Source organism: Cornus florida, unplaced genomic scaffold (genome assembly GCF_030987335.1).
Source record: "Cornus florida cultivar Cherokee Brave unplaced genomic scaffold, ASM3098733v1 CherokeeBrave_3.0.0_Hap2_Chr05, whole genome shotgun sequence".
Lineage (NCBI taxonomy): Eukaryota > Viridiplantae > Streptophyta > Magnoliopsida > Cornales > Cornaceae > Cornus > Cornus florida.
The window spans coordinates 109,175,824-109,247,405 of record NW_026775575.1 but is presented as its reverse complement, the minus strand read 5'-3'; the positions used below and the strand labels follow the sequence as shown (position 1 = coordinate 109,247,405).

Sequence of the window (71,582 nt, the reverse complement as noted above, 5' to 3'; positions counted from 1 at the left end):
TGTCCAATTTTCGTATTTCCCATGAAAAGTTCTTCCTCCAAACCTCTTTAATGGACATGTTGCAATCTTGAACCTAAGCTATGAAAGAAAGTGAAGAAAGCAAACCGGGGTATGGACGCAGATGACGGAGATGGGATGAACAAGGGCGGTGTTCCGCGAAGGCTGTCACCAAATCCAGGAACAAAAGAAGAAAGAAGCAACCGTGCTAATTGAAGTGGAGAAAGGAAATGGAGAAGGCTGTGTTTGCTGTGTTTCTTGCCTTCTTGGTGGGTTCCTTGATATCGATACAGATGACAGAGATGTGATGGGCAAGGGCTGTGTTCCGCGACGTCTGTCACCAAATCCCGGAACAAAAGAAGAAAGAAGTAACAGTGCTAATTGAAGTGGAAAAAGGAAATGGAGAAGGCTGTGTTTGCTGTGTTTCTTGCCTTCTTGGTGCGAAGGCTGTGTTCCGTATGTGGCAGCCTGTGTTGCCCAATCACTCACCTAGGACATTCGATTTTCAAAGATTAGTTCGAAGATGGCAGATAGGTGACTCAGAGAAAGGTTCAATCGTTAACGGTTCATAAGCTATGAAAGAAAAGTGAAATCGTCAAGAGAGAAAGGAAAGGGTGAATCCGTGAATGTCGTCGGTAACCTGTGTTTCTTGGCGCCAAGGCGGTGTTTCTTGGCAAGAAGGCTGCTCGAAGATGGCAGCCAGGAACAAAAGAAGAAAGAAGCAGCTATGCTAAGTGGAGAAAGGAAAGATAGAAGCCTTTGTTTGCTCTGTTTCTTGGTGAGAAGGCCTGCTGGTATTTTTCTTATCTTACAAGATTACAAAAACGAGGCCGTATGATTATAAGCCGGCCGCCGCATATGATATGTAAGTGGTGTCAGTCCATATCTATATCTATATCTATATCTATATTATTGTAAAAAAAAATTTAACAGAATTATTATTTTTAATTAAAAGTTTACTAAATTTTTTCAAACACAATTATTATTTCATTGATTATTAATTGCATTTTTTTTATCCTTTTATTTTTAAATTTTCTATTCTAAAAATGGAAGTCATTTTTTTTTTTTTTTTTTTTTTCTTAATATGTTATATTTTTTTAATTCATTAAAACACAAATTTTATGTGGTATTAAAACAATATTATCAGTTACACTTCAAAACCCCACTTCAAATCTTTCCCTTCAACCACTTTGAAAAACCCAATTCCACTAAAAACACTCAAAAGTTTTCATCATGTTGGGTTCAACCTTCTTTGCCTGCCAATAGAGTTTCAAACAATTAGAAGAAATCTTAAGTTGCAAATATATGTTTAAAAAATTCATCCACCGATGCCTTCAAGTACTCATATCAAGAAACCTTGGATTTTCAAATGGGTTTCAGATTCAAATGGATTATTCCGTGAACAATGAGACCAAGTAATCAGGAAAAATAAATAATTTGATTATTAAAAGAAAGAGAGACAAATTGTTGGAAGAAGCCTAGGATAGTATGTCTGAACCTAAATCGATCTCGAAGATTGGTGCATCTGGTTAAGGCGAACTGGAATGACTCAAATCAAAATGATGAGAAACAAATCATAAGAAGGCAATAGACTGGGCATTGTCAGGATTGCCAACCAAAGTTGTTGAAACACAGGTTCCGTCTAGAGAGTTTTGGTTTGTGAGAATGATGATTTTCGAAATTGTACTCTTTCTTTTCTTTTCTTTTTTCTTCACAGTTTCCTTGATTTGAGTTTTTGACTCTTTTGGAGACTAGCAAATAAGACCTTTTGGTGGTGGTGAAAAACAGAAGCAAAATGTAAGAATTTTATTATTATTTCTCTTGCCAGATGTGATTGTATATATTTATGTATATATCTATCTGGTTTATTGTTGTATATATCTATATATCATACCATTTTACTACAAAAATCCTTCAATTAAGTCAGCTAACTAGCACCTTTTTTTCATGTAAAACAAGTTTCCCATCATCATGATCTGGCTCATGGCATTAATTTCATTTTCATTATCACAAAGTTTCTATAACGTGACATAAACTAGCTTATTATGCCTAATGGTTGAATTTTGATATTTTAGCAATCATAAATTAATTAGAGACCAAGTTTTGAGAAACTGCCACTATCGACAAAGGAACTCTAATTAGTGCTGAAAATTTTGAATTCATGGCAAATAAAAGGTTAAGGAGACAATTTTTTTTTTTGTGATTTCATTCTTGTGTTGTATATTTTTCTTTCCAAATCTTTGGAAGATGATGTAAGCAAATTAATAGTCTATTCATAATTAATTAAATATATTGTTTATATATGCATATAAGAGAGGTTACATCCTTAGAATGAAAAGTCAAATATAAAGAGTTGTGTCGGTTGATGGAACCAATGCATCTCTTCACATATGAATGAAACGGTCTCAACCCTCTCCTATAATTAATTTGAAATTTTTTTGTTTTCCTTAGTTTACACTTTACTTTTGTTTTTATATTTTTTATTTTTATCTTTACTATTCTTTTATATTTTTATTTATATTTTATATTTTTATCTTTACTTGTTCATTGTCGGCTTCTTCAATAGTATCATTTTCAGCCATTTTATAAAATTATTTATTTCTATATAGTTTATAAAATGGTTCAGTAGGGGTAATGTAGTCAACTTAGGGTTTAAATTTGTCAGAGGGACCTATTTGCACCAGATTGAAACTTTAAGGTTTTTTTTTTTTTATTTTTTTTATTTTTTTTTATTTTTTATTTTTTATTTTTTTTTACGAGAGGGGCATCTCTAATAGTGTCTTTTTCGGTTATTTTACAAAATTATTTATTTTTATATATTTTATAAAATGGTCCAGTAAGGGTAATTTAGTCAACTTAAGATTTGGACCAAATTAAAACTTTAGGAGTGTTTTACACGTGAGGGTGTGATATGCACTGTAAGTATACTTTAGGAGTGCATGTTTTATGCACTTGACCTATATATATATATATATATATATATATATATATATATATCATGGTTCCCAGCCACGGTCGCGATGTAACGGATGGACAAAATTAGAGAAAATTGGTCTTGAAAAGGGTCGCGCATGATACAACGAACTATGTTATATTGTATATATCAACCTAATAGGAATAACAATAGAAAAAAATTCAAGTTTGATTCAAAAAAGAAAATTTGACTTTTTTTTTAAAAGGAAGTTAAACGAATTCAAAGAGTAAAAATTAGGGTAAACTGGTCTTGAAAAAAGGTCGTGCACTATACGGTGAACTATGATATACTGTATATATCAACTTAATAGGAATAACAATAGAAAAAAATGGTAAAGTACAACAACACCCCCTGAGATTTGCCAAAAGGACACACAGGTAAAACTTACTTGTTTTTTGGACAAAGACACACAGGTTGCATGGACAAAGACACCATTGACATGAGAAATTGACCAAATTACCCTTTGACCGTTTAGTGGACTTTTTAACTCTACAATTTAATAAAATTGGACCAATCTACCCTCACGAACAATTTATGCAAAAAAAAAAGAAAAAGAAAAAAAAAAGCCTCTTCTCTCTCAATACCTAATACGGTAATACCTAATACCTTCTCTCTCAATGGACTAAACGGTGGAGGCGATGGTCTGGTCACCGCCACCGCCCTCTTCCTCTCTCTCTCTCTCTCTCTATATATATATATATATATATATATATATATATATATATATATATATACGGCAACACTCCGAGTAGGTAGACTAAAGCCCTCTGCCACCGCCACCACATATCTTCCCTTTAACCATTCCATTGCCACCACACAAAGCCATACACACATATTTATATATCTATATATATTCATACAAACACAGAAGTGTTCAAATTACACACATGTAATACCCTTAATTTTAAAAAGATAGTCTCGGCATTTATTTAATTATTTTATTTGCATTTTTTTTAATTTAATTGATTATTTGTTTATGTGTTTCATTTAATTAAGTATTTAAATGTAATTTTGTGGGCTTATTTGATTGATTTGAATTTAAATGATTTAATTGCATTATTTGTTATCTGATGATGTGTATTATGTGTAATTAATTGTTAGATTTAAATTGTTTTATTTTAATTTTTATTGTTTGTAAGGGTGGACTTGGATAATAGTAATGGACCACCAAATAGGTTGCATAGGCTACTTGAATAGGAGTTAAATGGGTACTAATATTACCCATGAATTGTTATGCATATAAATATGGGATTATATGCATATATATAGCTGTATATTTATTATTTGTTAAAAGTAGTTAATATTATTTTAACTTTAGTTAGATTTATCTATATATATATATATATATATAGATTTATTTTATTTTTCTTTTCTTTCTCCTTATGTAATTAGAATTAGGTTAAATTATAATAACCTATATATACGTGTGTATAGTCTGCCAAGGGTTTAAAATCCTATTCACGTAACAGTGGAGGTAGAAAAATACAGAGAGTTTTAGAGAGAAACTGAGAGAGGTGGCCAAGAACAAGGGCTGAACCATGGAGGGTTTATTGAGGCTTGCTTGTGGGTTGAACCAGAAGTAACAGAGAGTTTTGAAGGCAGGCCGAAGTCGCCAAAAAGTCTAGGAAGAATAGGTTAAGGTTTCAATTCGAAACCTAGAGGCAATTTCTTCTCTTACTCCTTCCCGTAGATTTTATTTTTCTATACAAGCCTAAGTTAATTCCTGGAACTAATCAGACTTTAAATTGATCTATTATGCATGCTAATTATGATTTAAAACAATGTTAGTTCAGACTCTTAGAGCCATCAACAATGGAGAATAGAGGGATTGGAATTAGTCGGAGACGAGGAAGATGATGCAGAACAAGGTGAGAGCCGTCTTCCAAAAGGGAATTATTTTGACGACTCTCAGAGGGAGAGAGCCGACTCCACGAAGTTGAGAGCCTACTCCCTCAAGACAAGTGCTTGGTCTAAAGTGGACAGACTTGCTCCCACGAGGATAGAGCTTGTGTGATACCCCCAGATTTTCGAATGCGGGTTGGCCAGGCTTACGCCCGAACACCCGGGGATATAAAAAACAAATCAGTAATAAACGAACACAGAATACAAGAGGATAAAAAAATAAAAATAATAAAGATGCTGAAATGAACACTAAAATGATAATCCAATAAATCCTTAGAATAAATTTTCATTAAATAATAAAATATTCTGATACAATCAATCTTCCAATACAACTCAGGAATCCATACTGTGTGGACCCCTAACAAAATAATAATCGAATAAGTAACTATAATGACTGTCTACATCTAAAACGTGAAACATAAATGAATCTCCTAAGTAGACTCAAAAGAGTGAATTAGACTGATCCCTGTTCAGCACGAACAATTTTAAACACCTAAAGGACACCTGAAAAATAATGGTGGGTCAGACCCACAAACAAGTTTTACTCTACTACAGTCCAAGTAGAGATCCGATACACATATACATCGTAGTCAATCCAACAATAACTAGTAGTTCGTATATATATATATATATATACACTAAAGGAACCTTACTAGACTATAGGGTTGCCTCAACCTGAATAGTAGGCAACATTACCTAAACCTACCAGGGCACACAACTATACTATATCTAGCTACACATCCCTGACAATATACGCACCCTAACCACTGATCCTAAGGCTCAAGTTCATATCATGGCATATAATTATATATATAATATCCATCCTATCCAGTATAAAGTAATCATCGATAAGTCATTCAACTTGTTCAGCTGACCTGACTTGAATATAAGGAGAACTTAACATTTTAGTTAATTCATTCCCTTATACAAAATAGGTATGACTTAAATGATAAGTTAATTTGTCCCTAGAATGCCACAGTCCCAAACTGGTGCAGTAAACTACACACTCCAACAATTGATGTAACAAATAAAATAATACATCAAATAATCCAAAAATTAATATAATAATAGAATATCATGCTATCACAAAATAGGAATAACTTATAAACTTCTTTAAGCTTCCTACATCCTGTATCCTACATAAACTGAATCTTAAATATACTGATATTTATTTTACAGCCAAGTAAGTATTCTCCAATTTCAATTCATGCTGAAGATTTAATCTCAATTGCTAGAACAATTTAAAAAATTAAATCAATTCATTTGTTTAAAACATTTAAATAGCATGCATCATTATGATCAAGTCTATTTAAAATTTATTTAAACTCCTACCTAGTCCCTATTTAATGTTGTAATACCCTTATTTTCTAAAAGGATAAAATTAGAATTTAAAGTTTATTTTTGTGCATTTTAAGTTGATTTTGTGTCTATTTGCTTAATTGATTTTGTGCCTATTTGTGTATGTGTTGAATTGTTTTGTTTCTATTTGATTTAATTGTTAATTGTGTATTAGAATTTGCCGTGTTTGATTAATTATTCTATTTCATTTAATTGTATTTTATTTTGTTGTAATTGAATTAAATTCATTTTTAAATTGATTAAATGTTGTGTTATTTTATTTAAAGGAGTTAATTATGTTTAAATTATAAATGAATTAAATTGTAATGTTATTAGGGTTTCTATCGGGGATTAGGTTTGGGCTTAGGGTTTCTTAGTGCCTATACCTATATATATACTGTTATGTGTCTTCACAAGGGTTGAGAACCCTATACACGTACAGTTGATAGAGCAAAAACAGAGAGAAACAGAGAGAGGGATTGGGAAAGGAACAGAGCGCGAGTTGTGAGAAATTAGCAGAGCATTCTTGGTAAGGGTTTCAACTGAGGATTAAGGGAAGGGAAGGTTGAGCAGTAGGAGGCTTGACTGCAGTCATAATCGTCGGAAAAACTTAGGAAGACTGCGACGGAGGTTTATTCAAAAACCCTCAAAGACAAGTTATGTTCTTCCTCTCTCCCAGTTGGCCTGTGTTCTGTGCATGCCTAGATGTCTCTAGGATTTTAATTGAATATTAATCTAATCTGGCATGCAAAATATATGTTCAACTGATTATCGGTATGTGTATGGTTGTTTAAAGCAATTCTTGATTGGCTTGTGTTTCTCGTCTGTTTAAAGCTTACAGATTTGTATTGTTTTAATGGTTGCTTTAATTCGTATTGTTATAAACAAGGGTTTGGGATGTATTTGAATATATATAGGATGGTTAAGATTAGTTTTGATTATCTGTATATGTTCTAGTATTATCTGTAGTTATGTCTGCAAATTGAAGGTCAAGTTGTATGTTTACGTATAAGGAATCGGTAGAGGTTTTAAGTCACTGTAATAAATTCCAATTGTCGAACCAAACCATTGGGATGCTACTGGATATATATTAGGCTGCTAAGATCAGTTGTAAGAACGAACAGAGGGGTAGGAAGATGCTGGAGTTGAAGCAGAGGTCAGAGACGAAACTGAAATGGAACGAGGCTCACAGAGGGGAGATAGCCGGCTCTGGGAAAACCAAAAGCCGGCTCCCATCTATAAAGAGACGGCTCTAAGGGGATTTAGAGCCAGCTCCAGGCTCTTTTAGAGCATGCTCTCAATTTCAGAGAGCAGGCTCTCTCCTATTTTGATGTTTTCTGAGGTTTTGCGCACTGTTTGGGTTCAAATTGGGTTTTCTAAACTGTGTTGGGTTAGGGAGAGGTTTTTAAATATTAATTCATGAGGTATTAAAGCCCCAGGATGCAATAATTTATTTATACACTAATGTTTTTAAACGACATGAAAATTTAAAACAAATTGCATGCTGTTCACGGATGTAACGGATAGGAAGACTAGATTGTTAAATCTTGTTTTAAAAACTTAACTGATTGTAGCACGGATTTTAAATATGACATTATGCTATATTGGAACTCACATTGCCTAATAAAGGGCTTGGTACTCTTGGACTTAACAATAGGAAGGTTTAACTGATCTTCCTTATAGTTAACGGATAGACTGGATTAAATCATTAGCTTTGTTTGAACAAATTTAATGTACTAAAATATGATTCATAAATTATGTTCTGGATGCATAATAGGGTCATATAATTGTCGGACTTGGTTTATGCTTACTTTGGTTGATAATTGCTGAGATGTTATATCTTAATCTGCAATTACAGTTTCGGAATTTAATTGTTGAATTACTAAACTTTATTCTGCAATTACTGGGATTAGTTTTTTGGAATTTAAATTGATAAACTTTTAAATCTTGTCTAATCAATTACATAGTTGGATTTTGGATTTTAAATTGACAGACGATTAAACTTTATCTCGTCAATTGCATGGATATTATTTTGGGATTATAGTTGATAAACTGTTTAAATTCTGTTTTATCAACTATTTGGATTATGTGAATTTATTTGATGTTCTAATGATTATGCATTATTTAAGGATCATGTGCATGGTATGTACCGGTATGGGACGGTGACATACGGAGGGACGGAGTAGATCAAAACGCTAATTCCAACCCATTCATACATACGGAATGGATTAACTAAAACAGTTAAATCCTACATGGTTTCATGTCCTGTCAGCTAAAACAGTTGAACGACATATTGGATGGTTGTTATATTTTTCTGTTAATAGGAATAATATGGATTTAATTAAAACTTTTAAATCCTAATTTTATGTCGTGTCATGACAACGAACTGTTGAGCGACACTACATTAGTTTGGATGGAAATTTATATATATAAATTATGATACCGCGATCTGAGCTTGAGTCTCATAGTCGACGATTAGAGAGCGTATATGTAGTAGGATGCGTAGCTAGCTATGTTGGTTGAGGTATACCCTGTTAGGCTTAGGTAGTCATGCCCACTCAGGTGCATTTTTGCATGTTACCTTCTATTCAGGTTGAGACCCTCAGCACAGCCTAGTGAGAGTCTTGTAGTGCGGTTATATGTATATATCTATTTACGGACTATATAGATATGGTTGAGACATCTAAGATGTATCTGCATATCGGGTCTCTGTTTGGATTGTAGTTAGGATAGAACTTGTTCGTGGGCCTCACCCACTATTATTTTTCAGGTAACGGACGGTTCCAGGTTTTAGATCTTGTTCGTGCTGAGCAGAGATGGCTTTTCATTCTTCCGACGACGTAGGAGCTTCTTCATGATTTAGTAATGGAGTTCTTCAGTTGATGATTTCAGTGTTAGAGTTTTTAGGGGTCCACCAGATGGATTCCCGAGTTGTATTAGAAATGGAGAATTTGGATGTATCAGAATAATTATTTATTAATTTAATTTTATTCTGAGGTTGAATTTGGATTATCATTCTAGTTTCTTTTTAGCAAATTTTTATTTATTCCTATTTCTTTAATTGTATTATGTATTCGTTTATTGTTAATTGGTTTGATATCCTCGGGTAATCGAGCGTGGGCCTAGCCAACCCGCATCTGGAAATCCGGGGGTATCACAAATGTCCAGGACATTTCAAAACCAATTAAGATCAATTTAAACGTTATTTAAATAAATTCTTCAGGTAAGGCTCGAGCTTTTATCCTGATAGCTCGAGCTTCCTACCCATGGCTCGAGCATTTGGTCCATGGCTCGAGCTTTACATCAATGGCTTGAGCTTTACATCCAAGGCTCGAGTTTTTTACCTATGGCTCGAGCTTTTCACCTATGGCTTGAGCTTTCCTTTCAAGGCTCGAGCTTTTTATTCGTGGCTTGAGTTTTACTTCCAAAACTCGAGCATTGTAACAACGCATCAACCCACAATTCTACTATGTATTCATTCTTCATTGTTAAGGATTCTAAGACATGTTACTAAGTCTATCAATACACAAGTATAAAATTACAACATTATAACGTGTAAGAATTCCACAAAGAAATCAAATCTAACTCATAAATTTATCAATTCACAAAATAAGAACAACCATAAAATATAATTTATAAACATATGTTCTAAACCAATTCTAATCATGCAAAATTATTCAATTTTAATGTTTAAGCATCCTGGAATTTCCTAGGCATGTATAGAAACACAAATCAAAGGGAAAAAGATAGAAGAAGAACTTGCCTAAAACTTTCGGATCGAAAGTTAAACTTCTTCTTCTTTGATCTTCTTCTCTAAAGGTTCTTCTCATCCTTCCTTCCTTTTCCTCCTTCTCTTTCTAACTTTCTCTCTCTAAAATATATTACGTGATATATTTCTAGCCCCTTTTTACAAACCTATAGTTATATATATTTATAAGCTAAATAAAAATCCTACTCATTTTCCCAATCCAAGTCAACTTAATAAAGACAATAATAAAAATTAAAATATTAAAAAGGTAACTTAAAATATGTTATGTATATAATCTATGTATATATTTATTAAATAGATAAAATATATACATCAGATTATTTATTAATATTAAAGTTACCATAATATTAAAAGGTAATATAAAACATGTTACGTATATAATCTATGTATATCCTTCTTAAATAAGTAAAATATATACATCAAATTATTTAGTAATACTAAAGTTACCATAATATTAAAAGGTAACTTAAAACAAGATACGTATAAAATCTATGTATATTTTTATTATATAAATATATAAAATATATACATCAGATTATTTATTAATACTAAAATTACCATAATATTAATAAATTACTTTCCTTTTATATATATGTGTGTATATATATATATATACATATACATATACAACTATCTATGGGTAATTATCCATATCCGTTAAACCTCTAATCCAAATAGTCTATAAGACCTAATTGATTGGCCCATTACTACTGTTGGGGGAAAAATCCACACGGTCCGATACGACACTGTTTTCTTACAAAGAAGAGAGTATAAGATCGATGAATCTTGACGGCACCTCTGTGGTGCCTGCCAAAAACTCTCCGATGATCAAGTCAGTCACCGGAGGTTTAAAAGAAAGGCAGGGATTTAATAATCGTTTTTTGTCGTACCTTTATTGAATGGTAAGATCTCATTCTTATAGTCGCTCTCCCTCAGTTCATTTGCGGGATTAGAGAAGATCCGCTTGTGCGAGATCAGAGGAGATCTGTTTGTTGCCAGATTTGTCAGGGAAATGATTTAACCTTTTTGACTTCCTCAAATTGTGACAAGGTTATCCTTACCCTATTGAACCACGTCATCTTTCATTATCCTTGATAATAAAATATTATCATTCTTATCCAATGGAAACATCATCGTTCGAAAGTCGAAGAGGTCTGGCGGCTGGTCAACACTTACTTGCCTCTATCGTTAAGTCAAGGTAGGTTAGGTTTATTTTTCCCTATCAGTTGCCCCCCATTCCCAAGCTTGCTCGTCTAGCTTTGGGAATGTGAATTTTTTTTTTTTTTTCCCTGGGCACTGTTCCCTCGGGAAGAGTGCCCACGGGTACTATTCACTTGAACAGTATTTTTATTTTTATTTTTGGTACCCTTGGGTACTCTTCCCTTGGGTAATGTTCCCTTTGGTACTCTTCCCTTGGTTACTATTCTCGTGGGTACTATTCCCAATGGTGGAACAGATACTAAATTAAGGTTCTGTTTTGGAAGGACATGGATTCAAACCTACGGTCAATGACTCTTAGTGATGTAAAACTGGATTTTTCTTTTGAAAATCCAATATACTAGTTGTAAACTTTATTGGTTTCAGTCAGCCCATCCCTTTGGCAATGGAATAAATTTTACAAGCTTCACTCAGCTCGTCACTCATTTAATAAGGAACGAGCTTCACTCAGCTCGTCCCTTTAGTAAGAGAATTACATTTTACGAGTTTCACTCAGCTCGTCCCTTTAGTAAGGGAATTAGGTTTTACGAGCTTCACTCAGTTCGTCCCTTTAGTAAAGGAATTAGGTTTTACGAGCTTCACTCAGTTCGTCCCTTTAGTAAAGGAATTAGATTTTTGTCAAGCGTTGAGAATGCAAAGTCCTACAAAGCTAAGCATACTTGATGATTACTTTCTTGCCCCTTTACCGAGGGAAGAAGATGAAGTTGACCCTTTGAATATGAGAGGTAGTCGTCTCGTCTCTCTAGTAAATGAAAGAAGTTTTAATTATCTCACCCTTCTGTGTAGAAGGAGTAGTCGGATTCTTATCCCTTTAATGAGGGAAAAATGTGTTGTTGGCCCTTGGTCCCTTTAATGAGAAAACCTTTAATAAGGTGTAGTCGGCCTCTCGTCCCTTTAATAAGGGAAGTAGATTAATACGAATTTCACTCAGTTCGTCTCTTTCATAAGATAAGTAGATTACTATGAGCTTCATATTACTACATAGGTAGGTAACTGAAAACGTAATATTTTATTGCGTAAAAACTGAGGGTCATCCATCTCATTGGTGATGGTGACTTTATTAGAAAATAAAATAACACATGAGGGTGCTACTCTCCATTTAAAATGATGAACTGAGATGCCCCCAGTCTTTATTTTGAATGACTTGATAAGGCTACTTCCAGCTGCGAGACAATTGTTAGTCGATATACTTATTTGAGTCATTCTCACGATATGTCCTGTCGTTTTAGCTGAAGAATGATCTCTTATAATTGGTATCCTTTTTATCCCTGGTGAGAGGGGCTGACCTCTTCTTGTCCTCTCCTTCTTTTCCCTTCCGTGCTTTCGTGGCTTCTTCAGCGTTCATATATTTCTGCGCTCTGATCAATAACTTTGCCATGCTGGTGGGAGGTTCTTTTGATAAGGTGAACAAGAATCTGGAGGTTTGGAGTCCTCCTATGAAAGCGGTCAAAGCTACCTAGTCGTCCACCTCTTCTACTTGCAACATCTCTGTGTTGAATCGGGTGATGTATTCCTGGATCGACTCTTCCTTCTGTTGCTTCACGATAAACAGGTAGGTGGCCGGCCTCCTATGCCTCTGAACTACAATGAAGTGGCTCATAAATGGTTTACTCAGTTCTTCGAAGGTGTTGATGGTTCCTGGCTTCAACTTGTTAAACCAAACTCTTGCCGATCCCTAAAGTGTAGAGGAAAAAGCTCGGCACATGATTTCATCTGGCACAGTGTGTAAATATATAAGAGCTTGAAAGGTTTCCAGGTGATCGAGGGGATCTTTGGTCCCATTGAAGCTTTCGAACGAGAGCATCCTGAACTTGCTAGGCAGGGGGCATTTCATAACAGCGAGGCTAAACAGCAAATTGGTCCTCTGCACCAGGTCATCTATGGCGGCAAGACCTTTCCCTTTTATGGCCTGCATTACATCTTCCATTTTCGCCTTGAGATCCTCGATCTGCAGGTCGATATAGGTAATTTTCTCTATCTTTTCCTTAACACAGAAGGTTGTGCCTGTTTAAGGCTGGGGATTCTGCGGAGGCGGGGAAGGAAGTTATCTATGTTGGTTTCTGACTTGGCTTTGTTCTGCCTCGGCCTTGTGAGGAAGATTGTTTTCTCGGTCCTCCTCGTGTTGTCCCCCATCATTCAGATTGGGAGGATATGGGTCGGACAATTCTTGTTAAAGTGGTGGTCCTGCTGGGATAAGATGTTGCAGGATCTTTGCGTTTTGCTGGATCAACTGGTCCATACCCTGATTCAGAGCTTGGACATGGTTCTAACACTGCAAGCCGTTTCTGGTCATTCGGGACGTCTAGGTGTTCACCTGACCCTTCTCTTTAACTAGATCCCTACAACGATATTTCTTTTCCAGTTACCATACCGGACCACAAATGCATATACTCAATCGAGTAATTTATTGATTTAAGGGAATCGTCGTTTCCCACAGATAGCGCCAACTGTTGGGGGAGAAATTCACATGGTCCGATACGACACTGTTTTTTTGCAAAAAAGAGAGTATAAGATCGATAAATCTTGACTGCATCGGTGTGGTGCCTGCCAAGAGCTCTCCGACGATCAAGTCAGTCACCGGATGTCTAAAAGAAAGATAGGGATTAAATAATCATTTTTTGTCATACCTTTATTGAATGGTATGATCTCATTCTTATAGTCGTTCTCCCTTAGTTCATTTGCAGGATCAGAGGAGATCCGCTTATGCGAGATCAGAGAAGATCCGCTTGTGCGAGATCAGAGGAGATCCGTTTGTTACCAGATTTGTCGGGGATATGATTTAACCCTTTTGACTTCCTCAAATTATACCAAGGTTATCCTTACCCTGTTGAACCACGTTATATTTCATTATCCTTGATAATGAAATATTATCATTCTTATCCAATGAAAACATCATCGTTTAAAAGTCGAAGAGGTCTGGCAGCTGGTCAACACTTAGTTGCCCCTATCGTTAGGTTTATTTTTCTCTATCAATTACTAACCATAATAATAAAATAAAATAAAATAAAACATTTAATCATTTAATCTACAATTAATTAAAATTAATCAAACACATCACTTAAACGCACAATATAATAAATAAATAATACAAATAACACATAGACAAATAGCCAATTAATCAAGTAACACTTAAGTCAATTAAACACATAAATAATTAATCAAATAATCAATTAAACAATTAAAACAACTAAATAAATTCTGAGACTATCCTTTTAAAATTAGAAGTATTACAGCTTGCTCCCACGATGATAGAGCTTGCTCCCTAATTTAAGAGTATGCTCCATCGCTGCTACTTTAATATTTTGGGATTTTCGACTACTGTTTTGAGGTTTGGGATGTTCCAGGGTTATGTAGGTTATTATGGGTGATTTAAATGACTACAATGAGCATGTTAAATACCTAGAATGCATAATTAATAATTCTATGCTATGGAACGATGAATAATGTAAAATTTTAATTAAATTTACATGTTGTTAATGGATGGTTTAATTACCTGGTATTATTCTAGCAATCTAAATTGATGATATATGATTTTAATCATGCATTGACAATATAATATGATCGTGCTATTATCTGATTCTTATTATGCATTCTAGGGACAGATTAACCAAAGAAGTTAATCCCTACCTATTTATTTATAAGGGAATGGATTAACTAAAGAAGTTAAGTCATCCTTATTTATGTCAGATCACTGTATTAGATGGATGACATTTTTATCTTATGCTTATATGGACTTTATATATAAGATTATGGTGCCATGATATGAGTTTGAGTCTCAGGATTATGGTTAGGGTGCGTATATTACTTAGGATGAATAACTGAATATAGTAGACATCTGTCTACCCTGGTAGGTCTAGGTATTAATGCCCACTGTATGTGCAATTTGCATGTTGCTTTCTATTCAAGTTGGGGCAGACCTATAGTCTAGTGAGCGTCCTATAGTGTGTATCTATATATATATGGACTACTTAGCTCTCGTTGAGTTAACTAGGATGTATACGTGTATCGGGTCTCTATTTGGATTATAGTAAAGTAAAACTTGTTCGTGGGCCTGACCTACTATTATTTTTCAGGTGTTCGTCAGTTCCAGTCTCAGATATTGTTGTGCCAAGCAGAAACAGTTATTCACTATTCCGAATACGTATGACTCTTCTTTATATTTTAGTTTTGGATTTGATTACAGTTTAGTTTTTTTTCCAGTTGGGATATTAGTAGGGGTCCACTAGATAGATTCCCTAGTTGTAATGATATCGAAGGTTTTGAATTATTCTATTTAGAGGATGATTTATTTATTAAGTTATAGATTTATTATTTAGTTTTCTTTCAGCTTAATTATTATTTATTCTTTAATTCTTCTTATATTCTATGCTTGTTTATATACTTAATTGTTTGATATCCCACGAATCTGTGCTCGGACTCGATCACCCGTGGCTCTAGAATCGAGGGGTATCACAACACATATACCCATAAAATTTTGTATTGCAAAACCCAACAACTCAAAATCCAAACAATATGAAATTGGATCTTTTTATTAGGTGCTCAATTGGATACCCCTGCAATTTCTGACAACCACCCACCCACCTACCCAATACTATCACCCATTCGTGAATACAAACTCATCATTGAGTTATGTATAAAAATATCATCACAAAATCCAAATTCAATAACATGGACTTTGAGACTGAAATTATCGGTGAGGACCAAACTCCGATGAGGCGATGACTATGCGACCACAGACTTAACAGTAAGGCGAGGTTTAGAAATCGAGTAACAAGAGACCGATGAACAGAAACGATCCAGCGAGGACTAAGTTCCGATGACGACAAAGTTCAGATTAGCACAGTCTGGCGACCGTCACCTGCAAGGCCGAGGAGGCTGAAGTGGCCATCGCCTCTGCCGTCTGATTAGAGCCCTTTTCATGGGCAGATGAGAACAAGGGATGGTGATGTGCGCAGATGAGGAAGTGATATATATATGTGTGTGTGTGTATGTGCGTGTGTGTGTGTGTGTATAGAGAAAGGGGAAGAGGGTGTTGGTGGTAGCGGCAGCGGAGGTGGCTGGGCAGTGAATGCAGAGAGAGGGGGGAAAAAGGTGGTTTGGTCTAATTTGGCGCACTTAGCAGCCAAATTGTGGATGAAATAAATTGAAGGTAATTGTGTCTTTTTACTATATTTGATATTTTATAATAAATCTGATTTTAATATTGAGGGGTAATTTCATCTTTTCAGTGGATTTAAGGCCTTGTTTGGTTGGAGTTTTGTTCAAAGGGTGTCTTTGTTCAAAAAAATAGGCAACTTTCATCTGTGTGTCTTTTTACCAAACCTCAGTGGGTGTGGTTGTACTTTACCCTAGAAAAAAATTGAAGTTTGATTCAAAAAAGAACATTTGACTTTTTTTAAAGGAAATTAAACGAATTCAAAGAGTACAAAAAGAGAAAAATTTAAGAGATAATTTTAGAAAATAAAAATTTTAGGGGACATTATATGAATTTTTCATATATACATATAAAAATATATATATTTAGTATATGTATTATAGTAAGTAGGGCAAGGCCACGTGCCCCCACGTTCCCCCTGGGCATACATCGGCTCCGCCCCTATATATATATCAACCGTTTGAAACCCTAACCCTATTATTTCCTACCTCTAAATAACCATCTAATCCACCATAAATCCGCATCAAATCATGGGAATTTCATTCCAATTTTCATACACAATCAAAAACCTCAAAAAAAAAAAAAAAAAAAAAAAAAAAAAAAAAAAAATTGAAACTTCTCACGAATTGACAATGTGGTGTTGACTAAGAATAGGTTTTGTTGAATCTGCCGTTGGGTTGTTTTCAAAGCATGGGTATTTTTGCTTTGAAAATAATTTGTAAGAAAAGCAATAGTTCATGGATTCAATTTACCCGTATATATAATATACATGTACACCATTTATAAAGTTAACCAAGATAAAATAGATCCAAATGATTTAATGACCATAACTTGACCTTATGTATAATCATCTAGTTTGGTTCTGTATACGTACTAAGCGTGGCGCAAATTTCTGAATGAAGTATCTACTGATTATGGATTGTAGCATCTGAATAAGCCATTGAGGAAAGAAGAGAGATAAATGCAAAGGAGAGAAAACAAAGGTAGGGTTTCCGTGGTGATGATGGCGGTGGAAGGAGGCGGTTGAGAGATAGAGGTGGTGACATTGGCTGAGGTGGGTGATGAGGCGGTTAAGAGATAGAGGCAGTGACATTGGCTGAGGTGGAAGCGGTTTGGGTTTTCGGGCGGTTCCCGTTCGCCTGCAACACCCCGGTTTGCCAAAAGGATACACATATGAAACTTACGTGTTTTTTGGACAAAAACAGTCTTGAAGGTTCAAAAATGGACAAAGACACCCCTGATATGAGAAATTGACCAAATTACCCTTTGACTGTTTAAGTGACTTTTTTAATTTTACAATTTAATAAATTGGACCAAACTACCCTCATAAACAATTTATGCATAAAAAAAATTAAAAAAAAAAACATTTTATTCTCTCTCAATAACTAATACCTTCTCTATCTCTCTCTCAATGGACCAGATGGCGGCGACGATGGTCTGGACAACCGCCACTGCCATTGCCCTCTTTTTTTTTCTCTCTCTCTCCATATATATACGGCAACACCTCGAGTAAGTAGACTAAAGCTCTAGCAACGTGTGGGGGGGAGGGGGGAAGAAGGTGGTTTGGTTAGATAATTAATGAAAGAGGTTACAAATTAGGGAAATAGAACGGGGTTAGTTGGAATAGGTGGGATGGGTGGTCTACTCTGGTGCCATTTGGCAGCCAAATTGTGGCTGAAATAAACTGAGGGTAATTGTGTCTTTTTACTATATCTGATATTTTATAATAAATTTGATTTTAATATTGAGGGGTAATTTCGTCTTTTCAGAGGATTTAAGACCTTGTTTGGTTGGGGTTTTGTATAAGGGGTGTATTTATCCAAAAAATAGGTAAGTTTCATTGTGTGTCCTATTGGCAAACCTCAGAGGTATGGCTATACTTTACCCTATTTATTTTTTAAATTTTCTAAGATGTAACTATAGAGAGAGAACAAAGAGTCCTTTGCACTTGCATTATGACACGAAGCATCATTACACATTCAAGGACTTAAAAGTCTTTTTAGTTTAACATAAATTTCAATATAATATATTATATAATTTAAGGGCATTGTTGACATTTCACTCTCAAGATCCTAGGTCTAGGAGTTTAGGGAAGGTTTCTGTAATAGTGTTACAAAGGTCATTTGTCCTATATTAGATCCAGATGGGAAAGTGATTGGGTATAAATCGGTGGGTATACAGCACTACCCAACATCTTGAACTTTTAGGTAAATGGGCAAGCGCCCATCCGTTACAATTGGTATCAGAACCAGACCCAGTTCTTGGTCCGATATCACACCAGGTAGACAGGGTGGCCCGACTACAACGAGGGCATTGCGAGTTCAGGTGGGGGAGAATGTTACAAGAGTCATTAATTTGTCTCACATCGGATCCGGATATAAAAGTGATTGGGTATAAATGGACATGGGGATGTGAGTATCAGCACTATCCAATAACTTGACATTTTGGGTAAATGGATAAACACCCACCTGTTACAAATAGTCACATGCATGTGTGATTTGTCCAAATTTCAAGAGAGTTGGGTGTAATTTACCCTTATTAAAATTAATTTTCGATTTGACGAATGTATATGCTTGATATGGACAAAATTGGACAGTGCTGGTTCTTGTAGTCTCCAAAACTCAAAAAAAAAACACCTCCTCAGGTTTGCCAAAAGGACATACAGGTGAAACTTACATGGTTTTTGGATAAAAACACCCTTTGAAGGTTCAAAAATGGACAAAGACACCCCTGACATGAGAAATTGACCAAATTACCCTTTGATAATAAATTGGACCAATCTACCCTCATATACAATTTATGCATTAAAAAAAGAAAAAAGAAAAAAAAAAAGAACAGTCTATTCCCCTCCACCGTTCCACCGCCACCACACAAAGCCATACATACATACATACATACATATATATATATATATATACAAACACACAGAGGGGTTCAAATTACACACATATACCCACAACTTTTTTATAGTAAAACCCAACAACTCAAAATCCAAACAATATGAAATTAGGTCTTTTGATTAGGTGCTCAATTGGATACCTGCAATTTTCGACAACCACCCAGCTCTGTCACCCAACCGTGAATATCATCACAAAATCCAAATTCAACAACATGGGCATGAATTTTTTTCACCTGTGACACCATCAAGCTTCCCCATGTGGAGAGTAAGGATCTGAATAGCGATAAAATCAACGAGCAAGGACGATCAAAACAGAACGGTTAACATGGACTCTGAGACTGAAATTACTGGCGAAGACCAAGCTCCGATGACGAAGCGGCCACGGACTGACAGTGAAGCGAGGTTTAGAAAGTTCAGATGAGCACAACGAGTGTCGCCTGCAAGGCCGAGGAGGCTAAAGTGGCCATCGCCTCTGCTGTTCGACAAGCGGCAATGAGGATGGCAAGCCGCCTCTCCTCCACATTCGGCGTCATCGTCATCCTCCCCTTCTACATCAACGACTAGCCGACGCTAGATCTGCGGCCCGCCTTCAATTCCATCGACCCATAGAGCCCCAGAGCCGTTTTCGCCGTTAGACTCGCCGTAAAAAACGGCAAACTTCCCGCCACCCTCTACCAAGATCGTCTGCGCTCTCGAACACCTCCATACTATGGGCATCGTCTACCGTGACCTCAAACCCAAGAACGACAGCTTGCCGTCGTCGCCGCCTTATGTGTGTGTGGATATATACATGTATGTATCTTTATATATATGTGTGTGTGTGTGTGTGTGTGTGTGTGTGTGTGTGTGTGTGCATATATAATAAAGAAAAAATGGAAGGATGAAGGAAGAGATAACAGAGAGATGAGAGAATAGGGTGCTTAGGGTAATTTGGTCATTTAAGTATTTTAATATTTTATAATTAAATTTAGGGGTTAAATGCAAAAAACCCCCCTGAACTATTGACAAATTTGCAACAAACCCCCCTAAACTACAAAAGTTGCAAGAAATCCCCTAAACTATACATTTTTGTTACAGATGACTCCTTCCGGCAATGCTCCGGTGGAATCTCACCGTTAAATCCACAATATTTAATTTAATGACTATAATGCCCTTTAAAGGCATGAAAAGACTCTATTATCCTCCTTGCATCCCAACCTCTCTTTAACTTACTTTTTTATCCAAACACGCCCTTATGTTCTATATGCACAGATGCATACATATATATACGTATAGATGTACTGTTCATCTTATTCTTGTCTTTATGGTAAAATAAACAAATAAATAATATATTGTCGACCTAAATCTCTCTATGGTTCCCTCTCTCTCTCTCTCTCTCTCTCTCTCTCTATATATATATATATATATATATACACACACACATCTATATTTGGAATGTAATTCATCCATCACAATTTGTCCGGAGAATCAAAAAATTTTCGGAGGAGAAAAAACAATTGATTCGGCAATGGGTCATATGAATATAGAGATAGATCATCAAATTCAGAAGTGGGTTTGAATGAAACATAGTATTTGAAGCCCCAATTAGAGAGAGTGAAACCCAAACAGTACCACACTACTCCTGTCAGCCGACGCACACGCTCCTCGTCGGAACCCTAACCTCGCCGGAGACACACCCCCTTTCCGTCTTCACACTCGAGGCCGAATTTAATTTCAGATTGAGACCCAATTACTTGTTTTGGCGAACCCAAATCGAGAGCATGGTCATCCGTTGTTCTAGCGACACAAAGGCTAAGCCTATAAGGGCAAAGCGAGTAATTTAGGAAAAAAAAAAAAAAAAAATGAGGAGTACCAAGTACCGTACTAAAAAAGATTCATTTAATTGATAATTCTGCCCAGGTGTTCTGCCCGTGGCTTCACATTCACCGTAAGGGGATCATCTGTTGTCATTAAGATGCTTCATTAGTCATGTCTCTTTCCATTGATTGAGAATATGAATAATTGGCAATGTTCAACAAATATATCCCGGCATATATATCCCAGACCTATGCATCTCCCTCTCTTTGTGTGCGCCTATATATATATATATATATACATACATATATGTATAGGAGAGATTAGGTATTGGTGGGATTGATGTTTGTAGAGAGAGAGAGAGCATGAAATGGAGAAGAAGAGAGAGAGACGATCAGTTTGTGTACAAACAGGGAATGAAAGAGCTTAGAGAGAGAAACCATCAGATGGGTTTGTGGTGATGGTCGGTTGTAGAGAGAGAAAGTGGGAGAGGGGTTGGTAGGTGAGTTGTTCCATTTTAATTGGTCCTTAAAATTATAACTTTTTCATCATAAAAAATATATATATATAAGTGCCAAATTTATATTTTGAAAGGGCAAAATTGTCTTTTTAATTTTTCCGATCAACCCTACCATCGGAATGTCCTTAATTGCAATAATTTCATAGTTTAAGGGAATTTTTTTATAGTTCAGAGGGATTTGTTACAATAAACTAATAGTTCAAGAGAATTTTTTATATTTAACTCTTAAATTTAATAAAATAGTAAAATGAACTTTTCACACATTTTAAAACTCCTTTTGGAGGACAAATTTTACAAAAGGGACTTGGTTGTCCAAGAATAAACAAACTTTCGCATTAATTGTCTATTCTACAACAAAAATGAATCTAAAACAAATGCAAATGATCAAGCCGGATTGAACACGTTTGGTTAAAAACAAAAAATTGGCATGAAACAAACTGTTCAAATCACCAACACCGGATCCAAAAATCAAAATGTAGCACACTTGGACCGAGGGGATGAAAGAATAGAGGGTGACAAGGAGTTGTAGTCATTCCTAGTTCAGTTTGCAATTGCAACCCTATAATTGATTTGGTTACTTGATAAACCATATCCACCTTTCAAAAATGATCCAGATTCTACTCTAAAATCAAAATGTACCACTCTAGATCCAGAAATAAAAAAATTTCATTACACCATAATCAAATTCAAACCACCATAAGTTTCACTGAACTACACAAAAAATAAAATTAGGATTTTTTTCCCAGGTCAAAAACCTACCTCCTTAGCATCCATGGCAAAGAAGTTTAAAATTGACCCAAATTAGATATCACTCTTGAGAGAGAGAAGGGAATGTTTGGAGTATAAAATGTGTTTTGATCAAAAAGGGGAATAAATGTGTTTAGTAGGCTAAAGAAAAAATAAGCAGTGTTATCAAAGCCCCTAACAGAGTATTCCATTTGTATTAAATCCAAACAAACAAATAAAGCTAACAATATTTAAGCCACAAAAGTAATAGTTTCATAAGAAAATGTTCAAATTTTCATTCTGCAAATACCTCTAAGTAAGATGAACACAAGGCAACAACTGGGCAAAGGTATCATACACACTACTAAAAATCAAAGCTAACCCTAAACCTGCTAATTTGATCCTAATCTTGAAACTTGTAGAGTATATATCCTTCACAAGAGTCGACCCCAAACCTAATCTTCAGCCTTTGAAGATGCAGCGCTAGCAGCCTTCTTAGGCAACAAGTGAGTGTGAATGTTGGGCATCACACCACCATTCGCAATCGTCACAGCACCAAGCAACCTGCTCAGCTCCTCATCGTTCCTCACCGCCAATTGAATGTGACGAGGCACCACTCGGCTCTTCTTGTTATCTCTCGCCGCATTCCCAGCCAACTCCAAAACCTGCATATTCCAAACCACGCACAACATTAAAAACCAAATCCAGATTCAAACAAACATATATATTATATATGTAATTGATGAATCGTTAATTACCTCAGCGGCGAGGTATTCAAGGACGGCGGCGAGGTAGACAGGAGCGCCGGCGCCGACGCGTTCGGCGTACTTGCCGGCTTTGAGGAAGCGAGCGATTCGGCCGACGGGGAACTGGAGACCGGCCTTGCTACTGCGGGAGGTGGACTTCTTGGCGGCGCCAGAGTTCAGAGACTTTCCTCTTCCGGCCATTGTAGAGAGAGAGAGAGAGAGAGGAGAGAGTGAAAGTGAGAGATTTTGAATTGAGATAGAGATAGAGATAGAGATTGAGATTTTGTTTACGACTGTGCGATATTTATATAGTGTTGTGTGGTGGAAACAGCCAATGAAAAGCGAGGACGAGGATTGAGATCTATGACCGTTGATTGATTAATAGTGAACGGTCGGATGCTTAGAAGTACATATAAGTGAAAAAGATTAGAAGAGACCTCTCATGTTCGTGAAAAGGAAAAAGGGTATATTATAAGTCATTCCTTATATTTTATCTAAATTTCATTTTACCCCAAAATACTAGAACTCTCATATTTTACTCCCTCAAGCTTCCATGATTCCATTTATCTTTGCTTCTTTGGATCTTGTGTGTTTCTTTCATATTGGAAAAATTGATGGATGGCCGAAAAATCACTTGGTCCAAGTCATTCCATTTCAAACATATATTTGGTTTTATAAATCTTCAAAATTACTTAACAATTAATATTTTAACGAGAGATTTACTTTTGCATGTCTTCCAGTTTGAAACGTTTTAAACGAATAAATAAATTTCATCTCATCTTAAAAAATTGAACTTACTTTTTGATCAATTCCAATACTGGTGTCCCTCAACCGATGTTAGAGCTTGAAATATAGGGGAGCCATGCTTGTGATGGTTCTCAAGGATCCAATATGACCACTATGGTCAATGTTGCCACTACATTATTTTATTGAAGCATTTCAACAATTAAGGTTTTTTTTTAGGTAGAAGTGTCTTTCATTGCTCAACAAATAAGAATGAGCAGCTCCACTATTGACTTGAGATCATTAGCTTTCCATGATCTCTGGTAGAATCCAGTTTTAGTTCACTCTAAAGCAGAAAAAGAAGGTTCTTTTCTACTTCACTAGCCTCTACACAGAAAGTTCTATAGATGTGAATAGTATCTGAGAACCATTATTCAGCATTCAGCAAAGCTGTCTACACCATATGACCAATACTCTACCTAAAGAACAATACTCAAACTTGAATTAGCATTGTCTTCTAATTTCCAAGGATAAGTGATGTCAAAATGCAGGGTTGGAAAAGGCATACGAGTTTAAACTCTTTTCTAATTATTACTGTTCCCTATTACCTCTGCTGATACCAGTGTCAATTACTACAATTCATAAACATCTCAGAAACGCGCTCTTAAAGCATGAAAAAAGATCTGGAGAAAGTGGAAAAATTTTGATCAGGAAATGAGAAAAGGAGACGTGCGTGATGGGGTGAAAACTTCAATCCGACAAGCCTGAACTTCTAAGTATTTGACATTGAAGGAAAAGGCGATTCATAGATTCTCCCAATGTCGAGTTTATTGCTAAGTTTTATGGAGTATGAAGCAAAGCAACACAAACAAGGAAACCGGAAAACAGAACTAGTAAAATTACAAACTACTCAAGAGAGTAACCGCAGAGCTCTCCTGTACAAGAGAATTGAATCTGTAACAGATGCTATCAATTTAAGCACTTTGTTTCCAAATTGCACTCTAGAGGGCCAAATTAACTCTGAAATCAATTGGCACTAATTTCTCAAAAATCAGAGACAACTTTCATGTAAATATTGGCAGGGAGAGAGCTACTATCTAGAAATATGCACATCTGAATGCCATTAACAACACTTATCACTGCCTAACCTAATAGCCAGAAATGGCAAAATTAATCATTCCTTATCAGCATTAACATATAGATTCATGAAAAGGGTTTCAGATATTGATGATATCATGAATACTGCAGCATTTCCTTCTAATCATAAACCATTTTAAGATTTTCAAAATTAAAAAATTAAAATGACAGATATTAATTACTTCTAATACAGTTTTTGTTCCATTTAGTGTTATTTCTTTTTAAACTTATATAGAAATCCTGAACTCCAATTAAGTTTTGATATGTATTGAATACGGTTTCAAAAAGTAAAACAAAAAAAAGTACCACACAGCAGCACAGTAGACTGCCGCACCAACAATGTGAACACGTTGAACATGATGCAGGACCAATTATAATGAACTAATTGCAACAAAATTCTAATGCTTTATGCTTAGAATAAACAACAGATGACAACATGAACCTAAAATGAGCATAGCATCATCAACAGAAATCTTAAGAACATACTATTTCATATCAAGCCCAATGTTGGGATTGAAGGCTTATGTTCATACTCCTGAGTCTATTTTGTCCATATAATGTAAGAATGGTACTAACAGCTATGTTAAAGATAACAATCACTCTACAGAAAACATACTGAAAATTCTTGAATCAATCAATACCTGATTAAAAAAAAACCCTAGTTTAGAGAATCGTCCTAGAACTTCCTCCTTGACAATACTCCCTCCTAAATGAAGCAGTGAAGCTATTCCCAAACAGCAGAGATTCTCTCAGATAAAAGGAAACATTAACAAATCTTGCTCTTGTCCAATCTCTTCTCCAATGACATTCCTCTGATATTCTCAGACTCGCATTCCCATATCTTTTTGGACAATTCAAACACCTCTTGATCACAGGCTCTTGAAAAGTTCAAATCCAAACCCTTTTGATCTCCCACTATCTTGTCAAACGTCCCCTTCAACCCCTCGATATCTTTCATCAATTGGCTTGCTGACACATCAACGTCTAGTGAACTCTTGATTAAACCATGAAAAGCAATAAATTCTGAGAATGGATAAGTCCCATTCTTGGAGAAGTGATCAAGAATGGCCTTCAAGATCGTAGCCTCCTTTCTCGGATGCTCATTATCCTCATTGTCATGAACCTTCTTCTTCCTCTGAGGTTCATCTCCTTTTATGGCGGAGTTTGTGCTTCTTGTTCCACAGGCAACGTTGAGGCCAAAGGAGAAGCAGAGTTCTTCATTGTCAAATTCCTGGGATTCAAGGCAAATACAAATTAAACATGAGAAGACGTTACTTATATAAATATATATATATAGAGAGAGAGAGAGAGAGAAAGGGTAATATATACCATAATAGAGTCGTATACTGTATCTTCTTTACCAGTACCACCATGATTATCATTGTCATCAGAGGAGGGTATGATTTGAAGAGTGAAGCAGCCATGAGATTCGAATGATGGGTGACGAGGGGCAGAGGTAAGAGCTGTGTGGGTCTGGGTGATGGGGTTTGTTGCAGGGTAACATTGTTCTTGTTCAACAGGAGCTGGAATATGATGGTCAGTTTTCTCTCTTCTTTCTTCTTCTTCTTCTGGAGGAACAGTTTCTCGAGAAAATATTGGTGGGCTTTCTTGGGTTTCTGCCCTATCATCAGAACACAAAATTTGGACGACAAAAGAATCGTCAAGCATTATGGAATTTCAAGTGGCAATTAAGATTCAAGAAGTAACGACTGAAAATGTGAAGGGAGAGAATAGTTTCTGTGACGTTTTGATCTTATTTATAGGAGGAAGTGGGCGACAAGTGCAAGTTGTTTGCTCTCCATTTACAATTAGTTCGTTAATTAGTTAGGGTTCTTGGCATCCACTTCCACCATCTTTAGCCTTCGATTAATTTCAAGATTATATTACTCAGTACTCACTAGGCTTGCGCAGACATTGCCCTGAATCAAGTTCTTGACAACCATTTTAAACCTCAACTATTTTATTTTATTTTATTTTATTATTATTTTTAGTCCAAACGGCGCCTAAGTAAAGAATGAGGAAACCTACTTTTTATTTTTTATTTTTTTGTTTATCTTTTTTCTAATTAGAAAAGAAGAAAACCAAAATTAAGTTAAAACAGGGAGAACTACGAAGCTCAGGCACTCCTCTAGGGTTGTCAAGAAGGTGTCAGAAATGTTAAGGAGTGTTGTAGAATTGTTGTAATGTGGCTTGACATGTGATTAGGAGCATGCTGTAAAATATATATGTTTTTCAGAACATGTAGTTTTCAGTTTTATTTATTTATTTTTATAAAAAAAGACAGGATTTATACATATATTAATATATTAAATGTTATTTTATTATAATGTCTCGTGTTTATTATTATTATTTTTCTTTTTTGAGATTCATGCCATGTCATACAAAGATACTCATAATTAGTTTGAATTTTGAGTTGGAACAAAACCCACCAGTTGAAAAAATGGCCTAAGAAGTTTGTACCCTTCTTTTGCATAATATTCAGTCAGCACACATTGTAGAGCATCTCTTTAACTACAGTAACTTCCATCAATGAGCTAAAAAAAAAATATATATATATATATATCTCCACCATAGTAACTTCTTTCTTTTTCATACATTTTCCCACCATCACTAATGAAATCTAGATACCCAAGGACAGAAGCAATCCTGGTGACAATACAACATATTCTAACATTGGCAATGGAGGAGCAATCCCTAAACTCTGAAACAATACCCTGGCTACTTTCTTCAACTTCAAACATAAAAAGCTATCAACAAAACTGTATAAAAAAATGATTATGAATAACAACAAAAAAGCCATTCTAACTAGTAGTAATACATCAATGGAGCTTCATAGGGTTAAAATAAATGTAGCTCCATAGATCAAATCCCTTGCTCCATAAAACATTGAAGGTGAAGTGTTGATAACATTGTTTTAGCTTCTGTCCTGTCTGATTGACCTAATTTACCTTTGCACCTGAGCTGATCATGGATTCAGAACCCTTTCAAACCAATGCCTCGTTTGATCAACTACAATTGTTGCCAATGAAGAATCAGGCATCCTATCTCTCATTGGCTACTCAGGAAACTCTTAGCCACCTGAGTACGACGAGAAAAACAATTTAATAAATGTTACTTACTAATTAATGGAGTAGGAGAAGTGAAAAAAATTGTTTGACAACTGAAAAAATCTCATATACCTGTACCTAGAAGAATCTACTAACTGTCGTCATCTGAGCTAGAATTATCTATCCGCAGGTCTCTAATTGCTGGAAAAAGCCGTTGATGAGGATTGGCAGGCGGCTGGCGGGATTCTGAAGAAGGTGGCACTGTTGAACCTACTTTGCTCGGCATTTTATTTTGCTTCCTGGGAGTATCTTTCACCTCTTTGCAAGCCTTACCTAACATTATCAGGAAATCCCGAACAACAACAAATAATCGCAAGCCCTCCTCCTTCCCAGCGTTCCCATGAAAGTAATCTGCCGTGCTCTTCACCAAAGCCATTATTCTCTTTTCTTCCTCAAGCAACCACGTGATGTCAATCCCAGCATTCTGTACAAAATCTTTTAGAATTTTGTGGAACCCATTTTCTTCATCTATACTCTTCATATCTGAGTTTAGGAAATTTCGGGTTTTTACGAGTGTTTGACCAAGTTTAGCAACAGTTCCAGTTAAGATATCAGAATCCAAAACTGCAGCTTTCTTGACATTCACAAGCTCATCAACCAAGCCTGAAACCACCTGAAGACCTAGACTGCGGTATTGTTCTTCTGAATCATGGGAAGAGTCCTTGAGATTATCAGACTTGATGATAGACACACTCTGGTTTTCTCTGGCTACACGGGCAGCTCGTACACCTTCTGAGCGGATTATCTCTAGAACAACAAAGTTCAGTAGTGTGGTCTTTCCATCTACGCCTTTCACATCCGATAATTTTAAAAGTGTGTCAAGCTTGAATGCTTGTGCACCTCCACGAAATGTTCCGTCATTCATGCGATTGCCAGTTTTGAGAACAGCTTCCAGGAGTTTGAGGAACAACCGGCTTTGTCTGAGTTCTGTGCAAGCAGCCTGCAGCATAAACCAGAGATAGCATGAAAATCAGACATTAAATACAAATTTCAAATGCATGAAATGGAACTACAGTCGGATTATGTCAAATGCAGAACTGATAAATGAGTAACATGATAAGCTGTGACTGTGTGTACATCATTCTCAGATTCTCTTATTTTATCTATTCATAAAACACATATACACGACGCATTAAATACACAAATGAACACATGCATAAATGTAAGAAGAAACAAATTCTTTCCCTATCCAGAGTTTCCGGTGGTACCAACCCATCCACTTTCTGTTTCATTTTATGCCAATTCTGTATAGATCATACAAGGATACAAATGACAAGCTGATCGTGAACAGCTTGGACTTACTTAGATTACCCCTCGGCTTTTTGAAACTTGTTAATTAATATATGAACTGATCTAAAAGCCGCCTTCTAAATCTTATTCTGTTAAGCAAGTGGAGCAAAACAGGACCCAACTCAGATTAAGTAGCACGTAATTTGCAAGTTCATCTTGCTCCTAAGACTACTCGCTATTCAAGAAATGTCGCTGTCAATTGTGTCACAAGAAGAGAACATATTAAATAATACAAAAAAGTACATTGCCATGGCACGAACCTAACACTTGGCTTACCTTAAACATCACTGTAACAAAATCACTTCTGAAAAAAATAAATAATAAAAAATCAGTGTCACAAAATCTTTTTGTTTTCTTTTTTAGGTACTTGACATTTTGACTTCTAGAAGGTAACACCTGGGCTAGCTAGTGAGATCTCTTGGTAATCATACCAGGCTTGAGATCGGATCCCATCTAAATCCGGGTTCGAGGGGCTTATGGGAAGGGGAGGATTACCCCTCTTTGTGTAGCCCATTGCTGTAGGACCGAAACAAATACATTTCTGATCTATAAAATTCTAATTTTGAATTTAAAGCAATGGAAGTATGACAAGTTTCTTTTCACCAACTCACTTCTTGAACATCTTTTACCTCTACATGAGCCCGGCCATGCCTACTAAATTACAAACTTGACTCCCCTTGGATTGTTCTTGTCTTTCTTTCTTTCTTTTTTTGTCTTTAGAAGAAACTGACTTTTGGGAGCATGGTCTAAAACGAGGGTTTTTTTTTTTTTTTTTGTGTGTGTGTTGGGGGGGGGGGGGGGGGGGGGCGGGGCGGGTGTAGGAAGACCAACAAATGGAAGGCTTTACAACATAAAAACATGATATCCTTTGTGAACTTTTTTCAAGAAACTTGACCAAAGTTCACATATGAATTACATGTTTGGCAGCTTTGATTGAAATGCTAAATAATTTTTTGTAATATATGAAGGAAACACTCAAACCAATGGTTTCAAACATTCGAACCCATTGGAGATTTTCTGGGAAATTGTTTCCTAATGTTCACTCTTTTCTTGTTAATATTTCAGTTTTGGTTTTATCATTATTTTGGATTTTTCTAGGGATTTTTAATCAGTTTCCATATGTGTAATTAGATTATATCATATTTGTTGATGTTCAATTTTATCATTAATATAGATTCCCTAGAGAGTTAGAATCAATTTTTATATTGACAATTAGATTATACCTTAAGTTATATTCTGTAGACCCTTTCTTGCTATTTATTATTGTTTCTGCTGCTGTTACGCTAAGCAATTAAGCTTTGCTTATTTAACAAGGACAGTTTACCTACCCAATCAGTTCAGGTAAAAAATAATTGTTCCTGTTCCTTTGCAATAGTTTTAAATGATGCTTTTTTTATTTTTATTTTTTGTTGACTTAATTTATTTGGGGGAGAAAAAAAAGTGTCCTTTTTCTTCATAATTAAGCGGAGAAAGGTTAACATCTAAGCTAAGTACAGCAGAGTACCTCCGACCAAAAATAAAACAAATGAAAACAAATAAAAGATCATTTTAACACCAGAAATTAATCAATTAAATTTTTTTTTTTTTTAAAAGACAGGAGAACCCTTACTCTCTTATGCTTTAAATAATTAACAGTCAACATCAAATATTAATGATAAAACTTTGAGGGAAAAATTGCTACAACCTCAGAGACAAAAAATTAAGTGATGGAATTCAGAGCAATGACTCACCTCTAAGGTCACAAAGGACTCCTTAATCATCGAAATTTCCTCCTGAAGAGTGCACATGAAAAGCAATGATTCCAGCCTTTTGAAAGCAAATGGGATGTCAACCAAGACTTTCATGAAACGCTCAGCAGGTCCAAGCCGAGAAAGTTCACCACTAAAAAGCCTTAGCTTTAGTTCTTCTTCTGCTGTTGGTTCCATCTTTAACAAAGTTTGAAGGAGCTCTGATGAAAGCTCATTCCCTGATACAACTAAGATAAATTAGACACTGCCTTTGGTGTGTTGGAATCTGCAAAGAAGTACTACAGAGAACTCCACAGCTAAGAAAAAGCATCAAAATGACACACCAAGATTTTACTGCATATCAACCCACTAATGCCTGATGAATGACATCCAGGCATATTGTATATTCTTGCTTCTGAATTATATTTTCTGTTTCCCTCATACCAAAAAAAAAAAAAAAAATCTTTTTTCCCCAATTTTGTAGTTGGATATTAGTCAATAGATTAACTTAAAAAAATTTAGCATCTCCGGTCCACATTTGTGCATAATGTTGTTTTGTTAAATCCTATTGGTTATGGCCTAATAAACATGTTGCAAAAAATTCTAAAACCATGTGCACAATATCATAGTTAATTTTTGTTCTCCACAAGAAGGATCCAGTTTCCCAACAGAAACTGATGGTACTGCACAAATCATGAAGCATCTTTGAAAATGACAGAACTATGTTTCAATCACCAATAAATCTTATCAAATTTTAATAAAGACCGTTAACTCTAACTTTTGAAATATTTTTCCACATTAACTCTAAATCTTTCAATATCCTACTTACACCCTTTGCAAATTAGAACTAAAATTTAGCAATTATAATTTGTGCTACAGCATGTTATTTATATATATATATTTTTCCGACCAGTACAAAATTTACCAACATATTCCCAAAATTGTGCTTTACAAATACATGTCTTTAATTGATTATTTGTGCGTTTGTCTTGGAATAATAAACCAAAATGCATCAACTATGAACCAAAACAGATACGCTAACAGCAGAACATAAGGGGGGGGAGAGAGAGAGAACCTTCTTGAAGTGCATCACAAACTTCTTCTGTTGTCACGTTTAATGCTTTTAAAAGAATTGATATATTTTGCGCCTTTTTTGAATCAATGATTTGGATATACTGAGTTGAAGGATCTTGGGATGAAGACCCTTTCTTGGGCCCATTTTTGTTTTTATCAGCAGGGGCAGCCCCAAATAGTGTTTCTATCATTTCTTCATTAAACCTGTAACATTTAGATAAACACGTTAGTCATATTCTTGGCAGCTAGAGATGTTCATGACCAACACTAAAGAACAATAAAAAGGAAAAGGAAAGAAAAACGAGTGCACACACACAAAAAATAAAAAGCAAAAAAATAATAAAGGGCAAAAAAGGGAGTGACAAACTTACTGGAATGACCCTGATTTTATCTGATGCCAAACCATTGAATGATCAGGGTTGGCTAGAACCTTGTCCCAGAAAAATGGCTTTAGTTTTGCTTTAGGAACACCGGCTTCATCACCTTCTGAAGGATGATTCGGTCCAAGAGGTGAAGGTCGAGGTAGCTTTGAGCCTATGGCAGGTGGCCGGGGTGGAGGAAGACCACTTTTTGGAGGTGGTGGTGGTGGTCGAGGACCAGTGTTGATGCCAGAAGGTATAGGTGGAGGAGGAGGTCCTGGAGGCGGAGGACATGGGCTGCCAGAAGGTTTCAGAGAGGACGGCATTACAGGAGGAGGAGGAGGGGGAGGAACGTTCCTGCCAGGAGGAGGATTTATGGAAGGCGATTCAGGAGATGGGAGATCTGCCCGTCCAGGAGGAAGAGGGGGGCGCTTCAGAGAAGTTGCCAACCTCCCAGGAGGGAGTTTCAGAGCCGGTGGTTGCTGTGCAGAGTCCTCCGCTGAGATATTGGTAGCACCAGCAACAGTAACAACTGTCAGGGTTTCATCCAATGGTGAGGCCCATTTGTTAGGATTTGAATTGGTCTGAATTGACTGATTACCAAGCTTCTCTTTGTTAATTGAATTTCCTAAAGCAAATGACTTCTGTGAAGAACCTGAAAGATCAAAATCTTTTACTCAAATCTGAACGGCAATTTGCATATGAAATTTATAACAATAAAGAGTGAGAGAATTTATATACATATATATATACCATTAGAATAGTCACTTAAGCTTAAGCTGAGAAGAGGCCTCTCATCATTTCGCCCAGCTCCAGAGCCAGTTCTACAGGTCTTAGTATAGCACAAAAAGAGTAGCACCATAATAACAAATGTCACTGCTGCAGTTACAACAACTGCAATAATAACTGGTTTATGGATACTATTTTTCTTATTTGACTGTACTGTTGTAGCAGAATCTGTACTTGCAGAAGAATGTCCACCAGCTGTAGGCTGCAGACTTGAATCATTTACATTTGAAGGGAAAAATGGTTGTGCTGGAGATGCAGCAGGGCGCTGAGAACTAGGAACCTGAGGACGAGAGGATGGAGCAGGACTAAGAACCGCAGGGGATGGAGCAGGAGCAGGAGCAGAAGCAGGTGCTTTTGCAAGACTCTGAACCAATTCACGTCGACTAGGAGAATCAGGCCTGGCAAGCAGGGACTCCACATACTTGGTGTACCAATTCTTAGAGCCACTCTCTTCCCCAGTGACAACGGGGAGTATATTTTTCTTTCTTAAACAACCCAACAGCGTTCGCTTTACCTGGGGATGTAGGACACCAATAAATTTCTGTATGTTTTCTTTTGTCAATGATCTACTTTCTAAAATGATTTTGTTGCTGCTACTGGACTTCTCCTCTGGGACATATGATTCAAGGTCTTCAACAGCTTCCTTTGCATGAATCAACTCTAGCCTACAATTGGCCCATAATAGCTCTGCCTGCAGCAAGAAATTTCAACTGATTTCAGTCTTTTTGCATACTAAAGTACAAGTACAACTAGCATTTTAAAATCCACACTAGGGTTATCTTCCAAAGCTTGCCAGAAGGATCGCTTCATGGAATATGATATATTAATTTGAATGGTACATCACCATCAATGATAACATTTTTTTTTGGGTAAGGACCATCAACAACAAGTTAGTAATATATATAAAAATACCAAATTTGTCATTTCTGTTACTAATAGAGTTGTTCCCAAAAGATGTAGCAGAACACAACTCAACAGGCTATAATCCCTACATGTATGTATAAATTATGTCATACAAGAATAAAATTGGATAAAAGATTATCTAGCAGTAAGAAAAGAACTTGAAAGTTCACAAACAAGGGATGTTGAAACTTTAAAAAAGATGAAAGGGAAATGAGTATGTATGACAAAGCAGTTGAAAGATAGAAAACTTCTGAGTGAAGGCCAGAGCAGGGTTTCACTTTCTTTTTCTTTTTCTTTTTCTTTTTCATTGGCAAGAAACACACACACCCAACTTGTCCCTGCAAGGACTTGAACCTTCGACATTCTACTTTGAAGGCGAGGCAGTAGCACTAGGCCACAGCCTTTGGTGCATGGTTTCACTTATATACTCCGCATATACTCGCATAACTCCACCCAGAAGGTTACTAACTTCTAAAAGTCTGATTGTGAACACACAGATGAAAAAAAATAAATCTTCTTGTGTGCTCAGAACAAGGTGTTGATGTATGATAAAGCAGTTGAAAGATAGTAAACTTCTCAGTGAAGGCCGGTGCAAGCAATCATTAAATTACAGAAATAAATCCTTTATATATATATATATATATATATATATATATATATATTCTTGCATTTCCCATTTTCAGTAGATTCAGCAATATATTTTCAGAATATGAATTTAAGTCTTACATCAGACAGAAAATACAAATTTTCACCTGGAAATCCCTAGTATCTACACCCTACATTGATACTTGTTTCCTCAACTAATCAATATTTATGGTTAATTCGTTTGGACATTAGAAAAATCAAGCAAAGATGACAAGGATATTTAAAACTGAGCAAGTTTTCCATCTTGTCAAGATTAAAGAGAACATGGAGAGGTCTGAAGCCCAATTGGGGTATGAAGAAGAGTTTGTTCAATGAAGCAGTAACACAATGAACAGCTCTGTTTACTTCTTTTGGGGCTTGAGCCACAGAACTCCTCCTAAACGAAGTTCACTTAACCGGAATCTAATACCAGTAAGCATCTTAAGAAAAAATTCCTGGATTTATGGTGCCATGACCAATTGAAAGGTTGATTGTGGGCTTCAAGGCTATACTAGGTAGAAGTTTCCTGAGTCTTGGCACACCTTGAAGATGTAACGATGCCAGTCCATAAGTTAAAAACAATAAGTGTTGAATTATTTCAAAATTTGAACTCTTCAAAAAAACAAATTAATAATAATAGATCCGTTAAACTTCATGATTTAAGTTTGCATAGAGGAACTCAGTTGCTCCTCCAGTATACCTGCATGTCCGTGTGCAGTGCCCTCTTTGGCACCTGTTTTTAATATAAAAAATTTACTCATTCAAAGAAAAGGGACTATTGATACAAGAGCAGGAAAGTAGGAAGAATGCTAGAGCAATAATGCTAGAACTAGTATAGGAAATAAGTGTTACTGTTAGACGGCGGAAATTGTAATATTATTGGCTCCATCATAGACGCGTGTTCATTTGTAGATTACATATCTAAAGTTTCATCAACATAGCTTTGTAGTCTATTAGCACAAATAAGAAAAAAAGAGAAGTGCTTAGCCTACCCTCATACAAGTTATGCTACTTAAAGAAGCCAAAAAGAAAATGATCATCCCAGAAAAAACAAGTAATTGGGAAAATAAAATGAACCAAATTGCAATATGAAACAGTTAATTTAACGCTCAAATTTGAAGTAAAAGTGTACTACCATGTCCTCATTTATCTCCAAAGAATATGAATCAATTCGGTCGCCGGAAACTAGGTCATTGATCTTCTTCCTGCCTTCTGAACCTGCCGCTGCGAAAATGATAAGCAGGACAAATGCAATGAAACAAACAACTCTCCTGGAACCCATTTGTTCTTAAGTCAGCGTCACAAACCCAGGTTGTACTTTTCATTTCATCAATACCAACAACACTCTCAAAGAAACCCAAAACCTCTGTATGTTCTATTCCTCAAATCTCCACCAATAAACCCTAGAAAGCACTCACCAACCCAGAACACACAAAAGGTTGCAATCTTTTCAGCATTTATCAACGACCCAATTCGATTTTTTCTCAGGAAAGCCCTTCAAATGTCCCAACCATAGACCTCTAACATAAATTGTTGCTGACCCACCAAAAAATTTCAGATAAAAATTCAAAACTTGGCATCTAACATATAAAATCAACCAAATACCAGAATTTCCCTACCAACGAGAGGCCGAATATATTGGATCAAAAACACAATAGATGTAATAATACCCACCACCAACCAAAATAAAGCAATAAGAGATTAAGAGCTCCAATGAACTGAATTATTCAAATCAATACGCTTCACCCCAAAAATTGACCGACCCAGATTAAGGAATCCACAAGAAATTCCTTCACTTGGGTCTTCATATATGACCAGATCCACCAAAAAGGAGCTCTTTAGCTGTAAATATAATATGCACGCAAGCGAGGTAAGTTGACCAAGACAAATTCCCCAAAGGAAAAAAAAATAAACAATTTCTCCGAAGGTGCTTGTACATATAATAAATAAAAAAAACTGGCAAATACGAAATCGACTTTTAAAAAGCAAGTTTCTTTGTATGGTTTGAATTTCGAGTGTGGATTTTGGATTTTTTGTTCTCTCTATACTATTACAATATCATTACAATAAAGCGAGAATGACGCGTAATGGAGCCAGCCGTCTTCAGAACATCAAAGGAAGCTTTGGACTTTTATGGGAGATAGCATATCGAAACCTTCTTTCTTTCTTCAGGAGGTGTGGTTGACCGCCATGTTGTGTTGGACTCCGGTTTGGAAAAAAAAAACCCTAAAAAAGTGATGTTTTTTTGGGCATTTAAATGAGGTGATTTTTAGTTCGATATCTTATGCAATTAAGGAAGGTGATTTTAAGATCAATTTAATCATATATGATCGTATTAATTAATTTGAGGTAATGTGAATGCAAAATGTTGTACTTTCCTTAAATTATCTTTACTTTCCAATAAAGTGCTTTTTAACGAGTTTAGTTTTATAAATTGACAAGTTTAAAAATAATTTCACGCTTTGATAGTTTGTCTAAAAAGTTAAGGTTCTACTTTAGTCCATTTCAATTTGAGTTCCATAACTTCATTTTTTATATATTAGTTTGGGAAAATTACACTAATCTCTTTTAAAGTTTCTTCAATATACATTGACTTTCTATTTGTCAAATTATACCAACCTTCCCCTATTATTATTGTCAAGTGGATGGTGTTAACCGTTCAATTAAAATTACATATATGTCCTCAATATATTTATTGTATTTTATTTTCAAAAAGATGAACTTTGAAAAGACAAAATTATCCCTAGCTATGTCCAAGAAAAATAAGTTGAAAGGATATATATATACTTAAATATATTTGTTTGATGAGAAACAATTTGAAAGGAGAGTGAGAGAGAGAGAGAGGATATATTTATTTTATTTGGTGTATATATATTTGGTTTTGATTGGTGACAACAACGACGATTTAGGAAGGCAATCCAAATAAGATAAGAAAGAGAGCAAATGGGTATGGCAGAAACCCAGATTTGGTGCTAAAACTCAAACGCACCAAATAATCGGATCATTTATAATTGGAGGTTTGGTCGTAGTAGATCATCTCCACCTTCCATTTATAATTAATCCGATTGCATTTGGTTACAAACGAAGTCCAAAGCCAAGACACCTAAAAAATTTATATTTCCTAGGGTGTTGATATTGGGTGATTCTTGTATTCCACTCTACATAATAAGGAATACATGAAGAATGAAGTAACTCAATTATGAGTTTTTTTAAATAAAAAAAAAAAAGCAATTAGTGGAGAGAGGGGGTTTTTTTTTTTTTTTTTTTTGAAAGGTTGAGTGGAGAGAGCTTGTACCAGTGGCTCCAGTGAATTCAAGTAAATCGCAGAGAGCCCAAAAGGCTTTAAAGAAGAAGGTAATGTAATAGCAACCATGGAAGGTTTTTAAGTAATTTTACTTGAGTAATTAAGGTCAAATTTGTCTTCATAATAACTAAAAGGACATTTTAATAACTTTCAACTTACATTAGCAATTACTAACATTTACCTGGCATTAACCTTTAACGACCGTTAATGGATGGATACTCTCTGTTATAAAGATTTAAACTTGAAATGAGGTCAGTGTAATTTGTCAAACAAGAGGGGAGGTCATTGTAACTTAACTGAACCTCAAGGGAGGTTAGTGTAATTTACCCTATTAGTTTTATAAAAAAAAATTTATTATTTATTATTTTTTATTTTTATTTTTTCGGTGTTTGACAAACGTTGAATAAGTTATTTTGGTTAAATTTTAATTTTTCTTTTTTTAGTAAATATTTTATGACAACCATATACTAAAAAAAACAAACCGAACCTTACTTTTAAGATATGTTAAAAGAAAGGGGAAGAGAAGATGCCAAAAAATTTCCAGAATTATAATTGGTTAAATTGACACGGAATGACTTAGTTATAAACACACACAAAAATTGAAGTAATTAAGTTCAAGATCACTTTGAATTAACAGCCAGAGTCTCAATATACAAGGTACTGTTGGGGGATGAACAACAAAGGGAAATTCCTATTATGGTAACTTCCAATCGGGATCCCAACATGCTTCCTATCTGGATCCCAACATGAAAATAGATATGGTTGAAAAGAAAAAATTAGCTAATTTGCTTCGCCCTTCAGTATAATCCTAAGACGCTTCACCTTTTTTTTTCTCTAAATTAAAATTACAAAGTAACCCTCACATCACGTCAAGTTTAATTTTATAATTTTTAGTTTCATAATTGCCCTTTCCTTTAGGGTTAGGATGCCAAAACGTAGGATTTTTCTGCGCTTAGATTCTTCAACTCCTCCCATGTTACCTCCAATCCTCTCTCTCTCTCAAAATGAAAGATCGCACTAATGATAGAATGTCTTAATTGGAAAGAGTTATTGAACTTGTTAAGACAAGTTGCATTGAAGAAAACTAAAAAAATCTATTAATCAGTCATTAACCCTTCTAATTTCTTACTTTTGTTCTATTTTTTTTTTCATTAGAATATAATTTTTTTAGTTGATTTTGAAAATATTTTTTCTTCTTTATCAATCTATCAAATTTTATCCATTGGGATGCCAAGTTGAGAATAATTGACAAAATTCTTGTTATGAGGAAGGGTTATCCTTAAATAAAAGGAGAAAAGTTTAGGACAGTGATTACGATAATAAACTATATTTGAATTAGAAACAAATTGTATATCAATAAATAGATCCTATCTCATTATAGAAAAATATTTAATTGAATTGAAAATTAAAGAAAAGTTTAATATTACTCAAATAGAAACAATGTTGTATAGAAAAAATTTGTTTGATTTTAGAAAATAACCTATAGATAAAAAATAAAAAATAAAAATAAAAAAAGCCCTAACTTTCTATATGTACTGCTTTCCATCATTTGAGGTAAATTTAGGTATTTTAAATATATATATAGAATTTAACAAGTAATATGTAAAGGGCACTAATGCTAGAGACCCAAATTATCAGCATGCCTTATGTGATAGGTTTTCTAACTATCAACATACCTTATCTCATATGTTTCTAAAAGAGTCCAGAGAGAGATAGAAAGTGAGTGAGATAAAACATGAATTAGAATAGTCTCACTTTTTAAACTTGTATGGGATAAGAGTTTGTTTGTAATTTCATTTTGAGAGATAGTGAAAGTGGAGCACCTTTAATTGAGAGTTTTTATTTGAACTCATTGAGCGCATTAAGTATTTCATCATCTTCTTGGAGACAATAAAAATCTAATTACGCAGATTATAATGATGACATGATATCACCAACTTATTAAATATTATCATGGATACCTTTTTTTTCTTTCTTTCTTCTTTTTTTTTTTTTTTTATTTTTTTGGTTTTTTTTTTGGTCATCGTCAAAGCAAAGAACTCCCACAATATTTTGAGTAGACTTAAACATTGGGAAAAGATATTACCAGTGATTAGGATAATAAACCATTTTTGAATTAGAAACAAATTGTATATCAATAAATAGATCCTATCTCATTATAGAAAAATATTTAATTGAATTGAAAATTAAAGAAAAGTTAATTTTACTCAAATATAAACAATGCTGTATAAAAAAAGTTTGTTTAACTTTAGAAGAGAACGTATAGAAATTAAGAAAGAAAAAAAAAATGAAAAAAAAAAAAAGAATCAACTTTCTATATATATTGCTTTCCATCATTTGAGGTAAATTTAGGTAATTTAAGTACATATATATAGAATTTAACAAGTAATATGCAAAGGGTAGCAATACTAGAGACCCAAATTATCAACATGCCTTATGTGATGGGTTTTCTAACTATTAACACACCTTGTATGATAGGTTTTTAAAAGAGTATAGAAAGTGAGTAAGGTAAAACCGAAATTTTATTTATTTTATTTATTTATTTATTTTTTATTATTTTTTTTCTCCTGGCAAACAAAGAAAGCATTAACAACAACAGGGATGAGAACAATCAAGCATTGCTAACTGAAACACTTCAGGAGGAAGTTGAGAGAGAACATCATCAGCTTGCATAGCCGAAAATGAGAGTGAAGTAAGAGCATGGGCCACTCTATTACCTTATATGCAGACATGAGAAACTTTAACACGAGAAAAGGCTGAGGTCATACCGGATGTCAGAGATAATTGGAGAAAGAACAGAAGGCCACCTGCTGCTCATTTTCAAAGCTTCCACAAGGAGCTTGGAATCACTCTCAAACCAAACCTGAAGGAAGGAGAACACTCTAGCACATATAACTGCAAGCCTGAAGGCGTATGCCTCAACAAACAAAGGAAAAGAAGCTGGAAAATGCTTAAAGACAACAGCATGAAGAATAGAGCCATTGGAATCACGAAAAACGGCTCCCCGCCACCCATCCCAACTGAAGATGAAAAAGAAGCGTCAACGTTGCATTTAACAACACCAAATTGGCTTACTCCTAATCCGAATCCTACATGGAATACCACGTAATTACCTAAATTGTTAATATTTTATTTGCACGCTAAAGATACCAAAAAGAAAACTAACAGGAAGTTAGATGATGAACATGGCGTTAGAGGATAGGGTAGGACTTGAGATCGTTTGGAAGAAGATCCTTTGAGAGGCCATACTCGGTGAGGAGTTGATGATGGGTCTGGTGGAGTGTCAAATTGAAAATTAAAAATTAGATGATGAAAATGGTGTTAGAGGAGATGATGAACATGGTGTTAGAGGAGAGGGTAGGACTTGACATCTTTTGGGAGAAAATCCTTTTGGAGGCTGTACTCGAAATTTCTTAAAAACAAAGAACGATATACTTTTTAAAAAAATACAATCAATAAGCCTATTATTTAATCAATTGTTGAATTTTTCATTAACGAATTCAAGGCTAACACGAAAATAGAATTCTCGAGAGAATGGTATTATCCTTTATAATAAGGGAGTCAGTCTCATCTGGTGGAACGGATAGTATAATACTGCCCAGAGATTATGGCTGTACATAGTAGCCAGCCATCGCTAAAGCATAAGCCCTTCTTTTGTTGATTTTAGGTTTGATTCGTCACTTTGTCGATTTAGCAAAGCAATGGCGAAAACTCTGCCTCTAAAACTCTGGACGATGGTATCCGAGATCTGCTGTTGAAGGGGCTTACCCTTTCTCAGGAATGGAGGGACACAGCTCGTACATAGCATCATAACAAAGAAGATGAATAGATTTTCATATTTATTTTTTTTTCATATTTTCATTTTTATTTTTGGTATCTTTAGCGAGCAAATAAAATATTAACAATTTAGGTAATTACGTGATATTACATGTAGGATTCGGACTAGGAGTAGGCCAATTTGATCAGACAGAGTATTATTGCTCGACTGAGTATTATTGTGCAACTCTCTTTGCTTTAAAATTAACCAAATTGGAAGAATGACATTTAAAATAACCTAGAGTTTTCATTTGAGCTCACTGATCACATTAAATATTTGATCACTTTCTTGGAGACAATAAAAACCTAATTACGCCGCTTGTAATGATGACATGATATTACAAACTTATTAAATATACTCGGACACCCTTTTTTTTTTTAATGTTTTTTTTTTTTTTTTTTTTTTTTTTTTTTTTTTTTTTGTCTCAAGGCAAATAACTCCCACAATATTTTGAGTAGACTTACAAACCTTTGGGAAAAAATATTACTAGGTCACAGAATTTTGTGGTCTAAAATCACCCATTTCGACAGCTAGAAAGTAACAAAATTTCTCTTGGGAAGGATAGGGAGAGAAAACTTGCTATAAATGACATCTTAGAGGCAAGAGAAAAGGTAAATAGATCATGAGTTCAGTGATTCAAACCAGTGACAAAACGTCTGCTCAAAGTTGATAGCAAACTTTAAGACAAAAAGGTTGCTTCTCTGATGGTTTTTCTGTAGCTTTACTCTGGAGGCATAATTTTTGTAGGTCTTGAATGCAGTTTCAAGTGGTTGTAGACAGTTATACAACAGGCTGATAACAAAACCACAACTAACAGATGCAATTAGTCATCTATGTACTCATCCAAGTCAGAAAACACATTTTCTTTATCAATAATGGTTTGTGAACACTGCCTATCTTATCAAAGAACAGAGATATGATATTCTGCGCAATTCCGTTGAAATTTAGTTCAAAACTGTTTTCAGTTGATCGTAACCCAACTGTTTAGCATGGCGATAAGCTCAAATAGCTGATGTTAGTCATTGATCTGTTTCACAAAAGCAAAACAGTGTTATATAGTTTGTCAACCTTCCAAGCAGTGGAAGCTCTGAAATTAGTACTAATTGATTTGTTTCACAATGCAAAACACACAGTTAAATAGTTTGTAAAACCCTGCACGCTGTGGAATTAAGCTCCAAAATTAGTAACTCTGCATTGTAGATTAACGTTCCAATATGATGAACTAAATAATGCAAATCAATTGAAAAACCTTTATCCATTTCTTCATCATAATGTTGTTTGTTCGAATAATCTTTGCATTTTTTAATTTTTAAGACCGTTACCGGTCACTAACACCATCCTTGCCTTTGTCCCAAAATGACATACGAGTCAATAAGGAAAAATATTTAGCTCCTCAAGGTTTATAACTACTGCTACAAACAACCCCTAAATCTTTCCATCCATGCACTCTTTCTGTTTTTTTTTTTTTTTTTATCTTTCCCTCATAGTTTCTCTTTGGTCATTTCTTCCAGGAAACTACAAGCTCCAGAAAGATTACTTCAAGATATGATGAACTGGCCAACACTGACTATTCAATTGAAGATTGAGCTACTAAATATTATCATAAAGAAGATAGAAGATATGACTCTTTTCTCAATATTCTTTTCCAATTGGCTCAATCATGAAAGGTTTATTATTGTAATATAACTACAGTACTGTACATATTTATTCTCTCTCTCCAATTAGCTACAGTACTGTACGTCCATTCAAAATAATGTTCCATAAACCATGGTTCAGTGTCAAGATTGGCACTGACTGATCAGCCCATCTATCTTTTGATTGGGAACACACATTTCTAGACATACCTCACTTTTAAAAGTGGCTCTAGTATTCCCATGGCCATAATTTCAAACATCCATCAAATTGATACTTATCCTGCTTTTAGAAAAAGTTAATATGGAGATGCCAATACCAAAACCATTGCACTGAACATAGCTTCTCTGTATTTTGCCAAACTTTAATATAAAGTTGAGGAAAAAGCATAGAGAGTAGGTGCTTTATGACAATAAACACCCAATACACGGAAAGTATTCCTTTCACACAACATGGCACAGTAAGAGGCCGTGACAATTTCCATTCAAAAGGTCTGGCAAAGAAGATTACGCAAAAGAAAATGCACTAGATGGTAAGATTATACAAGAAAAGCAACATCAGATTAAATTAATTCACTTACCGGACTCTGTGAACCTTATTTGAAAGCACTGTTGTACCATGCCATCTTCTTGGCCTTCCGATTTTCCAGCCTCATCCAACTTCTTAATGATTATGGCTGCCAATTATAAGTGAACAAACTGAAAAACATCACCTATATATATATATATATATATTTATGCATTATAAGAGTCTTAATCCATCGTGAACTCATAATATATGCATGCACAGAATCCTTCAAGCCAAATTACTATAAAGTTTTATGGTTTACAATAATAAAGGAGTATTATTACCTCATGCACCTTGCAATTGTTATTTATGGAGGTCTACACTACAATCATATTGAAGAAAAAATATAGACATTGCCCAAAACAAATTAGTCAAAAAGCGAGAGAAATTGATGGGACAAAGAACCTGTGGCTTGGTTTAGTGTATGTTGACAAGTAGTAGTTGCCACCTCTAATTTGCGACGTCATCTGTAGAAGAAGACGGCCAGTTATTGGCTGTGGGCTGCCACAAGGATTCTGCCATGCCTAATTAGCCTGCCACAATTCTCTTACCAGTGAGCAAGACATAGAAAAGAAATATTCCTCTAGCTTTAGTACTCCACATATTCCAAGAGAATTTGTTCTATGCTTTTTCCAAGGACAGCTCCTGCACTATAAGAAGCACAACATCTCAAACTCTATTCTCCACAATCCTGAAAATATTAAAATTTCTATCCTGCAATGACAAGTTGCAGAATGCTTGAAGTTCAATCAGAAGATCAAGATCCACATAAATGGTGCGTTCCGTTGAAGGAAGATGTGTTTCAAACCTTCATGCTCAAAGGTAGTCCAACAGTTCACAAGGTTTTTGGTGATGGTTCGCTTTTCGGTCCATTGCTGTTTGGAAAATTTTTTGATCCTTCCGATGCCTTCCCACTGTGGGAGTTTGAGTCAGATACACTATTGTCCAAACTTCGGAGCTCTGGTCAGAGTACTGTTGACTGGTTGCAGACAGATACAGATTATGTACTGAAAGCAGAACTACCAGGTTAGTTTCGTAACAACCTTTTCAATATTTTTGTGGCTTTAAATCACTTGGAATGGACATACCCTCCATGGATTTCATTTTCATGAACAAAGAAAGCTGCAACATATATGTTGTCAGGTGTCAAATAAATGGAGTCAGGGTCAATATTCATGTCATGGCTTCATAGGTATATTTTATCAAGCAAGGAGATCCTAACATTGGTGTGTCTTCTATTTGGTTTCATGCAAAGAAATTACAACTTATAAACTCACCAAGAGCTGATTTTTGAGTGACATGTTAAATGGGATTATGTCAGTAGAGTTGGGGATAAGGTCAAGACTCCACAGATTTATTTCAAAAACTACTTATGGCAATGGTGATGATTTATCATTGATGCTACTGGTTTGTTCTAACAGAAATTGGGAAGACTAGTGTTCAAATTCATGTCGAAAATGGGAAGGTTGTGGAGATTAGTGGGCAATGGAAGCAGCATAGAGAGTCCAAGACAAAGGACTGGAAAAGTGGGCACTGGTGGGAACATGGGTTCGTTCGGAGGCTTGAATTGCCAGAAAATGCAGATGGGAGGAATATAGAGGCACATGTGAACAATGGCATAATTTTAGAGATGAGAATTCCCAAGAAAACTTTGGATTGTGATATTCCTCAAGGAAAAGATGGCAAGGGTTCTGAATCTGTTTAAGATTTTCGCATAATTTACATGGAAACTCCTATGTTAACAAATTAACTCAATACAATCTCTCTGTAATCCAAATACATATAATAGTGGATTGCAAAGCAATATGCTCATACTGGCTCCTGCTATCAGAAAGCAGCATGTGATATGCTATTGAAGAATATGAATGAATCAATGAGGTGGGGACATGCATAGTATTACAAACAAAAATGTATTCAGTTGTTGCTTATTCACATAGACCATAAATCAAACAATCAATGTCACTTGTGGTCGAAGCCAACAAGCAAGTCCAATAAGAAGGGACAAATGATAGCTATATATATCAAATTAATCACGTAACGGAATGAATTAGTAGTAGTTCATAATGCACAAGCAACAGCTAGTTCAAAGAATGAGATTCTGTAAAGAAAACAAAACTAAGATAAAGTGAGTGAAAGCCAATCACTGTCAAACAATTCATCCAACAAAGAACATAAAACTAAGATAAATAGCAATATAGCATAAAGAGGGTACTTGCTCAAAGTTTGCTAAGAGAGTAACAAAGAGAATTAATATATAGAGAAGGGATAATTTTTTTTTTTTTTTTTTTTTTTTTGCAGAAACTGTAAGTTAGTGGTTTGAGTATTAGGTTCTATCATATGTAGAAATCCCAATTTAATGGTTTGATGTAGTCCAAATTTGTCGGAGACCATACTGGTTGGATACAATTTATAGTCTTGTGTAAAAAATCAAAAGGTGGTAGTTTAGTGCACGAGACTCTCACCATTGCGGGGCTGGACATGACAAGGGTCAGATGTATGCACAAAACCCGCCTTCATCCTGTGTTAAAGATTATGCCTGAAAAGTGAAGGATGCGATTTCAGAAACAGAATTGACTACCTTTGAAATAAATATCAGCAACCAAATAAATATGAAACATTATCGCAAAAGGATCCAAGAATTGAAAGAAAACAGCGTCAAATCTGAACAGGGGAGACAGTTAAGCTCAGAAGAAATAGTTACTCCATAGAATAATTGAAACCAACAAACATAGTTTCACAATCAGGGTTTCAAATGCTTCGCCGTAAGTAGCACCATTATCACTGAAATTGGGTAAACAATATGTTTTGAGATTAATTTATAATTATCATTTTTGTCGAGCAATTGAAGGGCATTAATTAAGCAAGACATGAAATAAGCTAATTTAATATTAAAAAAATCTTAGTATATTATGCAAATTTTCAAAAAAAAAAAATAATAATAAATAAATAAAATAAAATAAAAATACAATTACCCAAATAGGTATTTGAACATCTATATACCTGTACATTCATAAACCCAATTATATATATATGTGTGTGTGTATATTTATACTTTACGCCTATTGCATGGCGTATATTACTTAGTATGGAGCTCTATTTTATTTTTAAAATTTTATGCCTATTGCATAAAATATAAATAAAATTTACACCTAAAATTTCACTGGTATATAAATAGACAGAAGAACTAATGTGAAATTGCATCGAATGGACCTAGAAATCTATGCTGGACCAATTGGGTTTATGAATAAATTTTCAGCAAATAGTTTATATATTTTTTAAATGAAATTTATTAACATCAAATTCGCTATAGTCAACATACTAATAAATATTTAACTTGATAAGAAAGTTTTGGATTCAAGTCCCCACAACGAAAATAAAGTTTTATTCTGTAAATTTAATCCAGATATACAACAAACTGCTTACCCAACGACAATTACTATAATTGAATCAAAACAAGTAGCCACGACATATCAATTGGGCGATTTCATCAACATTCAAATCACTAGGGAATTTTTTTTTAAAAAAATACGGGGGGAAGAGTCAAAAACGATATCTAGGGACAACTTTTCAACTTGGGGATGTAGCTCAGATGGTAGAGCGCTCGCTTAGCATGCGAGAGGTACGGGGATCGATACCCCGCATCTCCATTTCTTCCATTTTTACGAAAGTTGAGAATTTTATTTTCAATTTTTATTTTTTCAAAATTTTCTCTCTCTTAAAATCATCTCACTCTATCTATTATATCATACTCCGTAACTGAAATATCCAACTAGCTAAATCGTCGTTAACTAAGCCATGTGATAACACTAGGTGGGCAGTGAACTGCTTTGTTTGTAGTTCCTGAAGAAAATATGAGAGACCAATTACCACACCTAGCAGGAGAATAATTTCAATATACTAATAGCTGCATACCATATGGATTGGTTAATACATCAAATCTTTAAAAAAGTACTAATAGCTGCATACCATATGGATAGGCTAATACATCAAATCTTTAAAAAAGGAGACTTTTTTAAAGATTTAATGTATTAAGACTTTTTTAAAGATTTGATGTATTAACGTATTTATTTATATATTTATTGAGTGAGATAATCATATAACTTTAATTAATTTATAAATTATATATTAAAGTTACATAAATTAGAAGATGGTGCTATTCAAATATAAAAAAATATATGTTATATTATATATAATATTACTATCATATTTTGTCATTATACTTATGTTTTTGTTCTTTAGAAGTTAAATAGAGGTTGAATAATTTGATGCATGTTCATGATGTTGGTTAAATCTTTAAAAAGTAGGACACAAACACAATGTGGACATGATTAATATAAATGAAAATTTTCATTTATATACTTATTGAATGAGACAATCATATAAATTTAATTAATTTATAAATTATATACTAAAGTTATAAATTATATACTAAAGCTCCATAAATTAGAAGATAGTGCTATTCGAATATAAAAATAAAAAAATAATAATAAAATGTTATATGATAAATGATATTACTATCATATTTTGTCACTATACTTGTGTTTTTGTTCTTTCGAAGTTAAATAGAGGTTGAATACTTTGATGCGTGTTTATAATGTTCACTTTATAGAAAATGAAAAGTGTAAGATGTGATAGTCGATTCTCCGGAATATATTGACCAAATATTTTAAATATGTCAAGTAAGATATGTTGGCCAAAAATTTAAAAATATATATATATATAAATTATAGACACGATTATAAAATATTAGAGACATATCTAGAAAGTCTTTATACACTGTTTTCGCTACTTAGCCAACTTATATGAGCCCGGGGGGCAACCGAAATATATTATTTACATATGATTCAAATAATAATGAGTAATGTCGAGAGGCCTGCCTTAATTGAATTCCAACATGTTTATCCATCTAGTCGATCTCACAACTCTCACCACAATGTTGATAAGGATAAGCTGCTAGCTTAATTATTGATGTTATGGGTAATGGGTCGGCAGACCAACATGGGCACTGATGCTATGCTACCAACCAAAAAAATCAAAAAAAAAAAAAAAAGGGTCCCGCCGACCGTACTACAATCAAATGAGCAATGTTTTATTGACATGTGTGCCACAAGCCCCACCACGACAAGATTATCATGGCTACCGTTCCAATCACATTAATTATCCATATTTAAGTGCAACGACCTTAATTACTCTATAAAACCTGTCCAGCTCTGCCTATGTATTACCACTATAATCTTTTAGGGGGGTCCATTTGTACATAAAGTTATATCCCCATTACATATTGCAACCATGTCATCTGAAACTAAAAGAGTGAGAGATTAACTGGTCAAGTCACAGAGGAGGAAGGTTTCACTCCGATATGTACTTTTTGTTTTTGACATTTTTACTCTCATAGTTTATATAGTGAAATCAATTGCATATTCCAGTTTCAGTTACATTATAGGGACTACACTTCGGGGGGGAAAATATCTCAAGTTTTTCTTCTGAAGAAATAATAAAGTATGAAGATAATTTTAGCAACAAATATATATTTAAACAAGAAAAATGTTTAGTAGTTCAACTCTCATATTAATCCGATTATTTAAACACTGTATGACTTTGATGACCATAGAATTGGATAAAGCAGAAGGTTTTTTTTTTTTTTTGGATATCTGAGAATAAGTAGCTTTCAAAGAAGGTCCTACCTCAAATCAAATCAATTCATTCCATTCTCATCTAAAACCTACAGCATAAAATACAAATATATATATCAAATATAATTTCTTATCAATCCCAACCTCTCTATATATATCATTGTCATCCCACGTTAACAAAGAGAAGGAAGAAGGAAGAATAAGGGGATGAGAGAGAATGGGCAGCTTAGAAAGTGCAGGGTTGTAAAAGTTGACTCTGAAGAAATATGGGACTTCTTTATAACTCTAGCTAGAAATCAAGACTACCCGGTAAGCCTTGTTGTTTTTTTTTTTTTTTTTTTTGGGTAATTTTATTTTTTTGATATCATTAAATAATGCATTTTTATTAATCCATGCTTTTTTCGGGATCAGCCGGTTAATGTAAAAAGAGCAGAATTTCAAGTCTTAAACAATTGATGTTTCAAAACCCTTTCTAGTTATATATGAATCCTTACTGCTTTGAAAATTAAAGTTTGTTGTTGATTGTATTAATTACATGATTTATATACTACAATTAAATTTTTTATTGATGGTGTGTTTTTGTAAATTGCAGGTGGTAGTACATTTTACTGCTTCATGGTGCATGCCCTCTGTTGCCATGAATCCAGTCTTTGAAGAACTGGCCTTAAGCTACCAAGATATTGTGTTTATGTTAGTGGATGTGGATGAGGTCAAGGTAATCCTTTAATAATAATGATAATTCATAGACTAAATATGTTGTTTTGGTAACAGGGAAGTTATTTTAGGTTTAATGTCATGAGCTTCACCATTTGTTTAACTCCAAAGTTGATCTATCTGTCTAGTGTTTATTGATGGTATATATAGCTTCTCAGAATGTGCTACACTATGTAAATTGGCGTTTTGAAATCATTTGTGATCCTTCTTTGGTTTCTCGGTGGTGAAGTATGACCAAACTCATAAACTTATTATCCTAGATAGGAACAAGTTGATAGAATTTTCTTTTTTCACGCCCCATGTCTCTCGTGTGGCGACATGGGGTGAAAAAAGGAAAGAGATGGATGGGATTTTTCTCTTTACTTTGTCTAAAGTAAGTGAGAATAACTAATTAAACGCTGGATCAGAAGTAGTATCAATCATCAAAAAACTTTACAATCTAATGCTTTGAAAATGTGCCTAAATTATTACAAAATCCCAACCAATTACATGCAGCGACATATATAATTACATGGTCGGGAGATGGGTTATGTAATAATTTTTCATTGTATCACTCTTTTTTCTTCAGCCCTATTTAGTAGACTGGAGGCTTTACATACAACAAAAGTTCAATTTTTTTATTTTTCTTTTTTCTTTTTATTTTTATTTTTTATTCTTTTGGGTGGGTTGGGTGAGGACTGAGGGAGAGAAGAGGTAGGTGCAACTTGGATGGGTTAATCCAAATGCAGAGAGGTTTTTTACATGTTTGGACTGGAAAATACTTAATTGGGTTAATTGGACTCAGACTCAGATCAAGAAATTAACCCAAAGCTATCATGGAACTGTTTACCTAAGCCTAATCAGAATTTTTATACATACGCTTCGCATGTAAACAATTGTACAATAAAATTATGATAGCTTACTATTTTCTTATATTAAGAGTAGAATTATCATTAGAAAACTATTTTATGAATGCTCTGTAATTCTGTGCTACATAAATGCTTGGTTTTTATTTTATTTTATTTTTTCCCAACCCGATTTTCAATTTGATCTTCCAAACACTGAATTAACTTTGGATTAACCTCTCCGCTTATCTAACCTGCCTTAATTGCATCCCTGCATCTTTAAGGCATCACTGTTTAAAATAATTAAAAATTTAACACTTCAATTTGAATGATTACCTATTTTCTTTTCCTTTTAAAGAAGAAAACAAGTTGGTAAATTACATGAGTGGTTTTATGTGGATTTTATTAGGAGATAGCCTCAAAGATGGACATAAAGGCCATGCCCACCTTTTTGCTGATGAGGGAAGGAGCTCAGGTTGATAGGCTTGTGGGTGCTAATCCGGATGAGATGAGGAGAAGGATCGATGGTTTTATTCACTCTCTGCGTTGATCGATTTGATATGATATTATTAGTCAATATTAAGTTGTCAAATGTAATATATGATAGGATATTAAACCAATATTTAGTTTTCAAATGTAATATTAATTCACATTAAGTTCCGTTTGTTTGGATGTAAAATATTTTTTTTATTTGATGGTGTTTGATTGTCGTAAAATATTTACCAAGAAAAAATATATTAAAATTTAACAAAAATAACTTATTCATCAATTTTTGACAAATTATTTTATATACCCCACCCAATGAATTCAACCTCAGAATCGACGTTGACCTTTGCCAAATATCGAAAAAATAAAAATAAAAGAATATTTTACCTGAAAAGAAAATATTTTTCAAAACAAATATTTTATATCGAAACAAACAGAGCCTTAAAGCTAGTGTAGTTTTTTTGGGACTTCCATTATTTTTTTCACTTTTAGATTTAAAAAAAAAAAAAAAAAAAACACTTTGTAATCATTTCTTACTTCAGACCTTGAAATTTTTAGCTTGCTTATTCTCAACTCGATCATTAATCCGGATTTTATTTTCTGACAAACAAATTGTGACAATCTTGTTTGTCATGTGAGACAATTCTTATTTTAATAAAGAAAGTTTTACATACACTAGGATGTCAATTTACCCCGCAGGGAGGTACCGGCCCCACCCTATTTAAAGCTGGTTTGGGGGCCGTTTATGGAATTTGGGTGGAAATGGGTTTGAGGGTAGGAGGTTAATTAAATTAATTTCCTAGATATATATATATGTGTGTGTGTGTAATGCTATAATAATGGAACCCTAAATATTTTGTTTTCACTCCTTAGTCATTTCTTTATCCTTTCTAGAAAGATTAACTTCTACTGTGCATAAATTTGGGGTTCTATTATAGTGGAATGATTCAAATATTTAAGTGAGAGTTTAAAGGAGGCGTGGACAGGTGGGAGGATACCCCATTTAATCAATTTTGGATGAGAATGAGATCTGAAAAAATTAAACCGATACGGAATACTTAAACCCGCTCCATTGTCATCCCGCTCCATACACTTATTGCTAAAATGGTTTGAAAGTCTACTAGATATATATCAAGAAGAAATTTTGAAAACACACAAATATCACAAAGCATGTGTGTCAAAATGATAGTGTCATATATGTAAAGCCAAGACTAGCTCTCAAAATTTTATTGGAAACTGAATCCCAAATCTTCCGGTGCATGCCAGGCCATGCCAGCCCACCCTTTTTTTATTACTCCACCAAGATCTAACAATTTTGGAACTAATGTCATCTCACACAAGGAGGTGGGAATTTTAAAATTACAGATAGCATAAGTAGGTACTTTTTGGGACCACTATTTTATTAGGTCTCAAGTACCCTGTGTGATTAATGTTATAGTAGTATAAACTAGGGAAAAAAAAAAAATGTTGTAGTAGTATTAACTTTGCATTGAGTTCTGTTTCTACCCGCTTTTTTTTTTTTCACAGAATCCATAGAAGTGAAGAACCTCCCTCCCTTCACTGATTAATGCCACTCTACCCTCTCAGATATGCGCTTCTGCGTTGCCGGAAATTGAAAGCCACTTACAATTCTCCCCATTTTCTGTCTTCTCAAGAAATTAAAGGTTTCATGAGCAACAAAAATGTCACCCTCAAATGCAGTTTAATAAGAGAATAAGAGAATAAAGGAGAGTAAGTCTATGAGGGAGGTTGAGAAATACCCATAAACTATGTTGCCATGGACCTTTGAGAGCTCCTAAGTTAGCCTCCCTTTTATCGACTGAATGGTAATTAAGATGATAGATTACGGTGACGGTGAATTATATGAGGGAGGACGACCTTAAACAATAAGAATATATATGTATTATTAGAAATTGAGTAAGAATATTTTAAAACTTTTAACAAAAATTATAAATAAAATTTTTTTCAATAGGAACAGCTGTCGGCACTAGACTCTTAATAGGAGGTCCATCCCAGATTGATCATGTCCTCCCTACTGGTCTAATTAAACTTATATTACTGCAGTCGAATTCCATTGCCTTACAAGATTTGTATAGCTCCTGAAAATGAGAATGGGTCATGGTCACAGGTTTTCAGTGGTCCATTGCCTAATCACCATAACCACTTTAAGCGTGGTGATAGCCATTGCATTTAATCTTTATAATTTTTGGAAGAAAAAAATTAGTATAAATAATAAAATAACTAATTACTTAATTATGTGAGTAATAAAAATAATAAAAGTATATTTATCATGAGAGTCATGCTACACTAATTGATCAAACAAGTAGAACTGATTAAATACGATAACACCTTCACTCTTCTTATTTAAATTATATTTTTCTTATTACAAGGTCAAAAAAATAAATAAATAAATAAATGAGTATATCACAAATTCTCTCTTTTAAGATTTTATTTACTTAATTTTAGAAGTATTCCTCCCATTTTCTATGCTTTTTCATTATGTTTCATAGCATATTCTCCCCCTAGGTCTAACCATCTAAAGGTAGATTTGGAGAGGGATTACCTAATATGGTGTACTGCACCGCCTTTTTCGCTTGTAGTAGGCCCCACTTCATCTTTAAGACAAGCCAATTGGTGATGTGTGTGGTTTTAAAACCCACCCCATTCCATTCCCTACTACAGTGTCTCTATTTCTTCATAAATCACTGTCCACCAATTGGATCATGCCTCGTCAGCATTTTGGGTTGTGCTGCACTATCCATAATCTATATATGCCTTTCTCTTCTTGACCCCACATGGTTTGATCTGATGGATGATACGGAGCATCACGAACCCTTTTTTTTTTTTGTTTTTTGGAGCATCACGACTGAGTTAGTGCATTGCTTTTTAGGCTTTTGTTGTAGAGCAATTCTAATATGAGAACGCGCCCACAATAAATTTATGCTCACACATATTACATTTACATCAGTCCTTAACTTGATGTGAACACCTACACTGGACATGATATTTTTCTTTGTTGTATATTTTGCTTGAAGGTGGACCATAGGCACCATACATTTAATTCTCCTTTTTCTAAAGGTCAACACATTTTGAGTTTATTAAATGAGCAAATGATTTTTTGAGTTTATTAGTTGGAAAATATTAGGATGTGCTTCCATGTAAGTTTGTTAACCGTCAATTCATTCAATTTAGTGCAATATGATATCATACACATAATCATCATGTTAATGACAACGGGAGTACTCTCTTATAAAATAACCTTTTGAGTACTGCTATAATTGATTTTTTTTTTCCTTTTTACTATTCCAATCAATTTAATAAGAATCTTAATTAGTAATGAATAACTTTTATCATTTTTCTTACTTTTAACATTAATTATCACATAGAAAATGATTCTTATGTCAACTTGTAAGTTAAATTTTGTATATATATAAAAAAAAAACATTCAAGATATCAAGTTAGTGACATATAATGGTGGGATTTGGGCGGGTTGGGTGGGTTAATGGGTTAACTCACGTCAAAACTTCAAGGTTCTTACACCTCAGCCTGTGCCAAACTCTAATTCTGAGGAACTATCATAACTCATGCCATACTGCAGAGGTTTAACTGTTTTTCAGGTTTGTCATCCCAAATTGTAATATCCTATTAATAAATAAACATTAAAAAATTAGCAAAGTATATATTTATATACACTTGACATAAAATAAAACATACATAATTAACCAAACTATGTTACTAAAATTTGAAAACTTGTGGGACTTAATAAAAATTCTTAATATTATTTGGAAAGAAAGCAAATCTTATATTTTTTATTATTTTGTTTCCTTAACTAAAATTCAATACTATATATATTTATTTATTTATTTCAACTAGAACATTAAAAATTATACACTTTTCTTGTATTCCCAACTCCTCCGGTTAGTAAAACTTAGTCCCAAATCCCGCCCAAACCATCCCATGGTCTCAATTACCTCGTCCACGCCCATAAAATTTTTGAGCGGTAATCGGGTTGTTCGGGTTAAACCCACCCAAGTCTCAGCCCTAGTGATATATTTCCTACTATTTTTTTTTTAATTTTTTAATTTTTTAATTTTTAAGGATGGCGGGTAAGTGTTTTCAAAAGCATTATGAAAGATACCTTCTAAAAAAAAATTAACAAAGGAAAAAGTTCCTTTTGGTGATTTGCAATTGAAATCATCACATACCATGTAGGAAGATATGATCCATCATCCATCAACTGTCAAGCAAAGGTCATGCTAAGCCCACCTACCTTCTAGGTACTTGTCAAGCCCAGGCCCACCACTCATAATCGGGGCCCCAGTTCACGAAAGCGTGTTTCTCAGTTCCTTCGTGTAGACACATGCAAAATTGCAAATTTATAACCCATTTCCTCGTTTTTCCGCACTCGTCAGATTCCCTTTCTTGCCCGACGAGAAAAAGCCCTTTTTCTCTCTTCCCAAACAGCAAATCCCTCTGCTAGTATTACTTCTTTTCATTTTACTTTTACCGGAGAATTCCTGATCGGAAAATCTCGACATTTCCGGCAACTGTTCGGAGATGGGTTCTCCGGAAAATACCAATTGGCTATTCGATTACGGTTTGATCGAGGATATATCTGTCCCCGATGGGAATTTCTCTGCTCCAACTTCTGGATTTAGTTGGCCGGTGCAAGCCTTGAACGGCTCGTCCAATGTCAGGTACTGAGGTGTTGCCATCTAAGTCAATATTTAGGTTTTTTTTTTTTTTTTTGGTGGTTATTTATTTTCTTGTTTTTGTTTAATTTCTCAAGAATTTAGGGTTTTTGTTGGTACCCAGTTGATTGATGATTCTCTCTACTTTGTTATTATTATAGTGGTATGTAAGGGTCAAATTGGAGAAGTGTTTGTCAGCTGTGTAGTCCTCTTCTTCTCCTCTTTTATTTCGCCAATTGGTAGGTTTTGGTGGTTGATTTGTCGATATTACTGCTTCAGTTTTATTGAAGAACAATAAGAATGAAAATGATGAGGAAATTTCTTGTATATTTTCACTTTTCTATACGAGAAAGAGTTTCTGAGAAAATTTTCCAGAATCCTTTCTTACTTGTTGAATGTTGAGTTGAGAAAATTAGTATTTGTGGAAATTTTATGCTCGTTTATTGCATATTAGGATTTGTCAATTCCCAACATAGTTTCACATAACTAGCTCTATTACAAATTCACCTTGAGCATAATGGAATATTGCGTCAAATTAGAGTTTCCCAGAGACACAGTTTAAGTAGGTCTCACTTATGGAATGATTGTGTGTTGCTTTAGTGAACTTTGACAGTAGGTATCTTTGGGAAACTTCAATCACTTTGTTTTGAGCCTGGAATGATGTAGAGAAAAAGGAAAAAAAAAAAAATACATATCATTCTTTAGGATACCAAGTGGAGCATGTGTATTCAATATTCCCAGAGATTTGGCTTTGTTAATAGGTTGTTATTTCTTTTATCCGTCAGTTTAAGGCTCTGAATCTAGGGATTGAGGGGTGGGGTGCATTACTGCAAATCTTAGCAGGAAATCCTTAAGATGTTGAGATTCTTCTTGTTTTTAGAAGAAGGGTGAAAGTAGTTGTTGAGTCATTGGAAGTTAGGATTTGTACCGGGATTGGAAGATAATAATGTTTGGAGATGAAAACAGCTTTCTTGTCCATTGCAAGTGGTTGGTACTTGGCTGCGTGAATTGAATGGTGTGGACGCAATTTACTTGTAGGATGGGAAATTATGGTGCTGAATTCTGGGTTTAGTTAAAATATGTGAATTAATGAAATTATCTAGGTAATGCTCAGCAAAGAATACCCTCTTCAGTTCTCAGTTTGGCACTCAGGGACAAACGTCAATCTGAGTGGTCAGCAAATCTTTCATGGAGTTGGTTCAACAGTAGATTTTTTTTCTAGAATATTTATCATCTTCATTGGAAAAGCTATTGGTGTAAATACTAGTTAACTGGTTCAGTTTGTGCTGGACGGTATAAGAGTCCAGTGAACCTTGAAAGTTATAGGAACATCTTTATTCAAGTGGAATTTAAGATTCAAAAAACCTAAATGTAACAAATTGTACAGCAAATAAGAAATTTGCTCATGTTCGAGTTTCATTGTTTGCTTTATTTATTATGAAGTAAAAATAAAATGTGACTATTTATTGCTCCAAAGAAACCATGCTGATTATATATATGTGTGGCGATATATATTCTTTTTAAATGAATGAGCATTATTTAGGCCTTATATGTGTATTTTTCTTGTTTTACATAAATATTCTTGGCGCTTCTATTTTTTGTCTTTTTTCTTACTCTTGTGGATCTTGTTCCTAGCTTGGAAGTTGATGGCTCATTTGGGGATTCAGATGGTATAAAAGAAACCAGCTCAAAAAAGCGGTAAACAACTCTCTCTGGGTGTGTTCATGCGTAATGTGTGTGGTGACCTTGATCTTATGATTCAGTAGATGGTGGAAATTTGTATTAAAGGTGGTAAATTTTAGAAGCACTTATCATAGAGGGCAAGCGTTGGCACGATGGTAAGGTTGCTCCATTGTGGCCTGGAGGACATGGGTTCCAAATAAGGAAACAGCCTCTTCACATGCGGAGGGTAAGGCTGCGTACATCTGACCCTCTCCAGAGCCCACAATGGCGGGAGCCTTTTGCACTGGGTTTGCCCACTTTTATTATTATTTTTTTTTAATCATAGTTACAATCCACTCAGTTTGATATATATTTTTAGTTGGTCTCACTTAAGACAAATTGAAAGAAATAAAAGTTAGCATTTTTCTTAAGATTGTCATTCACTTGCAGCATGCTTGCTAGTCATGGTTCCTCGTCATCCCATCTTAAGATTGTCATTCACTTGCAGCATGCTTGCTAGTCATGGTTCCTCGTCATCCCATCCATGTGATGGGACACCAAGTCACCACATACGAATCAGTAACCACGTAAGCTAAGGCCTTGTGCATAAGGATTGAATTTCACTAGACGTTAATAATAAGATATAATTCAAAGGAAAACACCCCTCCTGTAATTCATGTAATACGATTACAACTGATGTTGTTTCCTTACTGTCTTACTGATGCCTAATAAATGTTACACGCAACTTAGATTTTCCTGCAAGGGTATTATTAACTTCAATGGATTGTGATCTGGTGATGGTAGCCAAGATCTAGCTAGAATGAGGGCTTCATAATCTAGTTGAAGTGTGATCTTTACGTTGACCTTTTTTTTTTCCCCTCCAAAAATTCAGGTACTTTGACCTTGACAAATTGTTTGCAGTATCTATATGCATTTAGGGTTCTTTTGTTTTGGTAGGAATCAAGGCACTCCAATTTTCTAGCCTGCTTTTTACCCACTAAAGAAAATAATTTCCTAATTCCAGCCCAGGCTGAACTTTGAACCACATGGTTTGAGATTCCCACCAGAAGTCATGGTATTCTTTGAATCCTGTGTTACAACATGCTAATATTGCTAGTTAACTTCATGTATTATTTCTAGTGAAGCTGTTGGGGTCCAATGTGAAGAAATCCAACATGGCCCACTGACAAACTTTAATGATAATGGGTAACTGCAAGATGGTGAGCCCTCTTAGTTTAGTTATATGTAATGTCAAAACTGGCTGAATGTGGTGCATAAAAACAGCAATTTAGGTATTGAAATAATCTGAATTGGTCAGTCTCCACCATCCCAGTTCCTTTCTCCACTACTCATGCATTTTTGTATCTCTTGTTCCAGGACGAGATCCGAATCATGTGCCCCATCAAGTTCGAAAGCATGCAGGGAGAAGTTGCGGAGGGATAGGCTAAATGACAAGTTAGCTCACACTTTCTCTCTTCTTCTCCTCTCTCTCTCTCTCTATCTCTCTCTCTCATACCTAATTTGGCATGTTCTCAAGGTTTATGGAATTGGGTTCTATACTTGAGCCCGGAAGGCCTCCTAAAACAGACAAATCTGCTATTTTAGTTGATGCTGTTCGGATGGTGACTCAGTTACGGGGTGAAGCCCAGAAGTTGAAGGACTCAAATTCAAATCTCCAGGAAAAGATTAAAGAATTAAAGGTGTGCTTTGTAGTTTTTTGACAATACATCACTTTTGGATGGAATATCTACCAGAATTTATTTATTTCATTTGCATTCTGGATCAATAGTTTTCCTTCTGCCATATAAACGCAGTTCCTTCAGTCTCCTTCATTTATATTCTCATGAACCTGGAAACTTACATGTTTGGTACACCAAATTCCCTCTTAACTTGCCTAGGCTGAGAAGAATGAGCTTCGTGATGAGAAGCAGAGGCTAAAGGCTGAGAAAGAGAGACTGGAACAACAGCTGAAAACCATGAATACTCAACCTGGCTTTCTGCCTCCTGCAATCCCTGCTGCATTTGCTGCTCAAGGCCAAGTTGAGGGCAACAAGTTGGTACCTATCATTAGTTACCCAGGAGTTGCCATGTGGCAGTTCATGCCACCTGCTGCTGTTGATACCTCCCAGGATCATGTGCTCCGTCCGCCAGTTGCCTAAGTTGGCAGCCTAAGCCTGAAATGGCTTGGGTCGGCTGTGTGTTCTAGAGAAATGTTCACTCTATTTCTCATTGCACCTGATTGTACTAGTTTTTGCTGAAATATTCAACTGGATTTTGTGATTTAAGGAAGATGTTTGCTATACTTATATTTTCACAAGTTGATGCTGGTTTTCACATGTAAATTTAAATAAGTTAATCTGATAGCGTAAGTTTACATTTGACTGTTTGATGTAGCTTAAGTTTGCGTTGGGTGTTTGATGTAATAGAAGCAAGGAACGCTAATAGTGAATTGCTATTCGCGTAGAATAGGAGAGTATAGGATGTGTACATTTGACATCTCAGACCGTCTGGTATGCTTCTGTCGCAATCAGTCTTCGCTAAGCTAAGCCCCGCATTTAAGGAGGGAAAAAGAAATTTCAAAATTTATCATATATTTGTACAATATATGGTACAATATAAAATATATTGCCTTTTGCGTTTGTTCGTCAGGTAAGGAAATATAGATAATGTAAGTTGGGTAGAAGGAGAATCCCTCGTGCTTAATCGTCAGCTGCAACTACTAACTTGAAGAATAATGTATGAAAACTAGCTCTACGTTGTTTAGTTTGGATATTAAAGTAAATCAATAGATGAATAGAAATATGACAAATAAACAAATAAATGTACACACAGAATTGCCAATATTAGGTGCGGACGTTCTTTCCCACCCATTTCAAGGCCAAAAATTGTAGGCTTGGCTTCATGATTTTAGTCAAGAAATACAAAGTTTTTGCACTTTTTGTGAGATGGCAGAAACATTGTCCATTTTACCAACCAAAACATTTAAAAAGACAGGAACAGTGTCCAGCCAAAACTTTAGGTAGCTTCTAGGCAAAATGAATGACTAAAATGCAAATCTTGAACTTTTTACTCTTTTATTTATTTTATTTAAACCAAAGGTAACTTCGTGGAATTTCTTCGTTTTCCAAAATAAAAGGTAGGGCTCAAATTCCCATGGGGGCAAGTGGCTGTGTGAGTGAGTGTCTATCTACAAATGGAGACTCCACCGAAAATTGAAAACAGCAACCTTCGACACATGAATTATCATGATCTATCTCAATGGTATATCAAACTGTTCCCTGTAAAAAGTAGTTCAGGAGGCTACTGTTTCCATCCAAAGTTGCCACCGGATTATCAATTGTGTTATGAGGACTTGCATTCAAATGGTCGAACACTAGTAATTGTGTTGATGAACAAAATCCAATATGCCACTTTGCTTACTGATGGAGAAGTTCAATTGCACTAAAACCTTACAATGCTACCTGACCACATGGACTCGAGGTTGGTTGTATGAATCTTGTTTTACCATCCCACATTATTAAGGACAATAATCAAACTTGACCCTACTCATAAACAGAATAGGATCTGCTGCTGGTTTAATCACAACCATCCACGGCAACCAGGCAAGTACAGAGGATTCGGGTCCCTCACAAAACCGCTTCTTTTAAAGATCCTCTGAGACTAAAGAAGGAACTAAAAAGTACAATCCATCATTGTGACAGCATATGGTGGACAGGGAACACTTCCTATAATTTGCTAACAAATTGTAGAAGTGAAAGATTTGAAGCTTTTGCTATCAATGCAGACATGGAAACAACCATATCTCTGTTGGGATTTATATGCCCTGGCATAGCAAATTCCTATTTGGATTATAGTGACATATGTTCCTGACATATCTGAAATATTTATAATTTATATAATTGGTGAATTCAATGTATTATATTTCGATTCACTATGAAATTGATAATGTCCATGTAATTACAAGAAATATTTATATATATGTATGCGATGGCAATCAATGCATGATATATAAATAGTAATTATAAATTGTTCATAATTATGGATGGACTCATAATTAATTAAGACTTGAACTGGATCCGCGTTAGGTTGAGATATATTGCGAGAGCCGTCGTATGCAATTACTCCCTATCACCATCATGGCATTTGACTCTTAAGCATGAGAAAAGTATAGACTCTTTTATTAATTAATAATTACTTTGATTTGCTCGTCGGATTCTTCGGGATCCTTAGACCGACACTTTGGGTAGTTATGTAATTAATAGTTATAGGGTTATATTTTCAATATTTGCATCATTGCTACTTGTATTTATTTTGTATTGATTATGGTTGATCACAAAGTAAATTCGAAGGCCTTCGTGTGTTTTTAGACAAAATGATTTATTATATATTTATTTATTTAAATTATTATTTTTGTCAAACAAATGTTTTATTGTGATCGAGTCAGAAATAATCAGAGGTACCAAAATAGATATATTAATTAAGTAGTCGGATTGATGGCTTTATTTATCCGATAACTAATTATGCATAGAGGAGTCAAAGTGCAATATTGACTTAGAGGTTATTTATTATTTAATTGGAGTTCAATTAATTTCTTTTAGTGGAGTAGAAATTAATTTATGAATTAATTGAATTGGGTCCATGGACCGGACCAATTATTAATTCATTGTAGCCAATAAAATAATAGGCCCAATGGATTCTCACTCATAGCCCAACTTGATATTGGAATCATATTAGATTTGAAACATATGAATTAGAGATGGAGAAGGATTTGTTGTTTCCTTTTCTTTATTTTTATGTTGCCTATAAATATACATGGTCTATGTATATTTTAGGGTGTGATTTTTGGTAGAAGGAAAAAGGAATATATATTTTCTCTCTCTAGAAAATTAGGGTTTATGTTCTCATCTAATGGAGGCTCCCACAAGCCTAGTTTTCCAAGGTCATTCATGGAGGCTTATGAGTGATTCCTAAAGGCAAAACAATTACCAAGAAAATGGAGATCCAAGAAGAAGGCATCTTGCTAAGGGATTTACAATAAGTGAGAACATTCACTTTAGAGGAAAGTTTTAAAAGTTTACTCAGACCTTTGATGTAAGTATTCAATCTGTTAATTGAATGATACATCATATTTTTATTTTTGCATAAAACTTGTCTCTATGTGATGAATCAAGATCTATGAATCAAAATCCTTCGAAAAGTTTTTAAAACTTGCACGTTTCCCAACACTCTCATCCCACAATGGCCACTAAGGGGAGTATATACTAGTTGGTGGGTCAACTTCATAAAAGCTTCAAGTCTCCCCACATATACCCACCTTGGGTTAAAATATAAAGGCACTCAGTCAGAATCACAGCTCATGATATCTCCTCAGAATCTTACTGTTTTTCAGTAATTTATTTCCTCAAAATTTTTAGTGCTCATCTCTTAGAGGGGGGATGGGGGCCTATCTCATTCTTTAGTCCTTTAGAATCGTAGTCACAAGATTTAGTGGAGTTGCACACAAACCCTTTGAAAATAATACAAATACCAACCCGTTTGGTTTCTGTATTAGTACAAAAATCCTCCGGAATAACTACAAACAAATGTCGAATATAAAGGAGCAGAAAGGAACAAAAGAAATTAACAAGAGCAGCATAAACACTACTCGAGCTCATACTATAAATGTATAAATTTACCAAGAAACCTTATCAGTTGCATACTGAAGTACTAAGACAGAATGCTCAATAATTACTGAAAATAGTTGCGCCATCAACAATTATAATACGTGCAGTGTCTCTCAATTCTTCTGCCAGAAGTTCTGTTGTACAGAGACCACTCAAGCACCAACCAAACACATGATTTACGCTCAGGAGGGAAGCATTACTTAATTACTCTTATATAAACTGCATGATTTGTTCCAAGAGCTTAAGAATACATTTACACTTGAAAAGAATTAATAAACAAGAATAAAATGCCTAATATAGAAGATCATATCAATGATCCCAAGTCAAGAAGGAAATATTTGATGTCAGGCATGCATCATCTGAGCTGTTAAAGTTTTCAATGTATGACAGATTTCTGCTGTTCTGGGGTGTGATCCATCATTAGAGAGAAAAACACATACCTGTTCTTTATCCTCAATCCAGCTGAATCCTGGTTGTTGCTCTGCTCCACCCTCTTTGATTATCACCCTCACCCTCTCAACGTCATCCCATCTTCCTGCCTCAGCACGCATGTTTGACAATAGTACATAATTTGAAGTCTTATGAGGTTCAATTTCAAGAAGTTTTTCTACAGCAAGCATAGCAAGGTCTAGATTTCTGTGTATGCGGGAAGCATTAAGTAGAGCGCCCCATATGCCTGCATTGGCCTCAATTTTCATTTTGCTCACCAGTTGAAAGGCTTCTTCTAATCTCCCTGCTCGGCCAAGCAAGTCGACCATGCAAGCATAGTGTTCAGCTGAAGGATCAATGGAGTACTCTTTAGTCATGGATTCAAACAACTTCAAACCCTGATCAATTAAACCGGCATGACTACATGCAGACAGAACCCCAACAAAAGTAACCTGATCTGGAGCCACCCCTTTGACAACCATATCTTCAAAGAGTTTGACCGCCACTTTTCCATACCCATTCAAGGCATACCCAGCAATCAACGAATTCCAGGATATAACATCAATTCTGTCAATTTCATTGAACACACACTGGGAACTCAAGATCCTTCCACACTTGGCATACATGGTGATCAAGGCATTACCGACAAACAGATCATTTACATAACCACTCTTCACTATAATTTGGTGAAGCTGCTCTCCAACTTGCAGGGCTGCAAGACTAGCACAGGAACATAGTCCAGAACCAAATGTAGATTGATCAGGTTTCTTCCCATCCCGTCCCATTAACACAAACTTTTTGAGTGCATCCTCATATAACCTATTTTGGGTAAAACCAGAAATTAAAGAATTCCAAGAAACTATATTCCTCTTTCCCATCTCCTCAAAGATCTTCAGTGCTTTATCCATTTGTCCCATATGAGCATAACCAGCAATCATGGTATTCCAGGAAACAATGTTCTTCTGGAGCATTTTCTTAAATAGATTCGAAGCTTCATCCATTCTTCCCCACTGAGCATAGCCTGCAATCATCGTGTTCCAACAAACAACATCTCGCGTACCTATCTGATTGAAAATCCGACTAGCTTCATCCATTCTTCCATTTTGTATGTATCCTGAGACCATTGCCGTTTGGGCCCCAACGTTTTTGTATGGCATTCTGTCCAACAATTCCTTCGCTCTGTCAAGCTTACCAACACGGACATATCCATTAATCATGGTAGTCCAGGATACAGCATTCTTCTCCGGCATTACAGTGAATAGCCTAATAGCCTCATCGATTTGGCAGTTCTGGACATAGGCTGCTATCATTGCATTCCAAGAGACCACATTGCCATATGGCATTTGGTCAAAGAGTCTCCGAGCCTCTGAAATCTGACCATTCCTTGCAAACCCACATAGCATTGTGACCCAAGAAACAACATTGGGGTTAGGAATCCTTTGAAAGAACCGCCAAGCCAAATCTAAATTACCTGCCTCAACAAACCCATCCAACATTAAATTCCAAGAAACAACATCCTTAGCTGCCATTTTCTCAAAAAATGTTGAAGCCCCACACATTTCCCCATTCTGGGTATATCTAGCAAGCATCGAATTCCATGAAACTAAATCTTTGACGGGCATTTCATCAAAAAGTTTCCTAGCATCCTCAAATCGTCTATTCTTTGCATAACCTGCAATCATAGCATTCCAACAAACTGGGTTCCCCTTATCAGGAACCAGATTAAACAAGTCTCTAGCCTTTTTAAGATCTCCTTTACTCGTGTAACAAGTTATCATCAAAGCCCACGAATAGAGGTCCCTTTGAGGCATATTATCAAACAGTTCACTGGCTTTCTCAATTTTGTCATTATGCAAGTACCCAGCAATCATGGTGTTCCAGGAAACCAAGTTTTTAAACCGCATTTTATCGAACAGACAACGAGCATCATTGATCCTACCATTCTTCGCATAGGCAGAGATCATTGAATTGTACGTGACTATATTGCGGTGAGTCATTTGATTGAATATTTTGATAGCTTCTTCAATTCGACCCCGCTTGCCGAACTGGGTTATCTTCAGATTCTGATGAAAGACAAGGCTTCCATTTTGAACGATTGATTCGAACCTTGATTTCATAACTTCAGAGTCGAGGCCCAGACAATCTGAGCCGAACCAAAATGAAAAGAATTGAATGAATTAAAAAGAGTTCGTTAACTATGCTAAATTCAGTGAGCACCCCAAACAATCTGTTTCTCACACACTATCTGCTCTACCCACCATCATCAATCTTACCATATCTCCTCCTCATCTCTCTTTCATTCTCTCCCTCTCAACCACCATAACAATACCACTTTATCCTGTTCAAATCCAGAAACTAGTATAGACCTCGTCCACTTCCAAGTCGAAATTGTACAGTTCATAGTTTGTTGATATTTGAGCCAAAATTTCATAACTTATTAGTATTCCTAAGAATTGTTTTTGACGATTTGTACCCAAAATTAACCGTAACTTTGCGCTCCAACGCGCGCCTTACGTTTTTCAACCCAACCAAAGTTATATCTACTTTTATCGCAGTTTTTTTTTAAAAAAAAAAAAAAAAAAAAAAAAAAATTGGTTAGAAACACAAAACTTCTACTATTATTATTATTATTATTATTTATTTTTTATTATTATTATTTTTAGGGATAATTACTAATACATGGGCTCAAGGCTCAAATGTTACTCTAAAATGGAAACAAAGTCTTGATTTTCCCTAAAAGGATTGACCTAGAGAATATTTCTCTAAAATGGATTCCACTTTATGTTTTATACCACAAAAGAACTTATATTACTAAACAGTAGCTTAATTAAGACTTATAGACTTCTTTAGACAAAAGATCGCATATATAAAATATATTTAACGAAACAGTATAGCTCTGATACCAAAATTGAGACGGATCCGACTGAATAGAAGCAAGCAAAATAACATAGAATCAATTTAACAATTAAATTACAGAAATAACTGCCGAACCTGATATCGCTCTGATAACGCCCTGTAAAAACGCCTGAACACCGGTAAAGAACGGGCCAACAAGCCAACAGTTCGAGTCAACTCACAGAAGAAATTGTTAAATTAAACTAAGGCTGCGTGTACTGGTTGAAATACGTGAAAATTCTAGAATATACATTGTCTGGCTAAATAAAATCTATAGATTTGATCTATTTGTCAACAAAAGTCTTTTGCCCGAAAGTACTGAAAATACTAAATAAGGAAAAGAAATTTGTTGAATAGGAACAAACTGGATGATTTATTTCATGGAAAATATATACATAGTTACACACTGTTTATACATGGATACACTCTCACACTATATGTTACAAAGGAAATGTATGAAGGAAATCACAAAGGAAAACACACTAGAAACTGAAGGCTAGGATGCTTGATGGTTCGAGGCTTGTTTTATCTAAAACTCGATGATCTTCATTTGAGCAGAGAGGTTCCTTTTGTAGCAGAGGAGAGAGAGGAATCAGCGGTTGAGATCGAAGATGCCGCATGGATGGTTGAGATTCAAGATGCTTTAGAGATAAGATGGCATGAATTATTGCTGGACTGTTGATGTCGTCTTCTGGAGAATTATATCAACTTTTGCTGTTGGGAATCTGCTTTCGGTGGATTTGCTTTTATCTGTACACTATTGAGGATCTACTTTTTCTTGGATGCTGAAGTTGCCTTTATCTTTACTGTAGATAATCTGTTTTTTGCTCAAAATTCATGCATATTATCCAAATTTCTGTCAGTTGGGCTAGTTGGTGAGATATCTCCTCTGTGCATGCGGGCCAGATATTCATCAGTGCTGTCTGGTGAGCTAGTTTCTTCGTTTCTGTAGGCCAGTTCAAGCTATTCTAACATCATTTTTTCCTCGTTTATTATTTCTTCAACTTTTGGGGATATCTCAATCTCTGGAGGAGACTTAATGACATGAGAAATTCTTGCTTTAACAAAAATTTCCATATTGATATTATGATCGTAGAATCTAAAACCAGGATTGTAGCTTTGGTGAATTTTTCGATAAGCTTTATAGTACATTAAATTGTTAAAGGTAGTGGGGTTAATTTCAACACGAAAATTATTTGCGAAATCAACATGTCGTGTTAGAATCTTGACTTCAGTTGGATCAGAATGAATATAAACTTGATGATGTCCCAAAATTATCGCTCCATCTTTGACCCATTCTGGGGGAATACTGTGGATTTGAAGGAGAATTGGACTTTCTGGCATAAAACTCTGGGTTATTTTTTGTTCGAAGGCAATGGCTTGGTTTAATCGGTTGGGAAAATTACATAGGGAATTAAGATATTCTAAGGGAGTATCTTTGGGTATTGGGACACTGTAGATCATTCCTAATTCTAATAGCTTGCTTAAATAACAAATGGTTGTTTTGGTAGAGAAAATGGTTTTTTTGGTTATTTCAAAAGGAATAAAGAAAATAGGATCTACATCTAACAAGATAACGGACATAGGTATCTGGGTGCCTATCTGTATAAATCGTAGGAAAAAGTAGTTATATCGGGTTCCTCTGGGTGGACTGTTATTTTTGAGGTAGTTTTGAATATCAACCCACTCTGTGAGACCATCAGACTTAATCTCTTCAAGAATAAGGTCTTTGAGATCATCAGGGAAGAGCTCAACTTGTTGTCTTAGAATTTCTCTGTAAGTTGAGGAAAAGAGGGGTAGAAGCTTAGCATACTTGGTTTGTACCTGCAAAAATTGAACTTTTTGAAGATTTTCATCTTCATTAGTTATCTGTTCAGAAATAGTTAATTTTGTGGGGTTTTCTGTTGATCTTTGATAGGCTAAATTTAACTTTTTATAGTGAGATATAAGAATCTCGTGCTCCTTTTGTAAATTTTGATATGTTGTATTAGTTGATACAAAATATTCACTTAGGGTATTTAGATTTCTAACGAGGGTTCTATCGGGGTTGTTTCTAGAAAACCAAATATTATCTAAAATAAGTTTTTGGTCAGGAAAAAGATTATGTCTAGCGCGGAACTATTGAGCTGGGTTTTGGATAATTAAAAGAGGATTAGAAGTGCCTGGTATAAAGCTATAGCTATTGTTGCTCGTGATCTCCATTCCTGCAAAATTTAACAATCGATAAGTAAACGAGATAGAATATCTGCTAAATAATTATCTTTTCCTCTGACATATTCAAATATAGGTTTAAAACCTCTTCCAGTAATGCAGTCAATAAATGAAATCCATCGCTTAGCAGACATCCGTTGTTGTTTTGCTTTATTTGCAAATTTAACTATATTATCACAATCTGTTCGTATAAGAAATTCTTTATCAAAGAAAATCTGTAATTTTTTAATAGAGTTGGTTACTCTTAGAATTTCTAGATCTGTTGAGGGTAAAATAGATTGTACTTTATTAAAGGTTCCGCTAGTATGGCGACAAATTTGTTCTTCATCTCGGGAAGACTCTTTTGTTGGTCGTTGAAGAAGTAATCATGCCCATCCGTGAGCGGATGCATCTGTTTAAATAATTTTATAACTTTTTTCAAGTGGAAGTTGTAAAGGTTTCAACTTCGAGATTAAAGATTTAATTTTCTTAACTAATTCTATATCTTGGGTATTGAAATACTTTTGACCATGTTTTCCTAGTTTTGAATATAAAGGTCCGACTAGTTGTCCTAATTTTGGAATAAAATTGCGACCATAGTTTAATAATCTTAAAAATGCTTGTAACAACTTGGTCTCTTCTAATTTATCAGGAAAGTCTAGAATCTTTTTAACAATATGAGATTGTAATTCTATTGTTCCATCTTTTATGTATAAGCCTAAGAATTCAATATCTTGTTTTTCTAATATCATCTTTTTACTACTTATAATGAGTCATTGTGTTATGAACTCAGTGAATATAATTTCAAGATGTTTTCTATGCTCTTCTTTAGTTTGACTGAAGACTAAGATGTCGTCGATGTAAACACAACAGAATTTTAAGTGTTTATTAAATATAGTATCCATTTTACGCTGAAATTCTTGTGGCGCATTTTTTAATCCAAAAGGCATAACAAACCATTCATAATGTCCTTCAGGACATGTAAACGCTGTCCATTCAATGGATTCATCGGCCATCCGGATTTGCCAAAATCCTGATTTACAGTCAAATTTAGAAAACCATTTTCTATCTTGGATTCGATTTATTAAAATATCTTTGTTAGGGATTTTATAACTATCATCATAGGTATTATCATTTAATCTTTTATAATTTATAACCATACGAGCCTTTCCTCTTTTTATTTCGGCATGATTTCTAACCATAAAAGCTGGACTCCTATGTCTACTATTACTTTTTCTTATTAATTTTAGTAATAATAGTTCTTTAATTTGTCTTTGGAATTCTTCTTGATCATCTAAGGTATAAGGATTATCTTGTGTCTTTATAGTTATAAAAGGATTTATTATATTTAATTTTGCTTCAATTTTATTTTTATACTAGTGTTTCTGGGGGTCTTCTCCTAAAATTTCTGTGGTTTCAACTAATCTTATGAGATTATCTATGTTTAGTTTGGGGTTTTTTAATATAGCTTTATTATTAAGGAAAATCTTTGGTTCATCAAGATGACTAAGAAACATTAAGGCTTCAGAAACGTCTTCTAAAAATTCGGATACATCAAATAAATTTTCAGTCGTTTCTTCTGTCATAGGTAAAGTATTAACATACGTAATGGCTCCCTTATCTTTTTGAGGAATATAAGGATTGCTAGATGATATAAAGGTTCCTTTCTTAAAAAACTGTAAGCCTGTAGGTGTATAAATAAATCCTTCGGTAAGTGAGTTTATAAAATTTAATCCTAAGATAAAATCATAGGTGCTAGGGATATTATTAACGACATAAGTCTGGGGTAAAACGAACTTTTCATTATTAATTAATATATGAATGTTTTGAACACGATGAGTTATTGGAAGTTTTTCATTATTATACTGGCTCATATTAACATTATAATTTAACTTGACTAAGGCTTCGTCTAGGACTAAATGTTTTTGAATTATACTTTTAGATGCTCCGGTATCAAGCATAGCTGAGGTTTGAACTAATTTTTCTCTAAATTCTAATGTTACTTGGAATTGAATTAGACTAGATGGTTTATATATTGAATTTATAGATTCAACTAAAATATCTTCTTGCTTATCTTTATATTTTGTATAGCAATTATGGCATAATAAAGTTTTATAATGGTTTTCACACTAATGACCTTTTTTAATAGATATGTTGCACTGTTTACAATTATAAGAGGAAAATTGAAAACTAACTGCGTTATACTGATATGATGGATTACTTATAGTATAGACGAAATCTTCTTATGAATGAAGTCCTTGGTCAAAGTCTTCATCATTATCGAGGTTGCTATCTAAGCTCTCA

The 71,582-nt window shown here is 34.8% G+C and overlaps 6 protein-coding genes, 1 long non-coding RNA gene and 1 other non-coding gene across 10 annotated transcripts; 4 read left to right on the top strand and 4 right to left on the bottom strand.

Annotated features, from left to right (window-relative positions):
- Positions 1-22,542: 22,542 nt before the first annotated feature.
- On the bottom strand, positions 22,543-23,318 carry LOC132308476 (probable histone H2A.3). Its single transcript, XM_059806560.1, has 2 exons — positions 23,051-23,318; positions 22,543-22,957 (listed from the first exon to the last, which is right to left on the bottom strand). Exons 1-2 carry the CDS (start codon positions 23,237-23,239, stop codon positions 22,748-22,750), a joined length of 399 nt encoding a protein of 132 aa, XP_059662543.1. The 5' UTR covers positions 23,240-23,318; the 3' UTR covers positions 22,543-22,747.
- A 4,110-nt stretch (positions 23,319-27,428) lies between these two features.
- LOC132308471 (formin-like protein 5) lies at positions 27,429-36,987 on the bottom strand. 2 transcript variants are annotated; one of them, XM_059806557.1, is made up of 7 exons: positions 35,907-36,987; positions 33,209-33,935; positions 32,468-33,110; positions 32,098-32,300; positions 31,026-31,261; positions 28,078-28,945; positions 27,429-27,976 (listed from the first exon to the last, which is right to left on the bottom strand). In XM_059806557.1, exons 1-6 carry the CDS (start codon positions 36,051-36,053, stop codon positions 28,097-28,099), a joined length of 2,805 nt encoding a protein of 934 aa, XP_059662540.1. In that variant the 5' UTR covers positions 36,054-36,987; the 3' UTR covers positions 27,429-27,976; positions 28,078-28,096. The 2 variants fall into 2 exon arrangements, with proteins under 2 accessions (XP_059662540.1, XP_059662541.1); XM_059806558.1 differs by having other exon boundaries at positions 28,084-28,945.
- A 6,354-nt stretch (positions 36,988-43,341) lies between these two features.
- LOC132308473 (uncharacterized) lies at positions 43,342-45,034 on the bottom strand. The gene is made up of 3 exons (XR_009482440.1): positions 44,900-45,034; positions 44,497-44,741; positions 43,342-44,200 (listed from the first exon to the last, which is right to left on the bottom strand). It is a non-coding gene; the product is annotated as an uncharacterized LOC132308473 (long non-coding RNA).
- Positions 44,763-45,976, top strand: LOC132308472 (21.7 kDa class VI heat shock protein). Its single transcript, XM_059806559.1, has 2 exons — positions 44,763-45,117; positions 45,513-45,976. Exons 1-2 carry the CDS (start codon positions 44,811-44,813, stop codon positions 45,794-45,796), a joined length of 591 nt encoding a protein of 196 aa, XP_059662542.1. The 5' UTR covers positions 44,763-44,810; the 3' UTR covers positions 45,797-45,976.
- A 1,689-nt stretch (positions 45,977-47,665) lies between these two features.
- Positions 47,666-47,738, top strand: TRNAA-AGC (transfer RNA alanine (anticodon AGC)). The gene has a single exon. It is a non-coding gene; the product is annotated as a tRNA-Ala (tRNA).
- A 2,136-nt stretch (positions 47,739-49,874) lies between these two features.
- Positions 49,875-51,978, top strand: LOC132308470 (thioredoxin-like protein CXXS1). Its single transcript, XM_059806556.1, has 3 exons — positions 49,875-50,033; positions 50,317-50,439; positions 51,672-51,978. The coding sequence occupies exons 1-3, from the start codon at positions 49,932-49,934 to the stop codon at positions 51,810-51,812; spliced, it is 366 nt and encodes a 121-aa protein (XP_059662539.1). The 5' UTR covers positions 49,875-49,931; the 3' UTR covers positions 51,813-51,978.
- A 4,149-nt stretch (positions 51,979-56,127) lies between these two features.
- LOC132308469 (transcription factor ILR3-like) lies at positions 56,128-60,482 on the top strand. Of its 2 annotated transcripts, XM_059806554.1 has the most exons (5): positions 56,130-56,445; positions 58,075-58,137; positions 59,479-59,556; positions 59,639-59,801; positions 60,000-60,482. In XM_059806554.1, the coding sequence occupies exons 1-5, from the start codon at positions 56,306-56,308 to the stop codon at positions 60,258-60,260; spliced, it is 705 nt and encodes a 234-aa protein (XP_059662537.1). In that variant the 5' UTR covers positions 56,130-56,305; the 3' UTR covers positions 60,261-60,482. The 2 variants fall into 2 exon arrangements, with proteins under 2 accessions (XP_059662538.1, XP_059662537.1); XM_059806555.1 differs by lacking the exon at positions 58,075-58,137 and having other exon boundaries at positions 56,128-56,445.
- A 3,472-nt stretch (positions 60,483-63,954) lies between these two features.
- Positions 63,955-66,695, bottom strand: LOC132308468 (pentatricopeptide repeat-containing protein At4g02750-like). The gene has a single exon (XM_059806553.1). The coding sequence runs from the start codon at positions 66,308-66,310 to the stop codon at positions 64,109-64,111; it is 2,202 nt and encodes a 733-aa protein (XP_059662536.1). The 5' UTR covers positions 66,311-66,695; the 3' UTR covers positions 63,955-64,108.
- Between the last annotated feature and the right edge of the window lie 4,887 nt (positions 66,696-71,582).

Bases quoted from the DNA above. Each gene is read 5' to 3' on its own strand.
- LOC132308470 (XM_059806556.1), top strand. From the start codon at position 49,932: ATGAGAGAGAATGGGCAGCTTAGAAAGTGCAGGGTTGTAAAAGTTGAC. The intron at 50,034-50,316 runs GTAAGCCTTGTT...TGTAAATTGCAG, and splicing joins CTAGAAATCAAGACTACCCG to GTGGTAGTACATTTTACTGC. The intron at 50,440-51,671 runs GTAATCCTTTAA...GGATTTTATTAG, and splicing joins TGGATGTGGATGAGGTCAAG to GAGATAGCCTCAAAGATGGA.
- LOC132308471 (XM_059806557.1), bottom strand. From the start codon at position 36,053: ATGGGTTCCAGGAGAGTTGTTTGTTTCATTGCATTTGTCCTGCTTATC. The intron at 33,111-33,208 runs GTATATATATAT...TTGATCTTTCAG, and splicing joins CTTAAGTGACTATTCTAATG to GTTCTTCACAGAAGTCATTT. The intron at 31,262-32,097 runs GTTCTCTCTCTC...TAGTTGTATCAG, and splicing joins TTGTGATGCACTTCAAGAAG to GGAATGAGCTTTCATCAGAG.
- LOC132308468 (XM_059806553.1), bottom strand. From the start codon at position 66,310: ATGAAATCAAGGTTCGAATCAATCGTTCAAAATGGAAGCCTTGTCTTT.
- LOC132308472 (XM_059806559.1), top strand. From the start codon at position 44,811: ATGACAAGTTGCAGAATGCTTGAAGTTCAATCAGAAGATCAAGATCCA. The intron at 45,118-45,512 runs GTTAGTTTCGTA...TTGTTCTAACAG, and splicing joins ACTGAAAGCAGAACTACCAG to AAATTGGGAAGACTAGTGTT.
- LOC132308469 (XM_059806554.1), top strand. From the start codon at position 56,306: ATGGGTTCTCCGGAAAATACCAATTGGCTATTCGATTACGGTTTGATC. The intron at 56,446-58,074 runs GTACTGAGGTGT...TCTTGTTCCTAG, and splicing joins AACGGCTCGTCCAATGTCAG to CTTGGAAGTTGATGGCTCAT. The intron at 58,138-59,478 runs GTAAACAACTCT...CTCTTGTTCCAG, and splicing joins GAAACCAGCTCAAAAAAGCG to GACGAGATCCGAATCATGTG.
- LOC132308476 (XM_059806560.1), bottom strand. From the start codon at position 23,239: ATGGCCGGAAGAGGAAAGTCTCTGAACTCTGGCGCCGCCAAGAAGTCC. The intron at 22,958-23,050 runs GTAATTAACGAT...TGGAATATGCAG, and splicing joins TTGAATACCTCGCCGCTGAG to GTTTTGGAGTTGGCTGGGAA.